At 45.8% G+C, this 72,089-nt stretch overlaps 7 non-coding genes across 7 annotated transcripts; 4 read left to right on the top strand and 3 right to left on the bottom strand.

Moving 5' to 3' along the window:
- The first annotated feature begins 9,151 nt into the window (after window positions 1–9,151).
- On the top strand, window positions 9,152–9,223 carry TRNAD-GUC (transfer RNA aspartic acid (anticodon GUC)). Its single transcript has one exon. It is a non-coding gene; the product is annotated as a tRNA-Asp (tRNA).
- An 8,314-nt stretch (window positions 9,224–17,537) lies between these two features.
- TRNAA-UGC (transfer RNA alanine (anticodon UGC)) lies at window positions 17,538–17,609 on the bottom strand. The gene has a single exon. It is a non-coding gene; the product is annotated as a tRNA-Ala (tRNA).
- A 6,937-nt stretch (window positions 17,610–24,546) lies between these two features.
- TRNAE-CUC (transfer RNA glutamic acid (anticodon CUC)) lies at window positions 24,547–24,618 on the top strand. Its single transcript has one exon. It is a non-coding gene; the product is annotated as a tRNA-Glu (tRNA).
- Window positions 24,619–27,115: 2,497 nt separating this feature from the next.
- Window positions 27,116–27,187, bottom strand: TRNAA-CGC (transfer RNA alanine (anticodon CGC)). The gene has a single exon. It is a non-coding gene; the product is annotated as a tRNA-Ala (tRNA).
- A 617-nt stretch (window positions 27,188–27,804) lies between these two features.
- TRNAA-UGC (transfer RNA alanine (anticodon UGC)) lies at window positions 27,805–27,876 on the bottom strand. Its single transcript has one exon. It is a non-coding gene; the product is annotated as a tRNA-Ala (tRNA).
- A 17,126-nt stretch (window positions 27,877–45,002) lies between these two features.
- On the top strand, window positions 45,003–45,074 carry TRNAQ-CUG (transfer RNA glutamine (anticodon CUG)). Its single transcript has one exon. It is a non-coding gene; the product is annotated as a tRNA-Gln (tRNA).
- A 1,493-nt stretch (window positions 45,075–46,567) lies between these two features.
- On the top strand, window positions 46,568–46,639 carry TRNAE-UUC (transfer RNA glutamic acid (anticodon UUC)). The gene has a single exon. It is a non-coding gene; the product is annotated as a tRNA-Glu (tRNA).
- Window positions 46,640–72,089: the final 25,450 nt, after the last annotated feature.

Genomic DNA, 72,089 nt, shown 5'->3' on the forward strand with positions numbered 1-72,089 from the left:
TAGCAACGTCTGAATCAGACGTAACGGAAAACGAATCAGGGGATGAGCAGCAAGCCACAAGGCCGCGGACAGCACGGCAAAAATCACGCTCAACTGAGCTAACTGAGCAAAGTGGCAGTGGGAAAACTCCTTTTCACCAAGAATACGATGTCATCAAGGGCGCATGGCTAAGGGGCGGCAAGACCAAACCACCAGACATGGCAGAGAAATTGCAGAAAACTCTCACAAAAAGAGGCGGACAAGGAGAGGAGGCGGGGGCAGACGGCGGGGGAAAAGGGAGGGGCAGAACAAAGCCCAACTGGAACAACCGGACGCGAGGCAACAAGAAGTAAGACAAGCAGCAGAGACCACCGGGCAAAACCTCACGGTGGTGAACCTGACAGAAAGGATTTTAACAGACTCTGAAACCAGCTTATTGAGCCTCGGCCTTACCTTCTGCCCAAGCACTCCACTCGAATATACCCAAACGAGGATAGACCTCTTTAGATTCACACGCAAGCTAAAGCTACATAAATATTTTAAGTTGCGACCCCATCTAAAAGAAAGAAGTGGGATGGCCTCAAGATCAACAGCCACAGATGCCCTCGTGGGCAGAGATATGGAAGCTTTAGAAGTTTTAGAAAATCTGCGTGAAGAAGGCAATATACAAGACACAATTGACATCCATGATAGGGGACAAAGAGCACTCGCGTTGGGTATTCAGCAAGATCGAGAGGACAGTGGGTATAGACCCCAATCTATATTTATTCCACAAATGCCTTGGGACTCTATAGATGCATTCTCGGAAGCCATGACTCAAGATCTGATGAGGTACAGGAAAGACGATCATCCGGTACAGCATAACATCACACAGCAACAAAAAGTGGCCCTTCAAAGTCTTATGAAGGATGAAAAAATCATCATTAAACCTTCAGACAAAGGGGGCAATGTCGTTATCCTCACTAGGGAGTACTATAGATCTGAGGCATTGCGCCAATTATCTGATACCAAATTCTACGTCAAGTGCACCAATGAGGTGTATTTGGAGAGTATCCGGAACTATGATAAACTTATAGGGAAATGGCACAATCAAAATATGCTAAGCAAAGATGAATTTCTCTATCTCCGGACATCTCAACCCCTCATACCTACCTTCTACCACCTGCCAAAACTCCATAAGGACAGCCTCTATCCTCCAGGCCGTCCTATCGTGTCATCGATTGGCAGTCTCACTGAAAGTATGTCCCGTTTGATCGACAAATTTTTGTTTCCCTTGGTCCTGACATTGCCATCCTATGTACGGGACACAAAGGATTTTCTGAATTCCATCAGGAATATCAACTGGGACAATGAATGCCTGCTAATCGTACTTGACATTACGAGCCTGTACACCGTCATTGATCATCGACAGGGCCTTGGGGCTGTTCAACACTTTCTGAACTTGAGACAATTGAGGTTCACAACACATAATGACATGATTATCGAGTTCATTGAGTTTTGTTTGAACAATAACATTTTTCTATTCGAAGATCAATTGTTTAGACAGGTGTCGGGTACGGCGATGGGTACCTGCTTCGCTCCCAGCTACGCGAACCTTTTCGTGGGCTGGTGGGAGGAGCAGGTACCCAGGAGTTGTACGGTGGATGGGGTAGTTGGCAAAGCTGAGGAGTGGTACAGGTATATAGATGATCTGTTTATTGTGTGGCGGGGCTCCGTTGAAACAGCACAAGCCTTTATTGATCAACTGAATGAGAATACTTACAATTTACACTTCTCAGGGACCATAAGTGATTCATCTGCAGAGTATTTAGATCTAAAAGTCTTTGCAGAGGACCATCAGATCCATACGGCCCTACATAGGAAGTCTACTGCAGGCAATTCTACCTTGTTTGCAAGCAGCAGCCACCCCCCACAACTAATCAAGAGCATTCCTTACGGGGAGCTACTTCGGCTACGGAGGAATTGCTCAAGATTAGAAGACTTTGATAAGGCAGCACAGGATTGTGTAAAAAGGTTTGAAGTGAGAGGGTATGGAGAAGCCATCCTGAAAAACACCTTAAAAAGAGTAAGGGCTATCCCCAGAGACTCCCTAATCACTCCGAAGCCTGCCATCAAAGCAAGGGATGACGAGAAAGGGAAATTTAGACTTATAACTCCCTTCTCCGCTGGAGCACAGGACCTTAGGTCCATGATGCGAAAAAATTGGCGTATTCTCACCACTGACAGTATCATCAAAGATGATTTACCGATCCACCCACTTATAACATTCAATAAAACGAGATCCCTTCGAGATTATCTAGTGACCAGCCACCTAGAAAAACCACTCCCAAAAAGTAACACCTTAAGATCAATGAGTGGGTTTTTCCCCTGCGGCAAATGCAAAGCGTGCGCAGGAAGCAGGAGAGTTCTTGCAGTGGAGAATACAGAGACAGGTAAAAAACTGCATATAAAACAGTTCATAACTTGCAGCACTCCCCTAGCAGTGTATTGTCTAGTTTGCCCTTGTGGTCTCCGCTATATTGGGAGCACCATCAATATGCTTAAACTGCGGATCCTCGAACATCTAAGGGCCATTGACAAGGCCGACCAGGCTTATCCGGTCGCTCGGCATTTTGCCGAAAAGCATAACAGGGACCGTAGTCAGCTTCAATATTTCGGGCTAGACACCATCAAGACCAACGCTAGAGGGGGTGATCAATTACGACGTCTCCGTAGATTGGAGTCACGTTATATCATAGACCTCTCCACCAAGTGGCCTAAAGGGATGAATAGTGGTGAAGAAATGATCTTTCATCTGGGTAATGCATAATGGATGACTTTGATATCTATTAGTACGTAATTGCTGTTGATCTGCTTTGTATTTTGAATTTGAATTCGAATTTTGTATGTATAGCACTGTATATATTGTCACTTACATATAGGGGAGTGTACATAAAGTACACATAGGTATATACCTATAGAAATGTATATAAATACCCTTACCATCATATAAGTGGCAATTTAATGAGTCAGGGGGCTCTCTGATTCATTTGAGCTATGCTAAGATGATATTTACTGGACAATTTTAGTGGGACACCTATGTTCTGGGGTACCTCGAGCCAAATGTTGATTGCTTGAACATGGCTATGTCTGAGTGAATATAGTGTAAATATGTTGTACATAGGTTGTATATAACAGGTTACCTCTCATTAGTGTAAGAGGACCATTGCCGATCCACGGCTGGATTGACACTATATGTATAATGGATGTGACAACACACAAACTCCCACCCACATGCACGCACATCCACCTATTTGTAGGGTGATTACGCAATACGAGGTGTTGATAATGTGTATATAGACATAAATGTATATATGTATATATTGACCATTACAAGATGGCGCGTGTTTGGGAGGAGTATAGTCCTCTGTTGATATCAACTGAGGGGCAGTACCTATGTATGTAATTACCTATTTAAAATGTACCGGTTTTTCTATGTGTAAACACACTGACGAAGGCCTAGTGCTGAAACGCGTCTGTGGCGTACTTGTAGTTAATAAAACTACCGTGTGAGCAGTATACCCCCGAGTGCTGTCGTTTCTTTCCCGGGATCCTGGGAGAGTAAAGAGCGCAATATATATATATATATATATATATATTTTTTTTTTTTTTAAGCTTGAGGCTGAAATAAAGAGCTAAGCAAAACCCAAATCTTGAGTGCCGCATCCCTTGTTGTAAAATTGTTTATGGGCCAGGATCCGGCCCCCATGCAGAGCACCAGTAATCAGAGCGCGTGGAGTTGACAAGGATCACATTGTGGGAGAATATATATATATATATCTATATATATATATATATAGCGATAGATACATAGTTTTTTTTCAAAATGTCCCAGTTTCCTGTCCTAAGGATGTGCATTTGAAATGAGGACATCAGCCTGTGGAGAAAATCGGTGTGTAATGGTGCTGGCTTACCTTTGAAAAAGTTCCAGGCAGGAACAAAATGCATCAGGACTGCGCCTCATGCTGTTTTACCATTGAATTAATATGCAAATCAAAACTTTCGAGTGCGGCTCAACCTCTTTCCTGTGAGGGAAAAATGTGTGAATATATATATATATATATATATATATATTCCCAACAAGGCGATCCTTCAGCATTCAGAGCGCTCCACAGTGTGTGCCAGCCCCAAGGCTGGATCCAAGCCCAATTTTAATTATATTCACAAAATGGGCAGCACAACCGGATACTTTTTAAGAAGCTTTATTGCTTATCACACAACACCCCACCAACGCGTTTCAGCCTCACGGCTTTTCTCACGGTCAGTAAGTCCTTTCTTACTTTCCAGTTATATACTGCCCCAACCTAGCCTTCAGGTGGCATTGTGGGATACGTAGTTTTTTACTGAAAGTCTCAAAAACAATTAAAATACATTAGAAAAAGGACAAGTGTGTAACAGAATATGTTTGTTAAGTACAAAACATAAACTAGTGCTTTTAAACTTGGCTTGTACTGGCAAATTAATGCTCAAAAATAATTATAAATCAGTAATCAGGGTATAGTACCCAATAATACTCGATTATATATTCAGTTCAGCGCATTGTTCATTCTACTCCAGATGTATATGGAGATCTTCCCCAAAATTCATTCCTCTTGGGTGTTTTGTTCGGAACCGGACAATAAGACGAGATTCCATTTGTCGGAGCAGTCGAGTTGTATCTCCTCCTCTTTCTGGTTTTGTGAGCATTTTGAGTCCGTAATAGTTCATTGCTCGCCAGTCCCCATTTTGACAGATGTTCAAATGTTTTGCAGTGGCATACAGCATATTAGAGTTTTTTACTGCACGGATATGTTCCAGTATCCTTTTCTTGAGCATACAGGTTGTACAACCTATATATTTCATCCCACACCTGCACTCAATGACATAGACCACATTTTTAGATGTACACGTAATGAATTGTTTGATGGGCATGCTTTTTCCATCCGGATCCACCACACTTTTCATTCTTTTCCCTATTTTGCAAGCTTTACATGACATACAGGGTTTGAAGCCTATATTTTGTTCCGTCCACCATTTGGTTTGTTGTTTGGTTTGAAAAAAGCTTTTCACCAATAGGTTTTGTAGGGATGTATTTTTTTTGTACGTGATGGAAGGATGTTTCCCAGCCATTGTGCCTATATCTTGATCACTGGTTACTAGATGCCAATATTTCTTCATCTTTTTGGCAATTATTCCGCTCTCCTTGCTGTATGTAGTTATGAATCTAGGCGGGTCTTTATCCTGGGGGGGTTTCGGTTTCTCAATTAAGGTCTGTGCCCTGCTCAGTTTGTCCACTTTGTTTTTACAGTTCTTTAAAACATAGTTTTTATATCCTCTTGATTGGAATCTCGTCGTACATTCTTCTATTTTTTTCTCTGCATCTTGTGGATTGGAGCAGTTTCTTTTCAGACGAACGAATTCTCCGTAAGGGATGCTTCTGACCAATGCTTTGGGATGAAAGCTTGTGCCGTGCAGCACACTATTCGTCGCAGTCTTCTTACGGAACAATGTGGTTTCAATTTTACCATTTGAGATGTAGACTTTGGTATCGAGAAACTCTATTTCTCTCTTGTTTGTGACACAGGTGAATTGTAGACCAATTTCATTTCTGTTTAATCTGGTGAAATATCTTTGAAAGAGTTCATCACTGCCTTTCCAGATTAAAAAAAGGTCATCGATGTACCTGACCCATAAGATTATCCGATCCAAATCATCCTGATAATTGTCATTCCAAGCTGTTGTTTTTTCCCACCATCCCATGGTGACATTCGCAAAGTTGGGGGAAAATGAAATCCCCATGGCTGTCCCACATTCTTGTCTGTATAAGTCGTTGTTGAAAAGAAACACATTATTCTTCAAACATATCTCTATCATATTCAGAAGCATTGAAGTATGTTCAAGTTCCTTAACACTCCGTTGTTGTAGGAAATATTTGCAGGCTTGTATTCCCACGTCATGTCTGATGGATGTATACAATGACACGACGTCAATAGTCACTAAAAGGTAATCCGGATCCCAGTTTACATTCATTAATGTTCTCAAGAAATCTCCGGTATCTTTTAGATATGATGGCATGCTCTGTGCGATAGGTGCAAGAAAGGTATCAACATACCGCGAGACATTCTCATAAATTGAATTACAGGAAGAGACAATCGGTCTCCCTGGTGGATTGATCAATGTCTTATGGATCTTGGGTAAAAAGTAAATGCATAGCGTGATAGGATGCTCAGTTGTCATAAATTTCTTTTCATCCTCATTAATTAACCCTTTAGTATAGTATCCATTTAATAAGTCCTTTAGATCTGATGTCATTTTGGGAATTGGATTAGAGTTAAGTTTGCTGTAATGTTCAGTGATGTTCAGCTGTCTCTCAGCCTCTTTGATATATTCACTGGTGTCCATAATCACGATATTGCCCCCCTTATCCGCGGGTTTTATTGTTATATTTGCATTGTCCATTAGGGTCTGAATGGCCTTGCGTTCTTGCTTAGAGAGATTTTCTTTTTTATTGTCCCTTGTTTTAATTAGGTTGTCAATTTCTTCTGTCACTGCATCTGCAAACATATCAATTTTGTTTCCCGGTGATAGAACTGGATAAAATCTAGACTTTCTCTTTAATCCAGTATTTTTGCTAGAATTAGTTTTGATGTTCATTTGTTCGAGCATTTGTATATCTGTCACGGTTTCTCCCATCGGGTTGTACAATAGTTCAAATGTTTCTCTCAGATCAGGTATTTGATCAATAGTCATGATCGATTCTTCTTCACTTGTCTCTTCCATTGTAATGTTGATATTAGTTGATGTCACTGTATTAGCATGGACTTTGGCTAGTTTCAGTTTCCTTATGAACTTGTAAAAGTCAATTTTTAACTGCGGGTAATCGAAATGAGCTTCAGGGCAGAATGATAATCCTTTATTAAGCACACTACATTCATCAGCTGTCAGTTGATATTGTGACAAGTTTACAATCAAATTCGTTACTTCCTGTTTCGTAGAGGGTATTGTCTTCTTTCGCTTTGCCCTACGGGTTTTGCGGGTGCTGGTGAGGGACTTGGTTGGTTTTGGGTGGCTCTTCCTCTCCCCCTGCTTCGAAAGGAATCTCGTCTTATTGTCCGGTTCCGAACAAAACACCCAAGAGGAATGAATTTTGGGGAAGATCTCCATATACATCTGGAGTAGAATGAACAATGCGCTGAACTGAATATATAATCGAGTATTATTGGGTACTATACCCTGATTACTGATTTATAATTATTTTTGAGCATTAATTTGCCAGTACAAGCCAAGTTTAAAAGCACTAGTTTATGTTTTGTACTTAACAAACATATTCTGTTACACACTTGTCCTTTTTCTAATGTATTTTAATTGTTTTTGAGACTTTCAGTAAAAAACTACGTATCCCACAATGCCACCTGAAGGCTAGGTTGGGGCAGTATATAACTGGAAAGTAAGAAAGGACTTACTGACCGTGAGAAAAGCCGTGAGGCTGAAACACGTCGGTGGGGTGTTGTGTGATAAGCAATAAAGCTTCTTAAAAAGTATCCGGTTGTGCTGCCCATTTTGTGAATATAATATATATATATATATATATATATGTATATATGGCGATAGATAGATAGATAGTTTTTTTTTTCAAAATGTCCCAGTTTTCTGTCCTAAATTGCTGGCATGCATGCTAATGTATTGTGATTATATTGATTATTTGATCACAACTGTCAAAATATTGGCAGGGAGAAAGTTAAAAAAAAACGGCAGTGGGTACAGGTGAGTGGGTGCAATGTGTATGTGGGGGGATTGGTGAAGGGACAGAGATGTGAGGAAGCACGCACAGGAGTGAGAGAAAAGGGGGCGCTGGAGAACAAAGTATTAAGTGTGAGATATGCAGATGGAGTGTTTCAAAAAGATATGAGGATAAAAGGAGTAGAAATGTCTAATAAGAGGCTGCAGAAGAGAGTGGTGTGAAGAGGACAGGAGTGATTGACTCACTCTGAAGGCTCCTGCATACATGCCAATAAACTCAATTCAGGCAGGAGACTCACCATTTTTGGAGCCAAAAACGGCTTTATTTTAGCTGTCTCCACCAAAAAGTGTCTCTGCTTCAAAATATGTGAAAAGGGAAAATACATTCCCCGAAAGTTTTTTTCCCAAAATCCCCAACTTTACACTCTAAACCATTGGCGTGTGTACACTACCAGTTCCACCGACCTCCTAATGTTCAATTTACAAAGTAATAGTCTCGGAAATGAAGCATTTGAATTTCTAATCATTCACAACAAAATGATTATTACTACTCATTGATCTGATGTTGCCAACAAGCACTAGCAATGCCAATATGTCTGCAAGTTTGTTCATTGTTGTCCAATAAGTCTTGATAATTTAGCAGACAACTCAAAGGGAGGCGCTCGAATACTAGTCATTGCTTTGATTTACTGGTGTGAAAGAATCATTTCAAATGTCACACATTTGGTGTCACTCGCGCTCTACCTAAAACTATGGAAATTACACGGGCAACATGCATGCCAAACCACCAGATGTTTAAAGCCACCCGTGCACAATTCCCTTAAACTTCACTCTACATTGTTACATTTCATGGACTGATGGTTACGGTGTAATGCCAGCTTAAATGAAAAGATACTTTTCTGACTGATCATATCTATGACTATGTCTTGAATTTAGTCTGAAGTACAGAAGCGCCGTCACAGCACTTCAAATTTTTATGATACAACCAAAATTGGTAATCGCATTATAACACGTTGTAGACCATTTTAAAGATTCATGGATTTAAATGCCCGCTTTGCACTGATTTTGTAACAGTGCCAAGAAGCTGAAAGTTCTTTGTCCTGTGCTACAATATGCATCAAACGAAACGCCTTTTAATTGGCTGTGAGACCGCGCATGCGCCCTAGAGAGAAGCAGTAGACCGACTTTAATGGTTCCTCAAGGGGAGCGTTCCTTTCTAGCACTCTTCTTAAATGTCTGACAAAAGTGATAAACGAGCTGTTCACGGTAGGACATCGCGTGAAAGAAAAGAACTAGTGATCTTTGATTTCAGCGTTTCAATGAAATCGATGCTAGCACTTGTACCGACATCACTTCCGACACTATAACGTTTGTGTGTCTCAAGTAAGATCTTGAAAGCCAGGTGCACATCGGTTCCTCGTTAGTATAGTGGTCAGTATCCCCGCCTGTCACGCGGGAGACCGGGGTTCAATTCCCCGACGGGGAGGATGAATATTTTTTCCATTAAGCAATTAAAAATGAGATGTATTGTAAAAGAGATGTTATTAACCTTATAATATTATTTAGCAGGTAAAATTAAAGTTGAAAATATATCAATTTGTGAATGAGACACCGTGCTTTTCATTTTCGGAGCACCCGGCCTGGTGGTAGGGAAAGTTCTAACCAGAGAACTTTTCGTAAATCAAGTGTGTGGAATATTAACTAACATTTCTACAGGCAAAGTATTTTGCAACTAAATGACGTGCCCGATCGACAAGCGCCTTGCGGCCAAAGTACAGGTAAAGTTCTTGCCACCGTAAGAAACAAGCACTGGCAAATCCAATAATTGAATTATGAACACAAAGCAGAATATTTCCCAGGCAGTTCAAAGTAACGGTGCTCCTATTGTAAAAGCTGTACAAGTGACAGTATGCATCGAATAATAAAGTGCACAGACAATATATAAATGATGCATTTACCAATAGCAAAAAACAACAAGTGATGGACCAATAGGACACAAATTATTCATATGTTATGTTATGTTATGTTATAACAATTTATTATGCGCACAGCGACCCCAGCGAAGGAGCATCCCGGCGCAGAGACAACGGAGCAACATAACATAACAGGTAGACAGTGCCACGGAGAAGAGGCTAAAACAAGAAAGTCTTGATGGCTCTACGGAAGGACAACAGGTCCTCGAGCAGCCGGATTTCGACTGGAAGGGTGTTCCAGACTAACGCCGCTTTCACCCTGAAAGAACGACCCCCCATCCTGCTGAGCCTAAACCTAGGAACAACAGCGAGGGCCTGACCTTGGGACCGAAGGTTGCGGGTGGGGACATAGAAGGAGATAGAGTTGGCCAGAATCTCAGGGCCTATGCCTCTTAGAATTTTAAAGGTCAAACACAGGACCTTGAACAGAATACGCTTCCTGACCGGAAGCCAGTGCAGGGAGCGGAGGACATTAGTCACCGGGCAGAACCTAGGTAAGCCGACAATGGCTCTCGCCGCGGCGTTTTGCACCCGCTGCAGGCGGGTTAACTCAGCCTGGTTAGCCCCAACCAGCAAAGAGCTCGCGTAGTCCAGACGAGAGATGATGGTTGCCTGGACTACAAGCTGTCTGGTAGGGGCATCGAAGAACCTAAGCACTGGCCTTAAGCCTCTTAAGAGTCCAAAGCAGCAGGCTGCGATTTTTTTGATGTGCCCTATGAATGTGAGACCGGCGTCTAACCAGACCCCTAGATTCTTCACCTCCGACACCGGGGTCGGAGTGGGGCCCAGCTCCGAAGGCCACCACTGATCGCCCCAAAGCTCCACTCCCTTCCCGACAACCATGACCTCTGTTTTTGTGGCATTCAGCTGGAGGCAGTTGCCTGTCAGCCAGCTGGCCACCGCCTTCAGTCCAGACTGAAACCTGGGGGCGTCCTGTTCCGCGTCCCCGCTGAGGGTAACCGCCAGCTGTGTGTCGTCGGCGTATGAGACCAAGGTTAGGCCCCACTGCCTTGCGACATCAGCCAGCGGTCTCACGTAAAGGTTAAACAACGTGGGACTCAGCGAGGAACCCTGCGGAACCCCCGAGGCCAGCGGCTGGAACCTGGACTTGAAGGGAGGGATGGCAACACAGAAGGCGGCGCTGAGATCTAACAAAATCAGCGCCGCCGTCTGACCAGCATCCAGCCTCGCACGGAGATGTTCCACCATCACCAGTAGGGCAGTCTCCATGCTGTGGCCAGCACGGAAGCCATTCTGTGTGGGGTCGAGGGCGTTGGATCGGGCTAGATGTTCAGACAGGGCCAGGTTGACATGGGCCTCTGTCAACTTAGCTGGCCAGGGTAGCAGCGAAATGGGACGGTAGTTTTCCGGTTTAGACGGGTCAAGAGTAGATTTTTTAATAATCGGAGACACCACCGCCTGCTTCCAGCTAGTAGGGACCGCCCCCGTCTCAAGGGAGAGATTGACCAGAGAGCGTATAGCCGTACGTCCCAAAAAAGTCTGGTCTCGAAAGAGAGCCGGCCTCACTGGGTCAGATGGGGACCCAGTTTTAACTTGCATAGCAAGTTTGTCAAACCCTTCCTGAGTGAGGGGGGGAAATGAAAGCAGAGTGGTCTGGGGTAGTGTCTCCTTAGGGCTACCCAGCACATTACCAGTACTCGGGAATGTCCGATAAATAGCCTGGACTTTTCCTACAAAATAAGAAGCGAGGGATTCACAGTGTGTGACAGAGCTCTCAGCCGTAACGGTTGACCGCTTAGACATAAGATCTTTAACCGCCCTAAAGATGGCCTTCGACGGGTTAGTGCTGTTCCGGAAATCCTCGGCATAAAAAGCCGCTCGGGCACGACAAATAGCCCGGTGGTAGAGCCTGACGGACGAGGCATATGCAGCTTTTAACTCAGCCCCATATGTCTTCCGCCAAGCCCTCTCCGCCCGTCTACAGGCTCCCTTCAGGGCGCGCAAAGCGTCATTATACCAGGGGCTCGACACACGAGGATTGATCTTCATCGTTACAACTGGTATCAGGGTGTCCAGAGCCCTAGTGAGCCAGGAGCAGAAGAGATCGTACCCTTCTTCTACATTGTTTAATGGGCCCAAAGGTGCCAAAGACAAAAGATGGTGAAAGTCTTCCAGCCTAAGTTTGCCCCAGGGTCTCCTGGGTACCCATTTGGCTGGAGCAGTAGAGGTCGTGGCTGACATAGGACAGCAAATAGACACCAGAGAATGGTCAGACCACTCTACAGGAGCAATCGACGTGACTTTAGCCTCTGTCAGATTAGTAAAGAAAGGGTCGAGAATATGTCCCCCGGAATGAGTAGGCTGGGTAATCCCGACTTGAAATGCTTCAAGTTACTCCACGTCCGCCAATCAATGCATGACTGGGACTAAACAGTGTTGACGTTTTGGCCTCAAAGACTGAATTGGACGGAGGCTTCCTCAGGACAAAAGGCAGGTAGCAACCTGTAAAGAAGCTAGAGAACCGTCAGTATGTCAAATGAACAAGGGATCCATGCTTCACAGTCATAAACAGTAGTTAGTAATGATGGATATTCAGGCGTGGCACACTAACATACACCAACTAGAGGCCCTTTGTGTCTTCCCCATACATTGGAGACAAGACAACACAACCATTGGGTCACCACTCCCTTCATAGTCCAATTAAAAGAGATAGCACTGACGTTTAAGGTCTTTCTGTTCATGAATATGTTTTACATGCTCCGGTGAGTGAGTAAAGAGGGCGTAAACCAATTGCACTGCTTCACTCAGCATACAGGATGTGGCCAAAGAAATGACGTAGTCTTAACTTACGGAAGAATTTCTGCATTTCCATTTTATGGTGAAAGGATCAAGTGGGAAGAAATCTGAGCCCTCTGCTCAGTACTGGGAGTTCATTGGAAGCTAAAGTGTGCTTGGAAAAATTAAAGATGGGGCCAATGTGATCTCCCTGGTAATGAAATTAATGGAAAAAGTTCATTGTTTGATTAATTAAAATCTTACAATATATATGCAGTACTTCTTGCTTATAAAATCCAATTATAAAATAAAAAATGTGGGCTTCAAGTTCATTGTACTATTTACATATGCACATTCTACATTACATTCTATTAGTTTTTGGTAATCTAACTTAACCTCCCTAGTATGTTTTGTATGCCCTACCATTCGTACTTCTGCCTGCGGGTTTGTCTCCTCCCGTGTGAGTCTTGCTGGTAGTAGTCCTACCTGTGACATTTCTCTCGTCCTCTGCCTTTCCCCCTGGGGCCCTAGTACAGTCGGTTGCATTCTTTTCCTTGAGGCCCTTTACCTCGATTGCCTCCATCTCAAAAAGATTGGTTTCGGGGGTTTCTACGGTGGTGCTCCTTTGGGGAGTCACTTTAAAACCTTCCTTGTTGTCTTTGTCAATGCTGGAGAAAAAAGTAGAAAACTAACATTAGCAAAGCTGATGGGTCTCACATTTGGAACCCACTGGCTTTGCCAATGACAAAGTTGTGCAACATGGCCCAAAAAGAAGAAAAAAGCAAAAAAAGCACCATGACACAGCCGAGCATACCATTTCAAACTCTCATGTGTGGTGGGTATGCTGCCCGTCACTGTCAGACTGGCTATGAAGCGACACTTCAGGTGATGGCTCTGAGTTAATGCAGTACCACCGTGTGAGGTGGAAGTACCCACAAGTAGCGATCAATTGTGAAGTTGTCCAAAATGGACAGACTGGGCAGTGTGCATGCGGGAAACACGCCTTACTCAGTGCTGTTCTGTCAAAATAGGTAGGCCCTCGTTTACAGGGATTTGGCGTAGGCAGCAGAGCTAGTCAACTTGCTGCGCTCTATTGCGCCAAAGTGAAAGGGCAGGCATGCACCATATTTTTCAATACAGCGCATTCCTGTCTTTTCCCTCTGAGCTGGCGCCATTGTGGCTGCCTAGAGCAAGCGCAGGCACCCTTGCACCACAGTGCAATGGTGTGGTGCCTATGTTGTTGGCAGTATTGTTTTTGTGCAGGAAGGGACACTTTCCTACACAGAAATAATTCTAAGAGGTGCAACACATATAGAAAAAAGAAAAAATGAGGAGAAATAAAGTTATTTCTCCTCTTTTACGCCTCACCTCAGGAGGTGTAAGGGTTTGGCGCTTCCCCCGGATTACATGGTCTTGTACATCTGGGGAAGTGTCAAAATTCATGGGTGTTACATGGGAACACCGATTGCAACACCAATGTAACGCCCCTGAGTGCAGAGTAAGGCAATGCAGCGATTTGTGTTGCCTTGCCTTACTCCATATCTATGAGGCCATTCAAAGCCACACATAGTGGCTTTACGTCGCTCATAGATAAGATTTTGTGATTTGTGCTGCCGGAGCATCACAAAAAGTGATGCTCCAGCAGCGCAAGGGGCTTGTAAATATGCGGCTTTGAGTGCCAGCAAATGCAGGAGGAACAGCAGCGGCAATCCCGACAAACCTGCCGGGCCCCTTGCATTAATCTCCTGGATATTGCACAAGCACGTCAAGAAGCTATTTAGCGCTTTAATATCTCTGTAATTACCGCTGCAGGGGACTGTACAGTTATCGGCACCACAAGCACACACTTCTGCAAGAGAAGTCCTTTAACTCACTTTGAGCTGTACACAGCCGATGTGTGTAATATATCACGAAGTATGCAGTGATGCAGAGTTTACTTAAAAAGTGTTAGTTTAGCCCAAATGCGCGGCACTTGGCAGGGTTGATCGCATCCCGCAGGGCAGAGAACGTTAGGAGAAATGGGCCCTGGTACAAGAAAATCTCAGGGCTGAGAGAGAAAGAATCAGTTGATGAAGGTACTCCGGAATTTCCAGACCTGCGACCTGTGCTTAACTTGTAAAAGAATGAGTGCCGGCGGCCAAAGCTCTGCTCAGAAGCCCGTGGCTGGTGAAATTAAATGTTAGTGTGCGAGACACCAAGAATCCATGGTCCCAAATCCATCTCATTCTTTATTCCACTACCAGACACTCCCTGCCCATTTCTCCCTTTGTGACGCTTTTTCTGTTTTACTCTTCCTCTTTCTTTCCATTCTGTGGGTCACATGTATCAAGCAATTTTGCATTTGCAAATGGTGCAAATCAGTAATTTCTCCCGTTTGAGAATGCAAAATAGCCTTTTCAAGCTGTATGAAAGGCTTTGTAGTCGCAATTATAGCTAATCATAAAAATTGTGATTACCCCCGGGCACCCTTGGTATTTCATTACCTAATTTGCAATTACCAATTAGGTAATTGCAAATTAGATAATGCAAAACCATTCACACCTACGGACTTTAGGCCCTTAGGAACTAATGGAGTACTATTACCTAATAACGATTACCGAATTGCAATTCTGAATCTTTAGAAATCACTATTAGGTAATCACTATTATCTTCCATACCATTTTGCATTCCCTAAATAGCGATTACCTAAAATTAGCTGTTTAAGTCTGTAAAATAGATTTTTGATACATGTGGCTCAGTGTGTTTGTCCTTCGCTTTTTCTCGTAAATGTCTCATGTAGAAAAACATGTGTTGGTCCCCAAAAACGAGTGCCCACCATGCCCCTCACCCCACTGGCTAACACCGCCTGACATTAGGCAATGGCAGTACCCGTGGATAGATCAACGATGTGGAGAAGCCCCAGGACTGGAGAAGAGTCAGGACAGAGTTGGGGTGCCCAAAGACAAAATGCTGAAGACCGGGATCTGCCTGTGGTTCTTACCAGTAGTAGGACATGAAGGAGGGGCGAGGCAGTGGCAAATGTGAAACAACCCGCAGTCAGGGGCATGATCTGCAACCGAACCATGCTCCCAGCCAAGCTTTAGCGGATTATCATTGGAGTCTTCATTTGGAGTTAATAGGACGATTGAGAAAAGCAGGGAGGGTCTAACTAAAGTGTGGAGGGGTTCAGAGAGTCATGTGGTCCCTGCATCCGGATGAATACGTAACACGCACCCCTTCATCTAGGCAGGAGCGCAATGCCCATTGGACTGAAAGGGCTTCAGCCCCCCCACTCCCCGTCGTGTTTGGCAGCCCGGGCTGAGACAGCTTCCTGGGCATACACACAGCCGCACTCGAGTTCTTCACAGGTCTTTAAAAGAACATTTACTTGCTAACGAGGCTTTGTTGTGTTTCACCCCTTCTTAGAGCCCCTGCATCTTCACTTTGCCTATTGCTGAAAGAATCCGCCCCCCCACCCCCAAAATTTTTAGTAGCACCTCCCCCCCCCCCCAAATTTGACTCTAGTTGCGCCTCTAAATCTGGGTGCTGACCACTTGGGGGCATATCATCAAGGGCTTGCGATAGACTTATCGCCACTTTTAGCGTCCATTTTTGGGCGCAAAGCGGTGATAATTCTATCACACAATTATCAAGCAAAGCGCTAAACTGCTTTAGCGCTTGCTTGATAATGTCAGCGACCATTTTTAATTACACCTTGTATGTCATCGCTAATGATATGGAAGGTAGGCGTTCCTGACTTAAAAGTCCATGAAAACCGTCGCTGACACACCATCGCCCTATTACCAATGCAGCCCGAATCTAGCGATGCGATAAAAAAAGTGCGCTAAGCGCGTTTATTGCATTTCCCTATCGCCTACATTAAACACGACTTAGCCATACATTGTCATACATAACATGGGAGGTGGATATGCAGGTTACGACCACGCTTGCCTATTAGCAAGCTTTTTTTTAGCGCACTGGGTTTATCGCAGGATTTCTCCCGCTAAAACCAGCTATCGCTGGCTTTCACATCGCATCTTAGCGGCGCCTTGATAATAGGCCGCTAATGATGCGATGTGAACCAGCGATAGAGGGCCATAAAAAAAATGTGCTACACGTGCTTTGCGATATGTATCGCGTTTTGTTGATAATATCCCCCTCGGTGTTTCTTCCAGTAGGTATTACCTGAGTTTGTCTGGTTTGCACTGCATGCTGCTACAGCCCTTTATACCCTCCCAAGTCACATCCGACACAGCACAATAGGTTAGCCTGTCATTTGCCCCGAGGATTAGTCTAACCTAAGCGCAATCTTGTCCCAACTTGTCCGTCAGCTGCACCTCTGGGGCATCGTTTTTGGGGAGAGGGGTGTTTGTGGTCTTACACCCCCTAATAAATGTATTTCCCAACAAAAGGTTGGATACAGGTGCTTTCAGTCAGGTATGGTGAGTCGTCTGCTGGATTTCACCAGGAATGTTTGCATACACACAGACAACATTTCAGACACACTCTCTCCCACTCTGTTGTGAAAATCCTTAAAATGTTGGTTATTTTACAAACTATTGAGGGGCTTATTTACAGGCCCCTTGCACTTCTGTTCTGTCACTTTTTCCCATATTAAAAGTGACGCACCGACGGTGCAAATGGTTTGTAAATAAACCCCTGTGTTTTTTCTCTTAATACTCCTAGTCCTACCATGCCGCATTCCTCTCCATTTCCACTGCCCCCTAGGCCTCTCATGCACCCTGCTTGTCGTATAGTGTTTTTAACATTATATGCCAGCATCATTGTCGGAAAATCTGAAGGTCAAACACCCCCTCCCCCCCCCCCCCATCTTAATGATCAAGCTATTCTGAGTCTTGCCCGTCAGCTTCACCTCCACAGCTCCAGGTGTAACTAATGTCTGAAGTCTTGGCGATCAGCTGCACCACTGGGTGTAAAGTGTCTCTGAGTGTGAAACAAGTTTCAGGCCAGTTTATTTGCATTTTATGGGCCATATCAGGGTTTGTCGTGTGTGCGCGCGCGTGCATGGTAGATGGCGACAACAGAGACGAGTCATTCTCACCATGAAACTGCAGGGGTCACAAAAGGTAACATTGAGTACTAAAAACAAAGTGGAGATGCCGGGGATCGAACCCGGGGCCTCATACATGCAAAGCATGCGCTCTACCACTGAGCTACATCCCCACATACCACAAATTGCGAGAACACATATATAAGAACTAATAAAGTAGCGGCATATTTCCTGAAATGCATTATTTGATATTGATAATTGTATTGAACTGCTCAGCACTAATATTGCAAACAAAACAGGCTTCATACTGGGTACTGTGTGTTAATACTGATCAACAACCACTGTCAAGCCGCAAGACTATTAGAAGAAGTCCTGGTTTCCTTCCTCCCTCTTGTCAGTTAATCACTCGATTGTATTCTTTTAGGTCTGGCTGCAGGGAGCTCACAGTACCTGAAGCTGCAGAAGGAATCTGGCTATTGGCAGCAGGGCAAAGAAATTCTATGAGCCACCTGACTTTGGAATGACCTTATGTCCTCACGGCACAAGTCCTAAATTACATAGTGGTGGAAGTACTAATGAACAAAGGCAATGTGCAATGCCCTCGTAGTGACGTAACCGGAAGTGATGTTTCAGCCTAATCACATCACTCACTTTAAAGGTCCTGGACTAATTTCCAAATAAAAGAGTGGCACTTTACTTAAAGTTGGAGTGTGTCTGCGTGCTGGCAAACTATGTTTCCCCCTCCCCTTTCACAAATGAACAGCAGGGCATGACAGTACCTCTACAACACATCACAGTGCAAGCTCCCATCTGAATTCAGACCGTGAAATGACAAACACAATTAAATGAGATTAGAGCACATGTTTTAGTAGTCCTGGGTTTTATTTTCTTCCTGCTGTGATGCGTTTCCTAACTAGCAAAGAAAAAAATGAAAAGAGAAAATCAATTTAGTTTCTGACATTTGGTTCAAGGAAGAACTTTTCTGTGCATATCTGTGTGTAATTGGAAAGAAATGCACTTCAGTGTTGTTCTCAGGGGCGTGGGAAGTGGTAGGGTGGGGGGAGGGATGTTTGGGGTTTTGCACCCCCTTAATAACTGTGGGGCATATTATCAAGTACAGGCGATACATTATCGCCGCTTTTATCGGCAGGAAACTGCCGATAAAGCGGCGATAATGGCCTTGATAATATGCTCTATGAATTCCAATCGAAGCCCATGTTAGATGTGTTCACATCTAACATGGGCTTCGATTCGAATTCATAGAGCATATTATCAAGGCCATTATCGACGCTTTATCAGCAGTTTCCTGATGCTCTATGAATTCCAATCGAAGCCCATGTTAGATGTGTTCACATCTAACATGGGCTTCGATTGGAATTCATAGAGCATATTATCAAGGCCATTATCGCCACTTTATCGGCAGTTTCCTGCCGATAAAAGCGGCGATAATGTATCGCCTGTCCTTGATAATATGCCCCTGTATTTCCTGATGAATAGTTCGCTAGAGATGCTTTCAGTCGGGTATGGTGAGGTGTCTGTCGGATTTCACCTCGGATTTTGCATGCACACACTGACAAAAACACACGCACTCTCACTCATCTTTTTTGAAAGTGCTCAAAATGTTGATTATTTTATAAAATGTTGTGTTTCTCTCACTTGGTTCTCACACCAATCCGCATTCCTCTCCCTTTCCACTGCCTCTTAAACCCCTATCATATACCCTGCTTGCCCTATAATTTATTTTAACATCATAAGAAAGGTTCTCTGTTTTCCCTTATTACAGATATATACAGACAGAAACCTATTTATTTTCTTGTCTGTCTTTATATTTAAATTTGGATAAAAACGGAAATTGGTTGCTTTCTAAGTGATTCTAAATACACTTTGCCAGGCTAATAACTGTGTAGATTGATAAGTAAGGGGCTTAAAAAAAGGGATTTTAGTAAAGAGGCTTAAACAGTAGTAGATATGCACAAGGCTGATTTGAAAGGTGCTTATTTTCATAAAAGTGCATTGATTTATCTTCTGCTGGTGTTCATATCATTGGAACCTGGCAGGCATTCAAGAATGACTGCATATTTATTGGTTAAATGAATGTAGAAATATACCAGTTTCAGCTTTTTTTCACAAAACCCATAATGAATATGGATAAATACATAGAGGCAGATTTACGTTGCCTGATGCATCTCTGCAAATCGGCAGAGATGCGCCAGGAAAGATACAGCACGCAAGTTCATCCTTGCGCCACCCATGATGCGCCACATTTACAATACGGCGCACCATGGCGCAGGAATGAAAAAGATGCGTGTCGCATCTTGGGCGTAAAGTTGGTGCAGTGCTGAAGTTGTGTTGCGTGTGGCACGCAACTCCAGCACTTTTCCAACTTGCCCTATCTTTAACATGGTGCGTCAAGCCTTACGCCTGCTTCAAGCAGGCGCAGGGTTTTGACGCATCAGCGTTGGGAAAGTGACTCAGTGAAATCTTGTAGATTTCCCTGAGTCACTTTTCAGGGGCGTTCCTGCGACGGAACGCCCCCCCCCCCCGCACCGGAACGCCTACATGAAACCTGACGCAGGTTTCATGTGGCGCAGGGCCTTACACCGTGACGCATCTCCATAGATGCTCTATGTATCGCCATAGATGCGTCACATTGTAAATGCCTCGTAGGGATGCGCCACGTTTACGCCGCCATGCGTGACGCAACAGCGGCGTAAACGTGGCGCAAGGGGCTTGTAAATCTGCCCCATAGGCTCTGACGGAGTCTCACTCATGGTCATAGACACTGATGGAGTCTCACTCCTGACCATAAGCTCTGATGGAGTCTCACTCCTGGCCATAGACACTGATGGAGTCTCACTCCTGACCATAAGCTCTGATGGAGTCTCACTCCTGGCCATAGACACTGATGGAGTCTCACCCCTGACCATAAGGTGTGATGGAGTCTCACCCCTGGCCATAGACACTGATGGGGTCTCACTCCTGACCATAAGCTCTGATGGAGTCTCACTCCTGACCATAAGCTCTGATGGAGTCTGTGAGAAGTTGGCCTGATGTGCAGTGCTCACTATTCTAGTGATCACTATATATCAGTCCAAACAACCCTTATTGATGATTGGTTGTAAGTCAACCTTATAGACCAGCTATCCTAGTAGCATGGATACGAGCAGTCTAAGGCTAAGACTCTAGAGGGCGTGTTAAGCCAGCTGTTTTACCATCACATTACCCCTTGAACACCCAGTGAAAGGACACCACACAAGTGTTATGAAAATAAACAGTGTATTTATTAGAATCACAACAACCCTGTACTCGTTATGAGGACAGGGTGCTAGGCACACAACAAAACTCTTACGAAAATACTTAAGTTAGCACGGTATACACAAATGCCCGAGGGGCACGAAAAACCATATACTTTAAAAGTGGAATGCGAAATTACTAGCAGGTAAGTACAGTACTAATAGGCTTTGGAATCGCTAGGACTTGACTATAGAATCATTAGATTACTTCTAGGAGACCTAGGGGACTCGGGTGCAGAGTGTGCACTCTCACGCGGGATGCGGGACAAAGTCTATGGAAGCTAGTAACGCTAAAGTTAGTGTTCACGGGCGAACCCGACCTGGTAGGGAGAAAACGACAGTGGATCCTGACCCTTGGATAGTGAGGCTATGCTGGGGTACCGAAATGCCGAAGTTACCTAGCCCAGGGGCTGCAGCTGCATAGGGCTCAAAAGACGTCGGGAATCCTCGTTGCCGGACCAGGAGCCTGGAAGAAAGATGCTGGCAGGCGACCAGTGAAGATAGTTCGAGTTGATCCAAGCCTGGATCTGGAAGATGGATGACACCTGAAAGCAGAGGGGACCAAGTTCGTGACTACTAGCCAGTAGTCAGTGGGCACCAGGAGGGCACCGGATGGTAGTCACCTCGACTAGGTGAGTGGGCGACGCTGGCTCTGCAGATCTCACGGACCAGGAGGCGTTGTCGGTGACCAGGATGGAGAGGCGAGCTGTCCCACGATGGATGAAGCTGTCGGCGTCGAGGTTACCTAGGATTGGGCAACAAGCCTTGGCTAATTCAAGCCCACGCGGTGGACTCAAAATGGCGTCTTGAGTGGACCAGGAGGGTCCTGGGTGCTCCTCTTCGGGAAGGGAGCAAGGGCCAGTCTGGAGCAACCAGACCAGCAGCAGTGATGTCGTCGGGCGTCGTTCAGAAGGCCACAAGCCAGCGGGCTAGTAGCCAAACAACGCGGTGAGCAGCAAAAAGCAGAAGGGCCCCACGCAGATCGTGGAGATGCTGGGAGGCTGCACTTCGGTGCTGGAGCTGCTCAGGGTCGGGGCTTCTCGGACCCCAAAGCACTCACCAGGAAATTACTCGGCGGGCTTGTTGTGCAGAAGTCGTGCAGTCTTGCAGATGGCCGGTCCCTCGAGGTCTCGTCGCACCCACGATTCTCAGCTGGGCTGTAGAGGTGGGTAGAGGTCAGAGGTGCCAGGGAAGCCGGTTCTCGTCGAGCTGGGCAGTCGGATTCCGGAGGAAGGACTTGCAGCAGACCGCAGTGTTCTTAAGGTGGTGCCTGCGGATGCAGGGTGACTACTCCTTAGTCACAAGGGAGAAATCTTAGGAAGAAGTCTTGAGTTCCTTTCGTGGAAAGTAGTTTCAGGATTCAAAGATGATCTGATCTGGAAGGGGGCCTGCTCCTACCTTTATCTGGGAAAGGGGGGCTGGCACGCGACTAAGTCCTGCCCTAGGGGTGGGACCAGGAGGGAGGTGGTTACACCCACTTCCTTGGCGGGCTTTTCCCCAGCACAGGGTCTGGAGTGTCCCTGGAACTGGTTCAAGCCAGCCTATGCACAGTGAGCACCGGGGTGCCACGTGCAGTCACCTTCCTCTGAAGCCCTGCCTACCTACAATACACAAAATCCTGTCTGGGACGGTGCTGGCACCGCCCCTGGCAGGAAACCCTTTGTCCTTATCTCCTGCTCTGGGAGGACTCCCAGCAGCAGGAGGGCAGACTTGTGTCTCGGTGGCAGCATCCATTTTGTGGATGCTAAGGCTCTGTCTGACTTTAACCGGGGTTAGGGGTTACATACATGTCGTGTCTCTCTAGAAGGGTGGAATGCTAACCCCGTCGCCAGAATTGGCGAGGGGTTAGTATTCCAATTCGTATGACACCTTACTGGACATGTTTTGATAAAGCGATACCAGAGTTGGCATATAACCGCGAGGATTATAATGCACTTAAGAGTATATGGTATGCGATATCATGGAAACGGCTAAGGGATGGATCCCGAAAGCCGCAGACAGGCTCAGCTCATGCCAGAGCACCATCTCACACGATTCCAAGCACTCTGCCTTCAGGATTGTTAAGGCCTGCCATAGGAGTGACTGATAGGAGATCTGTGTGTCCATTTTAGGGTTAGATATAGGTATACTATATCTAAAGCAAAGGGTGAGTACACCACCTTGCCCCAGCTGTCGTGCAGCCAGTTGTGTCAGTTTAGTTAGTCAGCCCAGGGGTGGCATAATACATGCTTCAGCCCCTGGGAGACTTCTGAGTACACCTCAGCCCTGGGTACAGGGACTTGGAGAGGGCCCAGTGCCAATTCAGTACCTGAGTACAATTTGGATAGAGAGAACAGCTAGGCTGTGGGTCTGATTAGCAGGCCCACAGCCAGGGAAAGTCGTAAACCAGTGCAGCAAAAAGCAAAAATCTGGGTGATCATAGGATTGCAGACCCTACTCTCCTACAGAGTCTCACCCCTGGCCATAGACACTGATGGGTCTCACTCCTGGCCATAGACACTGATGGGGTCTCACCCCTTGCCATAGACACTGATGGGGTCTCACCCCTGACCATAAGCTCTGATGGAGTCTCACTCCTGGCCATAGTCACTGATGGAGTCTCACTCCAGGCACTGACGGAGTCTCACTCCAGGCACTGACGGAGTCTCACTCCTATCGCCATTGATAGTCTCTTATACTGTATTGGAGTCTCTGGTCTGACAGCCTCAGTGACCCAAAGGTTTGAGTGGAGTCGAAGATGAGATAAACCCGCTGCAAGGGAGTGACGGTCTCACCCATGAAACGAGCTGGGGGAGGGAATCGGAGTGATGGAGCGAGACATTGCGAGAGGGATTTCCGCTTACACCCCTTAAATCCATGGCATGAGAGAGGGTACCCAGACTGCCCAGACTGACCAGGAAACAAGTGGGAAGCGCCTGGTGTGGCACACCCGGACAGAGGTGGTATGAAAAGACCCAGCACCCCCGCAGGGCCCTTCTCAGGAGCCTGATTTGTGAAGGAATGCATCACTAGAGCAGTGGTCTCACCTAGAGCGCCCAGCAGTCTTTTCATTGAGTTTAAACGCTATGCAAAGCTTCTTTAGGGTGCTATAGTTCAAGCATGGTTTGTGAAACGCATCCTTAAGGGGTCACAGACGCAGGGGCGCCTTGTGCAGCGCCCCATCTCCCTCTTGCTCAAGGTGTAACCGATGTTGTTTCCTTTTCTAGGGCCCCAGGTCCTCGAGGGGAGATAACAGATCTGTGTTAACTGTCTGCACCCTGGCAGCAAATCAAAATATACTTCCAACACTAAAGCTCTCATTTAAACCAGAAAATTGTAAAATAAACCTATGTATGCCTCCGAGTCTAATAAATAATAAATAAAAAGCTCCATGCAGGATTCTGTGGAATTATAGGGGGGCGAGGCATGGTGGAGACTTTAGGCACCTCGCCTGCTCAGGGACGCCCCCTGCCGGGGGCTTCTGAATGTGCAGCACCCGAGCACTTCCAGGGTAGGCGCTGCTCGCACTGGTGCTGGCCCCTCAAGCCCCCTGAACCTGCTCCCTCTATCTCGGGGTGCCCATGCACTGCCAGCTGAAAAGCTACAGGGGGCGCAGGGTGAAGAAGAGGATATCCACAGACTTAGGCAAAACCCATGTACTACTGGCCTCGCTAGCACCACTGGAGCCTATAACATCTGCACTGGAAAATGACTAAAATCAATCATTCTAGCTAACACGAATGTACATCTAAATGCCAAAATATGCAGCTAATATATGTACACGTAGTCTCTGTACACATGGTATATGTATACATAGAGAGCAGGAGCATGCACGAGTTCCCTGGTGGTCTAGTGGTTAGGATTCGGCGCTCTCACCGCCGCGGCCCGGGTTCGATTCCCGGTCAGGGAACAAATATTTTATTTTCTTAAAACCTACTTTAGGAAAAATATCTATAATGCCTATATATATATATATATATATATTTATACATATGTGTTTTTTGCATTTGTGTGTTTTTTTACCTCGAGGAGTCAAATAGCCTTTCGCCTCCATGTCGAGATGGGAATGAACAAAGAAGACAGACATAATCTCAGCTGTACTCCATGTTCACGTGGTGTAAAAACCCAGCGTCATGTGGGGGAGGTGCTACACACCATTCACGAAGAGCTGGTTTCTGTTCTGTCTCTTGGACTCACCTGAAGCTCACGTGAATGTGGCCAGAGAAGGTACTGCTGGAGTCATGGCACTGGCTTCAGTGTGAAGCTGGATCCTACAGCATATGGGCCAAATGTAAGACATTCACGGAGGTAAAAACACAAATCTGAACTAGAGCCAAATTCTAAATAATCGTAGCATTACCAGCGTTCACAAGATGTGAGGAGATTATCTCACTAGTATCGCTGCGCACTACATTCTTCATGAAGCCCGGATAGCTCAGTCGGTAGAGCATCAGACTTTTAATCTGAGGGTCTAGGGTTCAAGTCCCTATTCGGGCGTACAATTTTTCTTAAAAAGTGCTAAATTATAATTGTAATACATGTTGATCTATCTTTTAGAATAAAACCCCGAATACTTCTAATCATATTCATGCAAATCTTTCTTTTCCTCATTCTAACCTTTTCAGCGGTGCCTCATGGTGTTTTCAGTAGGGACGCATAATTCTCTACGAAAATAATACTATTAATGGAAGTCTCCTAGAAATATGGGTATATTTATTTATGGACACCAATTAGGCTGTGGAAATTGCAGTGCAGTATATATATCTGTATTTAAATGAAAAAAATATATATATATTTAAATAGATATATATCTTTCACAGGACTTGAACATCGCTTGTGGCATGGTCGTAATTTAGCGAAAGTGGGTGATAAAGCTAGTCCATCGGTATTACTCTTTTTTTTTTTTATTTCTGAAATTCTTTATTGTATATAGAAAAATATAATTTTACATACATGTATTACTCTTACATGAAATATGGCATGGTTGTCCTTTGCAGGGTCTGCCCACCCTTTCTCCCATGACCCCCGACCCCCATGCACGATCAGGTCGTGTGCACTGTGCTCACATTTCTGGGGTGGAACAGAGTCCATGACCTGTGTTTTGCCGGCACAAATAAATAACTTTTACACTCTATCTCTAGTGAAAGTAAAAGCAAGGAAGCGCGATAACGGACATATTTTTTAGGTTACTTTATTGCCACAATCAGATTGCTTTTAAAGAGTTAAGGCGTCTTTTGTAGATATCTATTTGTATAAAGTCAGCCTCAGCTTATAAATCCCATAAAATAGCCTAGCCGGTTAATGCACTTGGCTAGAAAGTTTGGGGGCAATTCTCCAGGACTTATCGCCGAGTTATTGGCACTTTAGCATATCAAAAGTGGCAAAAGAATTATCGCCCCATTCTCAAGCTGGTGCAAACTGCCGATATCCCCAGTTTTCCAGAGATAGCTTCCGCAAAAAACATCACCACGGATAACAGTGACAACTAACTCTAATGATATGCAAAAACACACGAAAACACCACTCCACGACATTCTCAACGACCAGCCAGATCTGCGATGCCTCCAAAAACAGGCGATAAGGCGCGTTAACAGCAGTGATTTAACACCTGCAGTTTACTGGTGTTAAGCAGGACGACTACCTGCGGTATGAAAGGGAGTCCAGCTCAGAGCCACATCTTGAAGACCAACAGATGCTATGGAGCCAATGACCATGCAGCTTGGAGACACAATAGGGCCACAACACCCACCGCCAATACCCCTCCCCCCCCATGTCCCCCACTCCCCCGGAGGCCTTGTTTATCAGGTGTTTCTCTGGGTGTAACTAACATATTGATTCCTTGTCTAAGAGGTGCATCGCTTGGTTTAAATAATATATCGATGCCTTGTCTATCAGGTGTATCTCTGGGTGTAAATAATTCAGGGATGCCTTGCGTTTCTCTTGCACCTGTGGGTGTAAATAAGCTACTGATGCCTTCTATAGCTGCCGGCTACACTTCTGGGTTGAGTTAATTATTGATGCCTTGTGTAGACTAGGTGATGTGCCTATCAATCAAATAGTTGTTGCAACACAGTTCATTAAACAACAACCTTGCCTTTGTCTGTAAGCCTTGACCTAACGTCTTATGTGAAACCCCATATCTGTCGTGGCAAAGATATGGAAAACGAGATATAGTGACAAAGTAACAAGAGAATGCTAAAAAGGTGTCTGTGTGGTATGCAGACTGTAAGTAACACTTAAACACAGCAGGTGCTTTAGATAGGCATGACGTTATTTCTGTCGCAAGATAATTTGGGATCGTCTTTGGAGAAAAAAAAATTAAATTAAAAGGGAAAATAGTGAATTTTTCATCTGATCTATTAGTGTAAACGAAGAAATATAGAAAAGCACATTATATTAAAATATAATGGAGATGCCGGGGATTGAACCCGGGGCCTCATACATGCGAAGCATGCGCTCTACCACTGAGCTACATCCCCTGATAGATCTAATGCGAACACCAAATCCTTAAAGATAGAAGACACACAAGCTCGTCAGCGGTCGCTGTAGCATGTATCGACGAATTCTAACGTAAAATTAATAAACTGCTTGCACATGACATTTGGTGCGAGTCAGAAAGAAGCACATCCATTTCTTTCTCCCACAACTACGATTGTGCAAGAACATTTTACTTTGTTTCTCTTTCGTCTGTTTTAAAGAGTGTTTCTACTCTAACACAATCAAATTCTGCAAAGTATAACATTGAATATTGTCCTATTTAATTTATACGATAGTGCCAACCCCGACATTTTTATGTTGTCTCAGCGCATGCTCTCACAGTTTGTTTTTGACTGGATTTTTGTACACTGCCTCTCAATGTCCATATTTTTGGAGTTTCTGTATTTTATAGATTTTTTTTATTAAAAAATTATTTATAAACTGAGTTTAGAAACTGTGAAACTCTGCTAATTTCTTTAGCCATTACCAGCGCCAATGAAGCTGTATGGATATCAGTTTCGGTGTATACATCTATGAATACTATAATAATAATATAATAATACATTTAGTGATAATGGCTGCGGGCAATCCATTTTACGTAAAAAAAAAAAAATAGTAGTGGAGATGCCGGGGATCGAACCCGGGGCCTCATACATGCAAAGCATGCGCTCTACCACTGAGCTACATCCCCACATGGAAATTGTAGTGAGTCCTGGAAGATGATCATCTATTTCACCTACATATTCTGCTGTGAATGTGGTGTGACACATTGTAAGTGTCGTGCCCTCACAGAGGCCCCTCACTGCCAACATCATTTCCACCGCACATCTCTTTTTTATTGGAAAGCGCGTGGAAGACATGCAGCTCTCTCACTCACTCCTCTTCGACACGCGCAAAGGATCTTGGGGCTGGGCGGGCTGAAATAGACCAGCTGGAAACACCAGCTGTGAGACAGCCCTTGTGAGAGGGGCTGGAAGAGAAGCCGCCGTTCATGCATGTCTTTTAAAGAGAAGTATGGCCATAACTCGGATCTCTAGAGACAAAACTAAGAGTTAAAAAGAACACATACTCCATGGAAAGTCATCATATCCATACTGAGCACACCCCGCTGTTACTTGACTGGAATGTGACTCATTGTAATTTAAGAGCCCGGATAGCTCAGTCGGTAGAGCATCAGACTTTTAATCTGAGGGTCTAGGGTTCAAGTCCCTATTCGGGCGAGTTTATTTTGTTTGCAGGAACAATTATATATTTTGGGAGGAATATTCAAAAACACTCACTAAATAATATTTTAATATTTTTTGAGACCTGTGCAGCTGAGAGGCAATCTAAATATGAATAGTTCTACCACCAAGGCGCCCAGAGAAGAAGAGGAAAGGAAAGAGACTGACATTTTTGGTAGTGATTGATCTCACTGCACTCTACTGAGTCTCTCCGAGCACACGACAGCTCCCTTCAAACCCCCCTCCCCCCAAATACGTCTTTAAAATGCTGAGCTTATTGGCAAATGCATTTTTTATTGTTTTTTAGAAAATAAAAATACAATACTCGGAAGCAAAACCAAGCACAAAATGAGCACAGAATAGCAGACGAAAAGCATATTCATTTAGTTATCTTGTAAAATCGGAATCCCAGATTCAAAGGATGTTCTTTGGGGCCGCCATCAGAGGCTGACAGGAGGCTAATCTGGTGCCAGGGCTACACGTGTTTTTTTTTAAATTATACAAGAAACAAACAATATCCCACAAGGTATTACAATTTAGGCGGTTAAATGTGTATGCTGACAGCATTACCCGCAATGAAGAAGGAGACTCAATCTAGTTTCTTGGAAGTGCATATAGCATCATGTATTCAAATAAATAATAAACAAAGTATACAGTTATAGCAGCACTGTATAGACATAAATAAGGCAACCCAAATTGCACTTGGTGCTCAGTGTGTGTGGGTGACACAAGGTGGCGACGCAAGTGACAATGGTGCACAGCAGAGAACGGCACATGTGAAGTGAGTTAGATAATATACAGCGTAGTAAGAAACAATGGCGTGAAACATAAGTTGGTCAAATAACGTTTTACAATTGACAGTTCTGGTGAGCCATTGTAGGGATTGCGCCCATGGTTGCGGACTACACACAGCGCAATCATGGGCACAATCCCTACTACACTGTAGCCTGCAGCAGTGTTGGAGAAGCCATGGCACACAAGGGGTCGTAAGTGGGGGCCACTCCAGCCAGGGCATATATGCAGGGGTGTCCCTCCTTGGCACCCTGAGGTATAGCAGGGAGCAGGCTGAGTGTGAGAGGAGCAAAGGACAGAAAAGGACTGAAGTGGGCAAAGGGAAGAGAGAGCCAAGGATAAAGTGAGGACACAGCACTGGAACTGGAAAAAAATACTCTGGAAACCTAGAAAATGTGGGTCAGAGTGTGGCAATGGAACTGGAGTGGAGTCATGAAGGATGGAGTAATGAACAGACAGCAGAGTCTGACAGGCAGCTTATACATTTAGTTTTTAAAACTGCACCACAATAAAATTGTCAAGAAGGACAAGCTTGACAGTAATGGCCTGGTTTAGATCTTGGCAGACGGGTTACTGTGTCACAACGGTGAAAGATATCCCATCGGTAGAAATATGAATCCCATTATATCCTACGGGATTTATATTTCAGCTGTGAGATATTCACCACTGTTGTTATGGAGTAACCCGTCCACCAAGATCTGAATCAGGCCCTAAGTCAGTTCTGGTGTAATTGGCCACAAAGTCGGGATTTTTAAATATATTATTGGGTTAAGGCTTTGCAGCAGAGATATATGTGAGCCCAGCAAATCTCAATAATAATTAGGGCAAGATAACTTTGGTGGTTAAGGCAGTTGCTGGAGAGATCTGATTTGTCTAGTCTATGTTTTGACTCCTATATTACCACAGAGGGTTAAGTTGTCTTCAACAAAGCACATTGTAATATCCAAATGACAGATTTTTATTTTATGTAGCTATGTAAGTGGGTTACTGCTTTTGGTACAGACATCATTTTGCTACTTGCAGTTCATAAGCTGAAATCCTTGCAACATGGCACAGCAAGCTATGAACCAACATCAAAGACCTGCATGCAAACTGCATTACAAGGGTTTAGAACCTTATTGTTTTTTCTCATTATATAATTATTGTTAGAACCGGGAGTCTCTGGTTGGCAAAGGTAAGTACCTCGGCCCAAGTAGGGACCCCTAGCTCCGGTCAGGGCGACGGAATAACCCTCTGAGATAACCCCTGCTCACCCTCTAGGTAGCATGGCGCGAGCAGTCTAGGCTAAACTCGGAGACAATGTGGATAACATTTGCACTTAACACAACAGCAATTCCCAATCCACCACAAACTGAGACCACACAGGTAAGTATATATAAAATATAACTTTATCTAGTTTCAGCATGTAAATGAAGCAGTTGCATGATAATCACTTCTTTAGAACAGATAGCACTTCTAACTTAAAGGTTGCACGTTAAACACTTCATTTAGAACAAGGTTGCACTTAATTCTTAGTAGGTCTTGTAAATAGGCAGTTCTCAGCATAAAAATAAAAATAGTCTCTAGTCTCTCAAATCAGCACTTAAAAGAATATGGCCACTGATTTATACTGTGATGCTCCCAAAACGAACCAAGGACCATGCCAATGTTTTATGCTAGAAACGCTCCTCAAAAATGAGCCAAGAATCATGCCAATGTTGTATAACGTAAACGGGACCCGGCCCCTAGCGTCAGGGACCCTTCGCGCTTCTAGCGCGTCTCACCGCAATGCTGTTGGGAGGGGGGATTCCCTTCCAGGCGCACCTCGTGGCGAGCGCTCACTAGCGCTCCAGCCCGGCCGGTCTCAGGACGCTCCACCGCCCGCTCTCGGTTCTCCAGGGAGCAGCGGGGAGCAGAGACGGCAGGCCGGGGGCTGGAGCACTCTTTCAGGTCCCTCGGCGAGGTCAGGTCAGTCTTCCCCGGGCCCGGCGGTGATCGCGGTGAATTCTCGGCTCCTCCAGTCGAGCGGGCCAATCCAGACGCGGCAGAACGGGCGAGCCTCCACAGCACCCGGGAGTCAGCCTATGGCAGTGCGGCTCCCGGGTCAAGCCTGCGATGACGCTCCTCGCCCTAGCCAATCACCACACGGCAACAGTGATGACGCTGCGCCGCACGGGCCAATCCCGTCGCGGCGTTTGGTGAGGGGGCCCGGCTCTCTCGGCCAATCGGAGAGCAGCGGGCTCGTTTTCGGTCGCGTTGGTACCAGCAAGGTACGGGGCCCTTCGTCGGGGGTTTACTGACCCCGGGTCGCGGTGGTGAAGCTGCACACAGGTTGTTTTAGTGCGCTCTGCTCGGGGAAGGCTCACAAACCTTCAGTCTGCACCTAACACGTGTCGATGAACACGGCGACCTCACAGCACGGCACAGCAGCCGGTTGGGCAGACAATGCACAGCGCAGCACCCTCCAGCCAAACAGAGGGTCGACGGTCAGGCAAACAGCAGGGCTTCACGATCTCTTCAGCCCACAGCAGCTTCAGGGGACACAGCAGATTCTTGTGGTCCTTGGGCAACCTTTATGTTCCTGGGTTGCAGACAGGGAGCCAGCTCTTCTCAGGCCCTTGGAGATTCGGGTTGCAGACACAGCACACAGCAAAGTCTTTTTAGTTCAAGTAGGCAGGGTCACAGCACACAGCAAAGTCCCTTTCTTCTCCTTAGCTTCCAGGTGGACAGCAGAACAAGTCAGCCCTTAGAGCACACAGCAAGGCAGTCTTCCTTCAGTTCTCTAGCTGTCCTCCTTCCAGCGAGGGTTCCTTCTTGCTTGCAGAATTTCAGAATCTAACTCCTCTGCAGACAGGGGTCCTTTCCTTATACCCCCCAATGTCTTTGAAGTTCTTTGTGCATGGAGGCCCTGGGTCCAGTCTAAACCAGTTCTGGGGGTTGCGGAGCACTGAGGTGTCTCTGGCTTTCTTCTTCCTGTCAGCTTCAGGGCCAGTGGGGTCAGTTGACCACCAGGAGAGAGCGAATGTGGGGGAGGTAGGCAGGCACAGCCCAGCACTTATCTGGCATTCCTTCCTCCCTCCTCCCAAGCAGGCAGATGTGCCCTTTCATCCCCGGGATGGCTCCGACCCTCTCCTCTGGGGCTCTGCAGCCCCTTCCTGTCACATCCAGGCCAGGCAGACATTCCACAAACCCAGGCACACAGAAAGGTTTAGACAAGAGAACAGCCACTTTCTAAAAGTGCTATTCTCCAACACAGGATTTAAAAACACCCTTCACTAAAAGATGTGTCATTAAATTCTGAGTCCAGGGATATCTTTCACTTATGTCCCATCTTGTTCCTATGGGGAGATAGGCTGGTATCACATGGGCCTAGCCCCCCTCCATGTTACTCTATGGAGCAAGATAGCCTTACAGCGGTGAGCACACAAAATGGCTGTAGCCCACTACCAGAGCATAGTACCTGCACTAGCACATGCTCTACCTTATCCATACACTGCACCCTGCCCAGGGGGGTACCTTGAGCCTTCCATAGGGGTGACTGATGTGCACAGACAGGGAAGGATTAGGCCTAGCCAGTGGGGACACTGGCCAGGCTGACATGGCAGTCACTGACTGCACACAGGCCCTGCGCTGGCAGGCCTGAGTCGCCTTTTTAAAGCTACTCATGTGGGTGGCGCAATCTGCGCTGCAGGCCCACTAGTAGCATTTGTCATCACCAGCCCTGGCACACACAGTGCCCTCTACTAGGGACTTCGTGGTGATACAAATATGCCAATTAGGTATACTCAATCAATATCACAATTTACAGAAGGAGCACTTACACTCTGACACTGATCAGCAGTGGCAGAGTGTCCAAAACATCTAAATCAGCAAAAACGAAATCCAGCACAGCATCAGAACACATGAGTCAGAGGCAAAAAGATGGGGGAAGAACCACGCCAAAAGGTGTCAGGTCTAACAATTATTATAAGGCTGATGAAAAGCGTCCCTTTGGGTAGTAATACGCCCTTGTTACTACAGACAATCCCAAGCATTGTGTAAGGTTTTACATCCTGACTTTGGTTTTCTTCTGGCTATGTAAACTTAACATATATTGCCTGCCGGTAATAACAGAGTAAGGCTCCCGCACTTCGTAATCCTCATTGTCTTGTGTAATAGATACTATATGTTGATTTTCACATGCTTGATAAATTGGCAAAATATAGTGTGTGCTTATGATGTAAATTGCTAGGACACCGTACATTAGGATAAATGAGCCATTAAAAAATTATTAAAAAAATTAATGAGTAAGTGCTATTTGATTTGCTATTTATGTAGGTACTCAGACAGACTGATACATTTGCCATTGTTACAGTGCATGCATAATGCTTACATAATGGGGTTGAACAAAAAGAGAAACTTGCTTCCAGTTCTTCTCTTAAGTAATTGTGATGCGATAACAAGCTGGGTGCCTTTGTTTCCCCAATCATCATGCAAAGGAATGGACACTTGTATCTACAATAACCATAGGTTATTCTTTGAAAATCCTCATAGACGTTGAGATGTTATGAGTGCGGTGTATCTTTTATCCGCCCCTTCTCTAGCGTCATGGCATATTCATCGGGTTAACAAATGACGTGCTATATGCCTGCCTCACCCGAGGCAACCTCTGGAAAGAGTAGAAGTGTCCAGGAATGAAAAAATGCACTGGTCCAGAGGGTTGTAGTGTAGTGCTAGTGAGCCAAAAATTCTAAAAACAGGGTTGCACCCAAAAGAACAATTTATTATAAAGAGGGTGCAAACTGTAGTCTAAAAAGAAGAATAGTGGTATATGAGGTAATCGAGTTACAGGACTACCATATAACTCTATCTAGGTCGACATGTTTCAGCTCTATTGGGCCCAACGGGTCTGTAGAGCTTTCGTCAGGACAATACAAAAGAACAAAACTGAATACTCACACTATTCGTGTAGTGTTCATTGGAAGTATGAAAATTTCACACTTAATTTCCTTTTTTGTCAGGAAATCACTCCGCATCAGACGGGCTAATAGAGTCGCTGTACACAGGCATTCGCTAGAATGATAAAAGCAATGAGTTCCTCGTGTTAGACGCAATTGCTGCTTGTGCTGACTCTGCCCCTGGGAAGCAGTTTCCCTTCTTTGCATTGACATCTTGATTTTAGGCTCCAAAAAGCTCCCAGTCAGGACTATATTCAAACAAGAAGATGACTTACGGCCCTTTGAATCAGGCTTTTGTTTTGGAGCTAGCTGGAAGGGAAAATAAGAAAGCCCCTTCACTGCCTGCATGTTGCAGCGCGGAACAGAAAGCATATAATGTTCAGGCACCGCTGAGTGTTTCCCGGTATCAGTAAAGTACACCAGGACAAACTCGGCATATTTCATTAGATGCAGCCCAGATCTCAGCGAAGGAATTGACCCGAATAGGGCCCCCCGGGTCACTCGCGACCACCTCTCAGCGTTCCATACAAATGGCAAATCGGTCAGACAGTTGAGAATACAAACCAAGTATATTTTATTCAGGTACACTCGAGCGAAGTCCAATCTGACCAGCCTACTGAGATTGCTGCAGAGGGACTGACTTCAGCAAACATAGAGATACATTATGAACGTTTTCTGAACTAAGAATGTCCCGCCCCTAATGGAAATCTACTAGCAGGTGCAGCTAAAACACAGAGGAACAGTAAAACGGGTCTGGACTCTGAGACCGGGCACACATTATCTCTGGAGCAAGGTCATGTTGTTAGTATCTGCTACTGGACTAGTGTGAGAAAGCCTCTATATATGGTAAAATAATGCAATAGTAAGAATAGTGTATTCATAGCAGAGCAAGGCATAGCCTTGGAGAAAGGAACATTTCCACAGCCTGCTTCTTGAGTCAGGGAATACATAGCTGACAACATGATTCAGAATGGTGGCTAAATCTAAAATGGTGCTGCAAACTTAACACGGGAGCAAAGCACGAACAAAATAGCAAAACATTTTCATTTCATCACCAGCGCCAGCGCAATAATAGCTGCCACATCCAGGTTCCTTCTAGATCCCCCTCATTTCTTGCCCTGTGAAGACAGATGATGGGTGGAAAGCCACCAATAAGTCAGTGAGAAGGGAGTTCTAAAATGTTGGTGTGGGTATCTGATTGCCCGAAGAGTCGCTTGATGCATAGGTGCATGGAACCCAAAGTGCTCCTTATGGGAGGAAGGCAAGAGCATGTGAGTAATAGTGGTGGTGGGAAGCGGTCAAAATCCAGGATGATTCACTGGTGCTGGCTCGAAGAGAGGTCCAGCCCATGGGCGGCATGTCTGGCGGAATAAGAAAACAAAAAAAGGTAATGAAAGGCTATGATTCGCTAAGTACATCAGTATCACTGGAAAAAGAGTGGAAAAGATTGCCATTACTGGTTCTTTTCTACTGAGAGTGGTAATTATCATTTTGCTAGATAACAAAAACCAAGTAAAAGTGCGTTACAAATTAGAGAACAGCAAAGATATTTTTCAGGCACGTTAATAATGGTACACATTGATAATGTACATATATATATGTGTGGGTGAATATATATATATATCTATACTACTATTATAAAGGAAGAACTTTGAGGGGGGTAAACTCGGGAACCACAGCACCAATCCACACACACGATACATCGTTGGAATCCTCAGGGTGTGTAGATGGACATAGGCTATATAAATTTTAGAAATGCGTTATATTAAAAAAAAAACTTACATTTAAAAAAAAGTAGTCCCCTCGAAGTAGCGCCGGCCGCGACCTGCGTGCTGTCGTCGTCCAGGAAAGCGAGGAGGAGCGGCGTCCAGGAACGCGAGGAGGAGCGGCGGACATGGCGCGGGAGAGGAGCACTGACGAGCGGCACACAGGCGGTGAGCAGCAGCGGACCGGCGGAGCGGTGAGGAGCACTGAACTGAGGAGCGGCGGCTGAGGTAAGGCTCCGGGGGACAATGTCGGGGCAGGCGGGGGTCGGGGCATGCGGGGGACGGTGAGTTACAACAAAAAGGCTCCGTGGGACAATGTCGGGGCAGGCGGGGGTCGGGACAAGCGGGGGAACCTCTGGCATAATTGTGCTCAAGCTCCCGACTCCCGCCGGCCGCTCCATACTCTGTGAACTCCTACTCTTATCCCTGCAACCTCTGCTCATCCTCGTCTCCCTGCACACAGAGCGCCAGAGCCCCACTTACCCAGAAAGCTCCCCAGTGCCTCAGACGCTGCTGCTGGCCACCACTGCAACACTGGGCCTCTGGCATAACTGTGTGAGGTAAGCCTCCGGAGGACAATGTCAGGGCAGGCGGGGGTCGGGGCAGCCTGCTAGCCAATGTCGGGGCAGGCGGGGGTCGGGGAAGCCCAATTGCTCCCGGACAATGTCGGGACGGGCTGCTAGTATATATATATATATATATATATATATATATATATATATCCGTTCACCAGTCCCACTGATCAGCTCTGAACACCGATCCAACCACGTAGGTACAGACCACAGCAACGCTGAAAGATTAGTTCAGGGTAGTTTTAATGCTCCCAGATCCCCAGCATGACGCGTTTCGGCTACAACACGGTAGTCTTGATCACATGGCCAAAAGGGTAGTCAGACAAAATATTGAAATTAAAATATCGATATACAATAATATCGATGTTTTAATATCGATGGTACAGAATATCGATGTGCCATAATATCGACAGACAGAATATCGAGATTAAGGTATGTATGTTAGTAATATCGAAATTTTGTTGTTTAGTGTTATGTATTTTATTTTGTTGTTTATATGTTTGCTAAATATGTTTAGAAATGTATGTTTGAAAATTAGTAATTTTGTTAACATTTTGCGTTTTAGTATTAGAGCGGGTTGTGGGTTTATAGGGGAATAGGGTGGGAAGTAATTTAATAATAATTAATTAATTAATATATGTTTGTAAATATTTTTAATTCATAATTAATTGGTAATTCATTAATATTAATTAGTTAATTAATTAATATATGTTTGTACATATTTTTAAATAATAATTAATTGGTAATTACTTAATATTAATTAGTTAATTAATTAATATAAATTTGTACATGTTTTTATTTAATAATTAATTGGTAATTAATAATTAGTTAATTAATTAATATAATTTTGTACATATTTTTAATTAATAATTAATTGGTAATTAATTATTATTAATTAGTTAATTACATGAATTAGATTAATTTTTTAATATATATAATTTTTTGTTATTGTTAATTAATTATTTGGGAAAAATTAATATTAATTAGTAAATTAAATTAATTATAGCTAATGTGCTAATATATTTACTTTATTGTTATTGTTAATTAATAATTAATTGGTAATTAAATAATGTTAATTAATTTTGGGTAAAGGAGTATTTTTAGGGTTCAGGGTCAGTTTTCAGTTTTTGGGTAAAGGGGTATTTTTAGGGTTCAGGGTCAGTTTTCAGTTTTTGGGTAAAGGGGTATTTTTAGGGTTCAGGGTCAGTTTTCAGTTCTTGGGTAAAGGGGTATTTTTGGGGTTCAGGGTCAGTTTTCAGTTTTTGGGTAAAGGGGTATTTTAGGGTTCAGGGTCAGTTTTCAGTTTTTGGGTAAAGGGGTATTTTTAGGGTTCAGGGTCAGTTTTCAGTTTTTGGGTAAAGGGGTATTTTTAGGGTTCAGGGTCAGTTTTCAGTTTTTGGGTAAAGGGGTATTTTTAGGGTTCAGGGTCAGTTTTCAGTTCTTGGGTAAAGGGGTATTTTTAGGGTTCAGGGTCAGTTTTCAGTTTTTGGGTAAAGGGGTATATTTAGGGTTCAGGGTCAGTTTTCAGTTCTTGGGTAAAGGGGTATTTTTAGGGTTCAGGGTCAGTTTTGGGTTTTTGGGGTACAGGCGTACAGGGTAAAAATAAAATAAATTTAAATTTAATTTCAATCAATTAAATGAAATTAAAAAAAATTAAAATACATTAAATATTACGTTTTTAATGTATTTTAATTGTATATGTATTACTTTTAAATTTTAAATTATGTTTTAATGTTTTTATAAATTTTTGTTAAATTATATGTATTTTAACATTATTTTTACATTATTATTAATACATTTAAAAAAACGATATTTTTAATTTCGATATTTTTGTACTACGATATTATTTTTTCGATATTTTTGTACTTACCTTTTTGAAGATAGGATCCCGATATTATTGTCCTCGATATTTTTGTTGCGATATTTTTGTATTGCGATATTTTTGTGGTCGATATTATGTCATACATTCGGCCAAAAGGAACCAATACCAGTGTTTAAATACAGTGCAAAACACAGATTGTCGTCACAACAGCAATGATCAACATAGAAAACATACTGTCCCTTAATACCCGGAAGACATACTATTGAACCAAATGCATGAATCTATACATACATATTAATAAAAGGCTATTTCATGATTCATATAATTACACTTAATTCACGAAAATTTACAAACCATTAATGGTACTCCCGAGGCAACAGTAAAAAATCCTATACACTTAATCAAAAGATTTTTACAAAATCTATAGTTGGTCTTAGCAGTCATTGGTGGCTCAATCCAGAAAAAAGTGCAAGTGCAAACCTATATACAGTGCAAAATATACTTCATTACCACAGTGCAAATCCTAATTAATTCAAAAAGGACTTTCAAATACAATTTAATAAAAACAGCAGGTTGGACGGCACGTTGAACCCTTAATTATGGGGGTTATATGACTATTAACCTTATGCATGAAAAGATAAGCAAAACCAAAAATCAAATCAGGGGAAGTGATAATTCATAAGGAAAAAATTGTCATTAGGACATAGTGCCCTTAATTTCCTCAAAAAAAACACATGTATAAATATATACAAAAATATATACATATATACATATACCAGGATTACGTGATAATCAATTCACATCCCAACTCAAGATAGTGAATTCAAATAAATCATAACATAAAGGGATAAAATCCCGAAATCCTGTCAAATACAGATTGGGGAAAAAAATCTAGACAATTTTCCTAACAAATGAAAAAACAGAGACAAAAATATGTATGCTATGAGAACACACAAGAAAACCTTTCCCATTGTAATCCTCAAATAGAACTCAGAATTATAACTCCAATAGAGTCAGATAGAAAAGAAAACTAAGCCTCAATGAGGCAACAAATGTCAGATATCAGATTTCAGTTTTCAGTTTTAAACCACAGGCAGAATATATTATGTTACCAGATGTAATAGAACAGATTAGACACAGTATGTACAACAACCAAATCAGTGAAAACAATGCATATCCTCTCCTGTGTTCATCCCATTTGGGATTCTGGTGTCTAAAAGCAAAATATACTTGCTCTCCAGTTGTCTTAAAGCTCTCTCCCTATTTCCTCCCCTGATGTTTTTGGGTACAGCATCAATGATGAAATATTTGAGGTCATTTAAGTTTTTGTTGTGGACCAACTCGAAATGACGAGCCACAGGATAATTTTTATCTGAATTCACTATGGCGCTAAGATGCTGCAGGATGCGGTTAAAAGCTTGTAACTTTGTGCTTCCAATGTACCAAAGGCCACATGTACATTGGAGCACATAAACCGCAAAATCGGTGCGACAGGTGAAATGGTTCCTGATCTTAATGGGGCTAGGGTCGAAAGCTGAATGAAATTCACTGATGTTAATCCCGAACTTACAGGCCCTGCATGAAATGCATTTAAAAAAGCCACATTTATCTGAAATCCTGATGTTTTTAGAGACTACCTCTGGGCTTGACCTGACCAAGACATCCCTCATTGATGGAGCTCGTTTAAACACAATAGAGGGTTCCTCGGGTATCAGAGGGGCTAGGCTGATGTCAGTTTTGAGCAGAGGCCAGTGTTTTTTCAATATGCCTCTTACCTTCTTTTCATCAACATTGTAGGTTGTTATTAAACTGATATTCCTACTGGCTGTTAAATCAATAACGCTGTTAGGTGTCTGATATATATATATCAAAGTTCCACCAATCCGAGTCAGGAAGGTAAGAGGCCACTTCGGGGACAAACAAGAAAACCTTTATTTAAAAACAGCATGGGCATGATGCATTTCGGCGCTGTGGCCTTCCTCAGATGCCGCTGTTAGTCCGAATGTAACTCCGCCCCCACCATTTAGGTGTCCTGTATTCTCCCCCATTGGAGGGTGAAGCTCAACCCTCAAATCACATGGTCGCACTGCCATTGCGATCCAAGTGAAACTCAAGGTCCCAGAAAGCAGTGTTTCAGGTTGTGGGATGCAAGAGACGGATGACAGGGAAAAGGCGTGTAGTAAAGGGATGGGCAGTCCAGCCAGTTATATCACCATCAGGCTTCCCTGGGTCGCCTAAACGCTCCCAACCTGTGCGCAGAAATCCACTGGGCTGTGAGTCGACTTGACAGTGCAAACGGCTCCCCGTGAAGTCACAGGCTGCACCTGGCAGCATCCCTGGCGGTGTCCAACACAAAGGTGGGCGGGTGTAATCCAATGTCTTGGAGGAAAGAACGAGCTGCAACAGCTAATGCCAGAAACTCTTGCCACTTGAAAGGAACGGGGCCCCTTTCACGCCACTGGCTGGCGCGCAAGGAAATCAAAGTTCCACCAATCCGAGTCAGGAATGTAAGAGGCCACTTCGGGGACAAACAAGAAAACCTTTATTTAAAAACAGCATGGGCATAATGCATTTCGGCGCTGTGGCCTTCCTCAGATGCCGCTGTTAGTCCGAATGTAACTCTGCCCCCACCTTTTAAGTGTCCTGTATTCTCCCCCATTGGAGGGTGAAGCTCAACCCTCAAATCACATGGTCGCACTGCCATTGCGATCTAAGTGAAACTCAAGGTCCCAGAAAGCAGTGTTTCAGGTTGTGGGATGCGAGAGACGGATGACAGGGAAAAGGCGTGTTGTAAAGGGATGGGCAGTCCAGACAGCAATATTAACAACAGGCTTCCCTGGGTCCCCTAAACGCTCCCAACCTGTGCGCAGAAATCCACCGGGCTGTGAGTCGACTTGACAGTGCAAACGGCTCCCCGTGAAGTCACAGGCTGCACCTGGCAGCATCCCTGGCGGCGTCCAACACAAAGGTGGGCAGGAGTAATCCAATGTCTTGGAGGAAAGAACGAGCTGCAACAGCTAATGCCAGAAGCTCCTGCCACTTGAAAAGAACGGGGCCCCTTTCACGCCACTGGCTGGCGCGCAAGGAAATCAAAGTTCCACCAATCCGAATCAGGAAGGTAAGAGGCGACTTCGGGGACAAACAAGAAAACCTTTATTTAAAAACAGCATGGGCATGATGCATTTCGGCGCTGTGGCCTTCCTTAGATGCCGCTGTTAGTCCGAATGTAACTCCGCCCCCACCTTTTAAGTGTCCTGTATTCTCTCCCATTGGAGGATGAAGCTCAACCCTCAAATCACATGGTCGCACTGCCATTGCGATCCAAGTAAAACTCAAGGTCCCAGAAAGCAGTGTTTCAGGTTGTGGGATGCGAGAGACGGATGACAGGGAAAAGGCGTGTTGTAAAGGGATGGGCAGTCCAGACAGCAATATTACCATCAGGCTTCCCTGGGTCCCCTAAACGCTCCCAACCTGTGCGCAGAAATCCACCGGGCTGTGAGTCGACTTGACAGTGCAAACGGCTCCCCGTGAAGTCACAGGCTGCACCTGGCAGCATCCCTGGCGGCGTCCAACACAAAGGTGGGCGGGAGTAATCCAATGTCTTGGAGGAAAGAACGAGCTGCAACAGCTAATGCCAGAAACTCTTGCCACTTGAAAGGTACGGGCCCCTTTCACGCCACTGGCCGGCGCCCAAGGAAATCAAAGTTCCACCAATCCGAGTCAGGAAGGTAAGAGGCCACTTCGGGGACAAACAAGAAAACCTTTATTTAAAAACAGCATGGGCATGATGCATTTCGGCGCTGTGAGCTTCCTCAGATGCCGCTGTTAGTCCGAATGTAACACCGCCCCCACCTATTAAGTGTCCTGTATTCTCCCCCATTGGAGGGTGAAGCTCAACCCTAAAATCACATGGTCGCACTGCCATTGCGATCCAAGTGAAACTCAAGGTCCCAGAAAGCAGTGTTTCAGGTTGTGGGATGCGAGAGACGGATGACAGGGAAAAGGCGTGTTGTAATGGGATGGGCAGTCCAGACAGCAATATTAACATCAGGCTTCCCTGGGTCCCGTAAACGCTCCCAACCTGTGCGCAGAAATCCACCGGGCTGTGAGTCGACTTGACAGTGCAAACGGCTCCCCGTGAAGTCACAGGCTGCACCTGGCAGCATCCCTGGCGGCGTCCAACACAAAGGTGGGCAGGAGTAATCCAATGTCTTGGAGGAAAGAACGAGCTGCAACAGCTAATGCCAGAAGCTCCTGCCACTTGAAAGGAAGGGTGCCCCTTTCACGCCACTGGCCGGCGCGCAAGGAAATCAAAGTTCCACCAATCCGAGTCAGGAAGGTAAGAGGCCACTTCGGGGACAAACAAGAAAACCTTTATTTAAAAACAGCATGGGCATAATGCATTTCGGCGCTGTGGCCTTCCTCAGATGCCGCTGTTAGTCCGAATGTAACTCCGCCCCCACCTTTTAAGTGTCCTGTATTCTCCCCCATTGGAGGGTGAAGCTTAACCCTCAAATCACATGGTCGCACTGCCATTGCGATCCAAGTGAAACTCAAGGTCCCAGAAAGCAGTGTTTCAGGTTGTGGGATGCGAGAGACGGATGACAGGAAAATATGTATGTATATATATATATATATATATATGTATATGGGAAATAGAATTTTAAAAACCTTAGAAATTCATTGAAAAAAACAAAGGTTATAGAGACGTTATAGTTAGGCTCAGATTTCACTTGTACAAAACCAGCGAAATTCAGCATTTAAAGTTACCTGGGCTAACTATAACTTACGCCCCCGTAATAGCCTGCTTATGACCTCACATGTTACATCACTCATGACATGGTCAGTGACATCACTGATGATAGCTCAAATGACATCATCCGGTGATTGTGAGAATTTGCTTAACGTTTTTGTGTTCACTGTATATCCTAAGCTACCACAAAAGTTAAATTAATATACTTTGTGTGCTTCTGATGAGTGATTCCTTTTTTAACATAGTTTATGTGAGCCGCTGTGTGACTGTGTGTATTTGCGGGTGAGTGGGTGTCTGAGTGATTATACAGGTGTGTAAGTGGCTTTATGGGTGTGTAAGTGGAGGTCTGAGTAGCTGTGTGGGTGACTTAGTGGCTATGTAAGTGGCTGTACTGGTGACCGAGTGGGTGTGTCAGTGGCTGTATGGGTGGGTACGTGGGTATATCAGTGACTGTATGGGTGATTGAGTGTGTGTATGAATGGTTGTATGAGTGAGTGACTGGGTGTGATCACTACCCCTTCTGCAGGCCTCAGTAATGTTTAATTCACAGACTCACTGCATTGCTATCCCAAAGTCTGTTAAGAAGTTCTATGCTTATACTGAATAAGCAGCTACCTACGTCATTATCATATGAAATCTCTATATTGATGTCATAACCACACTATCACAATTGCTTTATTAACCTTTTGCTTTCTCAAATTTGCATGTAAATGCACCATTTGCCCATTCTTTTTTTAAAATTTTCCCCACGGGGATAACTTCCCCGAACCTCCCTCATGAAGCTTGCTTGCCATAGAGCACTCATCTCAAACTCTTACACTCCACCACTTTAAAATGTCACCAGTCACCGCTGTTCCCAGGGAAACTACTCCACTGCTCTATGCTCTCTGAATTATTTTCATCTCATTCCCTTGCGATATTGTTTTCCCCTTATTGCCTTGTGATATTGTTTTCACCTTATTCCTTTGTGATATTTGAAATGTTGGCAGCTCTCTCGGTAGCACCACCTGCTGTCTCTCAGAGCCCTCAGAGCAGAGACGTTTTAAGGCATTAAGGCATGGGCAAAATGGGCTGTGGCCCAGAGCCCCAGCCTTTCAGGGGGGGCCCCTGATAGATCCAGCTCTATTCTGTATAGAGCCTTGCCCTGATGACCTTGAATAATTCTTCAACAGATTGTTTTAAATATTGCTTGCTTTTAATTAATTTTTAAAGTGGAAGATGTGTGAGAGACTATTACAGACATTTTGCAGAGAATTGTTTTGTTTATTTTTCATTCAACGTCCATAAAAAAAAGGTTTACTTTAGATCACAGTAGGACCTCAAATATGAGAAATGGGAGGGTGTTGCAGAAAGTATTTGCAGTAATATCACCAAACTGTTGCAGTGTTACAATATTTGAACACGCCACTATCCCTAAGTGATGTAGACACATTTAGAATGTGGATGGCACCTGTGCACTGTCAGTGACCTGGCTAAAGAGGGCGTCAAAGAGATGAAATGTAATCCTAAATTCAAACCTGATCTGAATAGGGGGCCCCAAAATAGGTTTGGCCGATAGCCCCCAAAATCCTTAAGATGTCCCTGCCTGAGAGTGCACCAATTTCTTTCATTGAAAGTTGTCCACTATGGAGGGCCAACTGAGGTACCTTCTTCCAGTCAAGAACCTGATCGGTGTGCACAAATCTATAAAAATGTGCAGTTAAGACGATGCATAATACAGTAGTGAGGTGAAAATTTGTAACCTTGACCATATAAATTAGTGTTTCTACAGTCTGCCAGGCTTGAAAATTATTTGTTACAGTTTTAGTAAATGTCTTATGAGTGATAACCTTGAAATTAATCTTGACCATAAAAAATAAAGCATTACTATCACAAATTATAAGTAAAATCATTTTCAGAAGCCACTCTCCTGCTGAACTGCCACTGGCTAGCTCCTAGATGAGAAAATTCATATGAGCTCCATTTCTCATGGAGGTTCCATGGTGTAATGGTTAGCACTCTGGACTCTGAATCCAGCGATCCGAGTTCAAATCTCGGTGGGACCTTACCTTTTGACTGAATTCAATGCTTAAATCTAAATACTCTTATTTATTCATTAATTTATGTGATACACAATGTACACTATATATCCTTAGTTTGGGGGAAAAGCGATAAAAAGACAAGACGGTGTTAATGGTGCAGGCAGGACACAAGTGTAGAGATCTGGCCTCCAGCACGCGCCTCTGCTGCTGATTGGCCCGTTCCTTCCTGACCCCTCCAATAGGAATGTGCCCCCGCCTGACGTAACTTCCTGCTCTCTCTCTCTCTCTCTCTCTGCCAAGTGGTTGTTCAGTGAGAGAGAAGCGTTCAGTTGCTAGCAGTAGAGGGTTCCTTTTCTCGACCCTCGGTGTATACCTCGGGTGCACAGATGCACACGGGCGTTTCTTGGGTGCGCGGATTTGTTATATTAATAACGCTGCTCTGTGCCGCCGAGAGGGTCCCTGTGCAGTGACGTCATCGGGGACACTGGGCCTAAGGGGGGCCACACCAGCTCTTTAGCGAGTGCCACACTCACTCGGGTTCTGCAGCGAGGAATCAAGGTGTTTGTGCTGCACACAGGGTCATTGTGTCATCGGGGGTAGCTGCAGTGACCTGCACCCTGCACGGTCTTGTTTAGTTATTGTCTGCAGGACTGCATGGCGGTTTGTTTACTGGACACCGCCCTGTGCTGCCCTCAGAGGGGCTCACTGTGCACAGGGCTGCAGTAAGACTTCAGGGGTCCCTGTGCAGTGATGTCCTCAGGGACACAGGGCCTAAGAAGGAGCCACACTCGCTCTTTAGAGAGGAATCAATGTTGAGTGCTGCACACAGGATCATTGTGCTGTGTTGTGCCAGGGGTAGCTGCAGTGAGCTGCACCCTGCACTGGCTTGAGTTATTTTCTGTAGTACTGCATGTTTATAGGGTACTGAATTGACGGCCCCTGTGAGTGGTCCTGTGGCAGACACCACCCTGTGCTGCCCTCAGAAGGGCTCACTGTGCAGAGCTGCAGTCAGATTTCGGGCTCATTGTGCAGAGCTGCAGTCAGATTTCAGCGGTGCGGCCGCCAGGCGTCCCTGTGCAGTGTGCAGTGATGTCACGCTGCTGAGTGCTGCTCTGCGTATCGGTGTGCAGTGATTGGTTAAGACTGGGCAGGGTTTGCGTTGCAGTGCAGCGTTGCACTGCTGTGTCAGTGTGCAGTGGTTCAGCAAGGCTGAGCAGGTCTCCTCTTGCAGTCTATCACTTTATGCAGTGTTGCAATCGGAGAGGATACTGTGCTATCTATGCTGAGCGCCCCTGGGTGCTCATGTCTTTCATTTGAGAAATGTATCTCCATAAACACCGATGCAACTTTCTGTGCTCAATAAGAGAAATGCTGCAGCACACCTGGATGCGTTTATTGATATGGATGCGTTTACTGATAATGTTTTTCCTTTTTGTTTTAGTCCAATGCTGCCTTGCACATGTGGCCACACGCGCTGCATAGTTCACTAGTAGGAGCTTCACAATGCTATCATGTACTCCCATATGGTCTAGCGGTTAGGATTCCTGGTTTTCACCCAGGCGGCCCGGGTTCGACTCCCGGTATGGGAATGTGTAATTTTTTAGTGATCACTTTTGCTCTTTCTATAATGTTAAAAAGGCACATTAGCTCCTGTGAATATGACATCGCTTTCTTCGCTCCTCGTCCTTTCAGAACGTTACTGATCAACAAGTATATCTCCCGCCCCCTCGCCTTAAAAAAAGAGCAATTTGGGATTAGTTTTTATTTCTTTTAAAAGCTTTCTCGGTGTTGTTTTCGCAACTGTCCAAAACGTTATGGATATATATGTAGCCGTCAGTACTGTAGTCAATGCGTCCTGGGGCCTAATGCAAGGAAGGAATGAATTGTATCTGGCACAATATTTATATCCTGCATCTCGCACAGTATTTACCTCCATTTACTTCCTGCATTTCGCACAGTATTTATTTCCTGCATCTCACACAGTATGTACTTTCTTCATTTCGCACAGTATTTACTTCCTGCATCTGTCTGGCTCATTATTCACTTCCTGCATCTCGCACAATACTTACTTCCTGCATCTCACACACTGTTTACGCAGCGAATTTGGTGTTTCTTTCTTGTCATTATTAACAAGCTCTATTGGTTTGTAGAAGCCGGCTTTAAGTGCAATTACCCATCTGGTGACGGTAAATAGTGTGTACAAATTCACTGGTGGTGAGGGTTGTGATTTCTACAAGGAAGGTAGAGCACTGGAAAAATAGTGTCTCAGTGGCATGGATGATATGCGTGTAAAATAGACTATGATGGAGCAAACCTAGTGAAATATCAAGGGACCCCTATGTCAGAAATGATCTTTCCACTACCCTCTCTACAGGGAAGAAACTTACTGCTGGTCGTGTCAATACTCTGGCACTGTAGTATGTTAGTAATACATGTTATTATCACTTTAAGTTAAGTGTATTCTTTGAATGTGGTTAGTTCCACATTCCAGTTGTGTTGTAATGGAATGTTCTTTGTAATACTGTTGGGCAGTTCCCTGTTGGATGCTGACCTGACCAGACGTGCTTTCTTATACGGAATAAATCTACTTGAATCTACTTGAATAACTTATCCTTCTTCATTAAGATACTACAGGCACTTTGCCTGTTGTGACAATCGGGTGGCTGTAAATTGTTCATTTGTAAGGGCGGCGCCTCCTAAATGGCGGAGGAGCATCGGCACACCTGCTGCAGGCAAACACTGTAAAATGACATAAGAATGCCATTTAATGTTGCCACCAGCTTACGTACTGCGTGAGGCAGTGGGGCAGGGCTGAATCTTGCTATTGCAGGATTACTTCTGCCCCTTTCAATGCACATGTCGGGTTGGTGGGATGGCTACCTACGGCCAGCCCGACATGCACACTGTACACCCAGCAACCCCTGGCCGTGAAACTGCCCGGGGATTGCTGGTACAAGGCCCCAGCCTCAAAAGGAGGTCTGGGTTAGCCTGCTCCCACCAATCCTGGAGCTGCTCTCGTGCTGAGAGCAGCGCAGGGATTGGTCAGGAGTATCGTTCCACTGAGCAGGAAGGGAAGTGCTGCACCAGACAGGTGAGTGCTGCCCCAGGCAGATGAGTTGGGCGAATGGGCTCCCTTATTTTTATATTGCCAGCCGCCACTGTTCATTTGTAGAAGTAGGGTGCATGAATATGTCTGCTCATTAAGGCGTAGAGGCAGGCATAGTGTACACTAGGATCTTCAAAAGTTCAACTTTTAAAACTTGGTGGAGACTAGATGTATGTTCTTTCATTCAAGACTATTAAACTCATGAGCGCTTGCATGCCTTTGTGCTAGTGAGAAAGAGTGAGTTGCCTTGTGTTGGGGGGAGCTCTCATTACATTTCACTGGCACATGTGGAAGACAGCGGTTGAGAGTGTTTATCTAAAGCTATAGGGGGACCTTGAGAGTGGGGGTGAGGTAGAGAGACCACAGTCTGGCCACCTGTCTGTTGGCAGTGGATAGATATACGATTGGGAACCTCAGCACAAGAAAAAAAACATGGGGCAATGAGATGGAGATTATTGGGGCAATATGCTGATGGAACAACCCTCACTCTTTAGATAGACCATCATGAAGGTGGTTGTGGCACAACAAAAAGTATAAGGAGAAAATAAATATTATATATTGGAGGAAGGGGGTTTTATTGTATACACATGTTTTATTATGTGTGGTCCTGACTCTGCCACTGTGCTGTCGAGCTCCTTGCCTGCAAATTCACAACATGTATGTTTGCACCAGTCACAGGAATCTGCTGTACGTTGAGGTGATCACTTTCATGGGTGCAGCTGGCATCTTTTACCTTGTGCTACTTCTAAAATGAACATACTTTATTTCTCAATTACTCACCTCTGCGTTGCTGTCTTCATATCTTAGCAAGTGGCGACAAGGATGGGAAAATATTCCAACAAGGCTTATCCTGGTTCAACTTTTCATCAATGTAGAATTACTTCAAGGAACCTAGTATCCTGCATCGCAAAGTTGTCAGATAAATCGCAGTGGTGTCTGCAGTCGCCATGGCATCCACGCAGGTGAGTTGGTCATAAAGTTTCATCTTTTTCAGTGTCCTACTGGGTGATGTTATCTTCAGGCATGGCCTAAGTAGGTGGGTCAAAGAATAACTTCCACCAGATGTGACTAAATTGTGCTTGATTTGTAACGTCGCAATCATAGTGACGCTCTGCAGGGTGAGGTAGTTGTGGAGCCACACAACATACAGCAAGGAGTGTGCCTGTGGGTCTGGGACCTCTGCCTTTCTCCTACCCCCAATAATTGACCTCAACAGAATGCTCACATATTGTTGAATTGGAGATGGTGTTAAACCTCAATCTCATGAGGCACTGTTTCCCTCTGCTAGTCCTGTTTTCTCCTTACAACCACATTTTAGAAATAACCAATCAGAACATTTGAACAAGAATGTGAGAAGAGGGTTCAGCGTGTTTACCACATGTGTCCGCCTTCTAAGATAAGGCTACTGCAACGCAACAAGGGTAAGACTTTGGCTGGTTACATGTGAACATGTGGGCACTTGCATGTGCATTCATGTGAGGACTGCATGTAGGAGACTCCTGTTGTGCATAGCCTAGGAATTACGTAGAGATAGCCTGGCACAGAGGGGACTCTGCAGGGTTGGGTATTGACCTGGGATGGCCTTATAATGTTGGTGTTACAGATAGGGAAAGTCAGTGTGCTGTGCTTTGTGGTCTTGTCTGCAGTGACACTCCATTGCACACTAGGGGAAGGCTGCCTTAGAGTGCAGCTTGGCTCCTCCTTGATCTAAAAACCCCAGAGTCATACCAATTTACTGTGTAGTCTGTCTGAAAATGACCATTCTGTAACGTTCAAGGACATATCGGTACAGCTTGTGAGTCATCCAGGAATGTAATGTTTCTCTGGATCAGCTCAGGATGCGACCCCAGGCCTTTTGTCACCCTGCTGGACTGGGTTAATTACTTATCTCTCCAACCACAGGAACAAAGGCCTCCTCCCACAAAAAGAGCTATTAAAATGAATTAGGTCAGATTCTAAGGATGATTGGGTGGGGTGGACTGCTCTGCATCAATAAGCCAGCTGTCATCATGTGCCAGGAAGAAGGCCGGCCTAAGCTCAATAAACAAAGGGAGGGAGCCCAGACCCTGGAACCAAATCAGGAGGGTGGTCCTTTGAAATTTTACTGGATACAGGCTCTGGCAGTTATGTCGGCGAGGGGTGGAGATGAGACCCCAGAGCACATGTGCTAAGTGACTCATGGGTGACGCCATCTTGAAGTATCCCTGAAGGCTGTGCAGGGAGGATGGAATAGGGGTGGGGAGATGATGCAGCTCATCACAATAAGCCAAAGGTGCATCCCTACCGGAACCTCCCACCCCCACTTAAAAGGTCCTGCAAAGGAGGGAGAGCTCTCTATTGGTTGTGGTATTTCTGCTGAACACTGGGACTGGAGGCTGACACCCACCCAGTTGGAAGGAGAAACCCCCTGACTGCTATCTGGGTTAAGGACCCTATCACTGATTTATTTCAGGACCAATGGGACTCTCCTCAGGACCAGGGAACCTGATCCCTTTATCCTTTCCCTGAGGACCATTTGAGGTAAAACTGGGCACATGCGCAAGGAAGGAGAGAAACCCAGAGGTTAAGCAAAGTAAAAGGCTGGTGCAGTTCACCATTTTGGGGTCAGGAGGCGTGAAGAAAGCACTACAGGTTGCAAGGGCACACCACCAGGCGTGAAATGAGACAAAGATCACCCAAATCGGCCCAATAGTGCCCAATTTATGGTTATTTGAAATTGGGTGACCTTAGACTTTTTGAGGAGTAGCCGACGAAGCGCATGGGGCTTTGCCGCCATAATTCGACTTGCCTTTGGGGTGGGCCAGGGCCTGGAAGCTACTCCTTAAAGCAGGAAAAATGCAGGGAAGCGCTGTTGCGCTTTCCCAGTGAGAAGGGGGACCCAGGTCCCCATCCCTGGGCCCCAGAAAGAAGAAGGTGGACTGACGGAGCACCGTCATGCTCCCCTGCAGAAACAGTGCAGCCTCCCCCTAAAAGAATTCCTGAGTCTCCACCCTAAGTTGGGTGGGACTCTGAGAGAATAACCTGGCAGGATTTTCCTGGTATTTTTCAAACACTACCTAGGCTGGAGCTTTTGCTTTATTGTTGGGAGTGCTGCATGCTCTAGGGGTAAACGCTATGTCCATAGCATTTGTGGCCAGAAGATGGTCAACATTAGTTTTCATGTTGTGCAAACACCCTCTATTTGTGAAAGGCTGTAATTGCAGTGTGGTGATTACCACTGTGATGGCCTTTAGAGGCTATGTTTAAATTGTGAAATATTCTCTTGTGGGGAACTCTATAATTGCACAGTGTTGTGATTATAAATGTAAGGCCCTTTGACACTGACAACCACTCTTATTCAAAGTATACATGGTCTATTACCAACATTAAGTGCTTTTATTCAAAGTGATTGTAGGAAAGTAGGATCTGCTTTATGGTTACCCCACTTTTTACCTGGTGCTGAGCTGTTTTTGACTAGTCGGACTGGGATCCTGCTAATCAGGACCCAAGTCTTTTTGCTTTCTCCCTCAAATTGGTATGGTAAGTACTTTGGCTACTGGGGTACCCTTATCAGTCTCTAGTATATGGTACTAAGATACCTAGGGCTTAGGTACCCCAGAGGTCCCCCATGAGCTGAAGCATGTATTATGCCACCCATGGGAGACCATTCAAAGTGTTACTACAGGCCTGCCATTGCAACCTGTGTAAGCTGGTGCTAGCACCCCATACTAAAGTAATAGGTTTCCTATATCTAGGGTCACTGCACGTAAAACCTATAAGTAGGCTTTCCTGTTTTCAGTTTCTATTTTTGGTAAGTTCTGGTGGTGTTTTTCAGTGTTTTCCAGTGATTTCAATACCTAAAAAAACAGTGCTTTTCAGTGGTTACTAGTTTTCGCGCCATAAAAAACAACTGAAACAGTGTTTACCGGTGTTTATGGAACGCTTCGCTTTTATTATTGCTTGTTTCTGGAAGACATTTCGTGCAACCATCTATGCTACACCTAGTCAAGGAATCCCCCAACAGAGGCCCTACAGAAGGTGCTTAACTACCAATTCTAAGGGTAAAAGCATTGGTCTGACGCCTACTGCGCTGTATCACGTTCGTCCCAAAGACACTTATAAATAAATGACTGCCACAAAGGTGCTCGTGAAGAGGTGGATGTGGTGTGAGTTTCGAAACTTGACTGTGGTTGCGTACCAACGGGGCTGTAGATGGCTTCTCAGTCCAGCCCCATTCTGAGATACCTTTCAGTCTATGTGGTGTCAGTGACAGGCATTTCTTGTAAGTGCAGTGTCCATAAGTTGCACCTCTTATGCTCTGGACGGTGTCTGTAAGTAGCGTCCCTCCTTGCAATGCTATCAGAGAGAGGCACCTTGCATTGACTGCCCCTCAGAGACACTGTCTTAGCTGCCACGCCACTGGTCTAAGCCCAGAGCACAGGGCTTGCCCTGGACCTTTCGTCACCCAATGGTTATGGCAGCTGGAACAATGGCATGATGACATCACAATGTGTGCCGCTCCGATAATTTCCTTAGGCGTAAATTGTTGGGGGTCTATAGATCCGAAGGGAAGAACTTGAACTAACAAGATTCAAAGAACTTACAGATGAGCAGACAAAAGGGACTCAATATATGAAGACAAGAAGCCTTGAACCCCAAAATTCTTGAACCTTTCAATGCCTTGGACACCCACATTTCAAATTAAGGTTGCCATGAAGAACACCATTCTCCAAAACTGGTCTTATAGAGAAACTGCAGGACTGATTAGACTCACTTGAAACATCTGGACTACAGTTCTGGATCATGATAGATTGCAGATGGAAAAACTGGACTGGAATATAAACTTGATCCCTCCCTCCCCCATCGGGGGCTCTCCATAGTGTAATCTGATGAATTGACCCTACAAGCGTGACTCCTAAACAGTGCGTGATGTGGATGGCAAATGACAGTCTAACCTCCCACGATCACCGTGCAGGCGTAAAGTTAACTTCAGGCTGGTTCCATGAGCTCAATGTAAATAATATCCACCATGAGGGCAAACAATATGGAGGGACTGAGGCTCAGCATATTCTAGTAAACTTCTCTCACCCATTGGAACACATGCCATTTTTCAACTCAACATGGCTGTAAAATGGTGCTCCCACTAGCCCACTCAAGCACGCAAACACCCATAATCCCCTCTCTATTTTTATTATCTGCTGCCTGCACTGATAAACACCTTACTGCACTTTGTACTCTGAGATCTCACTGGCTCTCTAACTCGAACTGCACAGTCTAGTCTACACCACTCACCAGGATCAATAATGGACTGAAATAAAGTGATATCAGGAACTGTCTTCTTAGACCTTTGGCAGCCTTCTTCACTGTTCTGAGTGTAATAGATGCGGTTTCATTTTGTATGTGCCTTTTTTTAAAGACACAAAAGCAAGGCTGTGTCTGGAGCCTAGAGAAAGAAAAACAGCCCAAAATGAGCAATGCCGCTCCTCGCTCCACGAAGACTCTTTGCATGTAAAATAATAATAATTTTTTATATTGCTCTGTTTATATTGGCCAATGCCAGAATCCTGCCGGACACCAGTCATACGTCCTGTCAGAGGATACTGGGCTAGTTCAGCCAGGATAATGCCCCCAAAAAGCACAGACAGGCAGAGAAAAACACCACGAAAATAGCAACATTCGAGCCTGACACAAAACAGCAAAGAGCTCCAACAGCAAATCAGTAATTTTCTCTCTGTAGACATTGTTTTGGACTTTTGTGGCACCCCAGTAAAATAAATACCCCCAGTACTAACCTCTGACACAGGTATGAACCTATTCAAGGTACTGCTGAGGCCTAGTAGAAGTGCAGTCACTATTACATTACCAAAAATATTAGTAGCTCGTGGTGGTTTTCATTGAGCATCAGTAGCTCTTATTGCAGAAAGGCTTGGTAGGAGACGTGCCAGGGACTTGTTAAAGAATGTTAGGGGGCCGTAAAGACAACCATGGGGACAGCGCATTGTCACTAATGTAGGGAGGAGTCAAATGGGAATAACACCACCACTTGGAGACAGTGTGGAAAAAAGGGATTGAAGCCAGATTAGTGCACGGTCACAAGGACCAATGGCATACAGCCCTTTCTATGGACACGGACTCATCCTTACTTACGAATGAGGGCTTTGGCACGCCTCCAGCCACCTCCTGTGGAAAGTCACTGGAGGCTGCGGACAAAGCCTCATTAACAAGTGAATGGTCTTTTAAAGACCTGTGAAGACGCCCTTCGCCTGGGACGACTCCTGGTGGCCCCCAGCCCTGGGCACCGCACCCAAGCCAACCGACCACGCACGCAACCTGGGCTTCATCCTGGACCCCTCCCTCTCGATGACCAGACAAGTCAACGCTGTCTCCTCATCGTGCTTCAACACCCTGCGTATGCTTCGCAAGATCTTCCGCTGGATCCCTACCGAGACCAGGAAGACTGTCACCCAGGCACTCGTCACCAGCCGACTGGACTACGGAAACGCCCTCTATGCCGGAACCACAGCCAAGCTACAGAAAAGACTCCAGCGCATCCAGAACGCCTCCGCCCGACTCATCCTGGATGTCCCCCGACGCAGCCACATCTCCAGCCACCTGAGGAACCTGCACTGGCTCCCCGTCGACAAGAGGATCACGTTCCGGCTCCTCACCCACGCACACAAGTCTCTCCACGACCTGGGCCCCAAGTACCTCAACGACCGCCTGACCTTCTACACGCCCACCCGCCAGCTACGGTCCACCAGCCTCGCCCTCGCAGCCGTACCACGCATCCGAAGAGCCACCGCCGGAGGAAGATCTTACCTGGCTGCCAAGACTTGGAATTCCCTCCCCATCCACCTTCGGCTGACCCAGGACCATCGCGCCTTCAGGAAACAACTCAAGACCTGGCTGTTCGAGCAGTAGCATACCCCTCCCCCCAAGCGCCTTGAGACCCTCCCGGGTGAGTAGTGCGCTATACAAATGGCATGATTGATTGATTGATTGATTGAAGTACTCGGGAGCGGCTGGTAGATCAAAAACTGTCTTTGTGTGTGTCCTAGAGGCCGTCACAGCCTGGGCTGACACAAACGACAGGGGGAGGAGGGGGGGGGCTGAAGCCCGTTAAGCCCAAGAGGCGTTGAGCGCCTGACCTGGAGAATAATCTCAACAGAACTCTGAAAACGAACCCAGGATTGTATAAAGGCAGACAGTACGGATCTCAACTGACAGTTGATACGGTCACATGGAAATGAGCTATCGAAGAGTGGAGGGAGTTTCTGCTTTCCATGAACGATTCCGGAAGATGTAGGGCAGATCAATGTGTCTCCCTAGCCCGTCCTCTAGGTTAGACTGTCATTGGCCTGACAGAAAATGTATCTTTAACTATGTGTACTAGGCTCCGTTGACTCTCAGACTGGCAGGCGCGCATCTCTAAGAGACCTAGAGGATGGACTCTAGGCGCAGCACAGAGTCAAGCACTCGGTGCGTAAACCTGGAATCATTCCTAAGAGTTTCCTGCAGTAGGTCGGGGTTGGGACTGGGTGGAGTTCCAGTCACTGTGAGCCCCGTACAAACGGCGGGCCTCTGTTCTCGTTAGTCAGTCCTGCCTCGAGCATGGGTTACGTCATGTCCCCACCCGAGAGTCTCTGGTGGGAGTGCTGGGCCTAGCGCATGTGTCTGCTTCCAAGGTCCCTGGTGCAGGGCCGGCTGCCAGACATGTGCCAAAACCGCAAGCAACGACGACTGTTTCTGTGCTCAGCTCCGCCCCCAGGGGCTCTGAGAAGGGGCGAAAGAAAAACAAAGCCTAGTTAAGTAAATGTTCTTTTTAAAGACCTGTGAAGTACTCAGGTACGGCCACAGTAAGACAGACGGCAGACCACAACAGCTACTCTCCCCCCACGTCAACTATGAAAATCAGTGACACTCGGTTTAAACCGGGTCAGCTGATTTTCATCCGGTAGGGTACTGCCGGGCAGAGTCGGTTTTAACCGATTTCCGGACAGCATACCTATAAGTCATCCCTAGAGCAGGCCTTTGGAATCCTGAAGGCAGGGTGCTTGGTTCTAAGTGTGAGGGTGCCCCTACATGAGCAAGACACCCCTACAGCCTAGGCAGTCCATTCTCCCGGAATGTAAGTGAAGCAGCCATATACCATATAGAGGGGCACCCCGTAATTACGCGATGACCATCTCGAAACTGGCTGCAACGAATCCTATCATGTTTGGTATCAAACATGTTGGAATCATACCGCCACATCATAAACAGTGTGGAAGGTATGATTCAAAGCACTGGAAGAGCCCTCCGTTAGGCTCTCCATGCTCCTGGTGTCAGTCTTCTAGACCCAGACAGCACAACATGGCTGCAGCCGACCAGAGACACGATTCTGCCCTCCTGCTACGGAGCCAAGCTAGAGCAGGGGAATGCAAACAATAGGTATCCTGTCATAGGGAGGTGTGACCACCTCCCAGACAGGATATAGTGTATTGGGGCCGGTTGGGTGCTCTTGCCAGTGCCACTCAGTCTGCATGAGGGGCACATTTGGTGTCCCCATACATAGTCCAGTTCAAACCAGCGCTCCCTGGCGCAAAACTAGATAAAGGACATATGGGTAACCTCCCCCTATCCAAACCTTTCCCTGAAAGGGTCCCCTCGATCGTCCCTACCCTTTCCTTTGGGTACTTAAGGCTTACCTGTGGGTGGGTCCCTATATTCATCATGGGACATGATTAATTTCAGACACCATTTCAACTTCTACCGTCTGGGCAATCTGGACTTTGCTGGACTTCGTTTGGGCTCAACTTCATCTCCCTTTCATTCTGCTGTATCGTCTGCGCCTGTGCGCCATCAGGAACCTTCCAAGGCCTGTGGGCATCCAAGACTCTTGAAGGAATCTCCCTTGAAGTGAAAAAGTCACTTCCCTGCATCTGCAGGCACCACAACCAATCTGACCTGTCTGCTGACCCTTAGCCCCTAAGGACTTTGAAAGGTTCAACAACACAGGTGGTGGTTCTCCACAGCTCTCTAGGCATGCCCTGCCCTCTCACCAAGTTAGAGGCCAGCATCCCTCCTGGAAGCTGCAGGAACGGAATCCCTGTGCATCGTGTCGGCTTGCCGTTGCCAAAGCTGTTGGCTTTCTTCCATCAAGATCTTCGGGCTCCAAGTAGCTCCAACCTCGAGCATTTCCAGTGACCAAAATCATCATCCACACCACATCGATTGCATCGTGGCCTCCATCTTTTGGTGAGCTGCTGGAGGTCCTTTTGCGACTGTTAGGAATAAAACCTACAGGCAGCCTGCCCATGTCAGAGATTGCATCAGGACAGAGGTCCAGAAGGTGCTGGAGTTAGGAGTAATTGAACCCTTAGATAGCCCTTTGACTAGCCTAGTAGTCCTAGTACACAAACCTCACACTAAGGGTGGAAAAAGAGAAGTGCGGTTTTGTGTAGACTACAGAGAACTCAATGCAGTCACTAGGACTGATGCTCATCCAATTCCCAGGGCACATGAACTTATTGATACTTTGGCCTCTGAGTATATTTGACCTGACTGCTGGTAAATCAGACTAGCTCAGGATGCCAAGCTAAAGACATCATTGTCAACCCCTAATGGGCACTATCAATTTATTGTAATGCCCTTTGGTTTGAAGAATGCACCTGCCACATTTCAGAGGTTAGTAAATAAAGTTCTCACAGGCCTGGACGCCTATAGTGCAGCATATCTGGATGATATAGCTTGTCTTTAGCTCCACCTGGGAGGAACATCTAGTCCACCTCAATAAGGTTTTGGAGACCGTTGAGATATTTGGCGGGGGGGGAGGTATATCTCGCAGCGTACCGCAAATTTCACGAGATCTATGCTCTTTGTGTCTCTAACCCAACGTTTTGGATTCACAGATTCTGGTGGCCTTGTCTTGTGGGTACCAGGCAGTAGGAAGGTAATAGCGTGGTGTTCAGACTAGTCGCATGGGTCTATAGAGATAAGCTTGACTAAGGTTTTGGAGGCTATGCAGAAAGCAGGCCTCACTATCAAGGGCACAAAGTACCAGATAGGGCAGAGCAAGGTTGTGTAATTGGGCCATCTGGTAGGTAGGTAAAGGCCAAGTTAAACCACTCCAGAGCAAAATACAGACCATCATGGAATGGATTTCTCCGACTACCCAGACTCAGGTCAGAGCTTTCTTGGGCCTGACTGGGCATTACAGAAGATTGGTGAAGGGATATGGGTCCATAGTGACTCCCCTGAATGATCTGACCGGTAAACATCCTTCACAACGCGGTCAAAACACCGCAAGTGCCATTACGATGCGTCTTTTACAACGCAAGTCGTTATCACGACTTGCGCTGGAGGGCGCTCTAGACTAAGGAATAGTAGTTTTACTATTCCAACACCTTCCCTACTGTACGTAGGCTGGAGTTGGAATAATAAATCTTACTATTCCTAAGTCCAGCACCCTACAGCGCAAGTCGTGGTAACGACTTGCGTTGTAAAAGATGCGTTGTGATGTACCGCGATCATTTTGATCGCGTTGTAACATCATACATCCATCTGACCTCTAAGAAAAGGCCCAAGAAAGTTCAGTTAATATTAAGCTTTCAGAAGGCCTTTGATGACCTCCAGAAGGCCATGTGCACTGCTCCAATTCTGCTAAGTCCTGACTACTTGTTGTGTAGTTCCTGTAAACGTTGACTTGTCCAGAGAACGTGGTTGTGTTCCCACACTGCTCATGATCTCCATGGGGTTCCTAGTCACTCACCTTGGGTGGTTCCTTGGGGACCCAGCACTTCTACGTCTTCTAGACCTTGTCTTGACCCGAGTCGTGGTTTTTATACCACTTTCTTAATATTTGGTTTGGTCCCCCTGGGGTTCACTGTGTATTCTGTGCTATTTACGTGATTTATATGCAAAGTATTGTGTGCATTGTGCATATCCTCAGGTAGGAGATATCTAAACGTGTTAGAGAGTATTTGTGGGAAGGGGGGTCGGGGGAAGGAGAGCCTCACAAGTATGAAGGTGTCTTTAACCGGGTTTTTATTAAGTACTTCTCTACCACCGGTTGGATTGTAAGCAAAACAAGGGTTAAAGTACAAAGAACATAGGTCTGGAGTCCCTTTAGCGGCGAACTGTCGAGGTCATCACTTCCAGTCTTTGCCTCAAGGAGAGAAGGCCGGCTTGTTCCAGGGATTTGTACTCGAGAGAAAAGAAAAACAGAAAAGAGCCACGTTAGGGCCGGGACCAATATATACAAAGGTAGAGAGGGGGTTAGGGTAGTGAGGGAACACCAGGGTACTACCACCGTCTGTAACCGCCTATCTGTGAAGGATAACAAGGCACGGCGAGAGTGTCCACCCTCAGGCTACCCGGTCCCACCCCGTGAGAAAAACAACCCTTGAAAACGCCCTCGTACCTTGTGTAGCCACACTTCTCCCTTGGAAGTGTGGCGGGGCGGCTCATGGGAACGTTGGCCTCCTGGCTTGTCGACTCTCGGCTCCAGGGGGCTCAACAGCGGTTCTACGACGGTTCCTCCTTCTTCCTCCTTGGCGGTGTCTTCCTCGTCTTCCCGTTCCGTTTCCAAAGGATCCGCGCTGCAGTAGGGAAACGGGGCTTCCTTAAACGCCCCTAGCTCCCGTGATTGGCCAGTGGTGGATGACGTCCAGGCGCCGGATTGGTCGGGTGCAGATGCAGTCGGTGGGAACGCCCCCAGCGTCATGGAGGCTGGACACGGAAACGGACGTGCTGGAGGCAGGGCCGGGGAAGCCCATGAAACGTCACAAGGATCCTGCGGACGGGGTGTAAAGGAAGAGACGTTAGCAGGCACACCCCGTCCGATTGCGTCAGGGAGCTCATCCAGGTCAGGGAGCCCGGCTTCGTGACACATCCCACCCCCAGGATTGACCCGATCGGGGGGAATCGGATACCGGGAGAGAAAGTCAACATTACCCTGCAGGGAACCTTTCCTGTGACGGACCTCAATCTGGTATGGCTGCAGGGCCAGGAACCAACGCAGGATGCGGTCATTGTTCCCACGGTTGCGTTGGAGCCAAGTCAAGGGAGCATGATCAGTATACAACACAAAGGGCCTCCCCTCGAGATAGTACCTCAACTTCTCCACTCCCCAGCGGACAGCCAGGCATTCCTTCTCGATAGTGGAATAAGCTTGCTCCCTTGGAAATAGTTTGCGACTTATAAAGAGCACAGGCCGTTCGGCCCCGTTCGCATCCACCTGGGACAGTACTGCACCAATACCCACTCCAGAGGCATCCGTCTGGAGTATGAATGGTTTGAGGAAATCAGGAGACACCAGAACAGAGGAGGAAGTCAAGGCGTCCTTCAAAGCCTGGAAGGCCGAAGACTGCACAACAGAAGGTGAGGGGAGTGCAGCTGACTTAGTGTTTTTCCCAAGCAGGTCAGTGAGGGGCCCTGCCAGACCTGCAAACTGAGCAATGAAGCGGCGGTAGTAACCCACCAACCCCAAGAAGGCCCTGAGTTCTTTCTTCGTAGAGGGGTAGGGTATTGCTTTGATCGCTTCCAGTTTCTCAGTCTGAGGTTTAATCTTTCCATCCCCTAAGAGATACCCGAGATACTTGACCTGCTGGAAAGCAAATCGGGACTTCTTTGCGTTAATGTGGAGATTGGCCTCCTTCAGACCGGTTAGTATGTTCCCCAGATGTTTTAAGTGGTCCTCCCATGTCTTACTGAACACCACAATGTCGTCCAGGTAGGCCGACGCATATTGTAAGCGAGGTGCCAGCAGTGTATCCATGGCCCTCTGAAATGTTGCTGGCGCTCCATGCAGCCCAAAGGGGAGTACCGTGAAATGAAAGTGACCAGAAGGGGTTGAGAACGCCGTCTTCTCCCTGTCCTGAGGAGCAAGGGGTATTTGCCAATACCCCTTGGTGAGATCGATGGTGGTTATGTACCGGGCCTCACCAAGGCGTTCCAGCAGCTCATCGACTCTAGGCAAAGGGTAGGCATCTTGTTTAGACACCCGATTAACCGCCCGAAAGTCGATGCAAAACCTGATACTACCGTCAGGCTTTGGTACCAGGACCACCGGAGAGCACCAATTGCTGTGGGAAGGCACTATGATCCCGGATTTCAGCATGCTGTCAACCTCGTCCTGGAACGCTTTGCGTCTCGCCTCGGGGATGCGGTAGGGCTTTTGTTTTACCACCACATTGGGGAGAGTAGGTATACAGTGTTCTGCCAAGTGTGTATGGCCCGGTTGATCAGAGAAGACCGCTGCATGAGACATGAGTAAGTTGGTCACTTCTTGTTGTTGGGTAGCGGATAACTCAGGGTTGATAGGAGCGTCACCAACGGTGTGACTCGTAGTGGAAACGGGAGACGCCACATGGACATCCTGAGGAGGTGTACCTAACCATTTTTTTAGTAAATTGATGTGATACATCTGGGTTTTACCTCTTCCCATTTGTACTAAGTATGTCGTGCGTCCTATTTTCCTCAAAATCTTAAAGGGTCCCTGCCACTCCTTCCTCATTTTGTGGGTAGAGGAAGGTAATAAGATTAACACCCAATCGCCTACGTCTAATACTCTCCACTTTGTACCCCGATCATAGAGGGTTTTCTGTTTGGTTTGTGCCGCTGCTAAGTGGTCGTGAGCCAGGGTCCGTAGTTTATGGAGCCTGCTCTGTAACTGCCTAGTGTAATCCAACAGGGCCTCGGCTTCCTGTGCTCCCACAGACTCCCAGCTGTCTTTAGTGATTTCCAGAAGAGTTCTAGGGGGTCTCCCGAACAGCAATTCAAATGGCGAAGTCCCTAAACTAGACTGTTTCTGGCTGCGAAGGACAAAGAGAGCCAGAGGCAATAATTGGTCCCAGTTCTTCCCGTCACCTGACAACAGTTTTTTTAACGTCAACTTAAGGGAGCCGTTGTAGCGCTCAACCAACCCGTCTGTTTGTGGGTGATACACAGACGTTTTGATGTGTTTGATGTTTAACTGTTTGCACACCTGTTGCATCAACCGTGAAACAAACGGGGTGCCCTGATCGGTAATGATCTCCTTCGGAAAACCCATACGAGAGAAGACCTCAACCAACCTCTGGGCTATTGTGGTGGTTGTAGCAGCCCTAAGGGGAAATGCCTCGGGATATCTCGTGGCGTAATCAACTAGGACTAAGGCGTACTGATGTCCTCGGGAGGATTTCGGCAAAGGGCCGATCAGATCCATCCCTATTCGGTCGAAGGGAACACCTATAATAGGCATGGGCATCAGAGGGACAGGAGGAGGAGTGTACGGGTTACGTTTCTGACAAATCCTACACTCCTGGCAATATTTCTGGACTTGGGCATAAATGCCTGGCCAGAAAAAATGGCGTAAGATGGACTGACCAGTTTTTTCTACCCCTGAGTGGCCGGCTAACAGATGCGCATGACCAAAGAACAAGATCTGATCACGAAAGCTATGCGGGACCAACAATTGGGGTTCGGCGTCCGCCTTGGCGAGCCTGTACAGTAGACCGTTTTTTTCAACAAAGGTGGGATAACTTCGGGTGGTCGGGTCTTGTCTATTTCGGGCAACCTGCCATGCATTGCTAAGGCTGGCGTCATTTAACTGGGCTGTCCTAAAATGAGTGTCCATGGCCCAGGGCTCTACGGCTAACAAGGCTTCACTAGGAAGGGACAGGGGGTGAAGAACCTCTAACAACAAAGAACTAAAGGTGGGGTTATCTGTCCCTATGATTACAGGCTCGGGTAGACTAGACATAACCCCCACCACTACGTCCATTGGTGTCCCTGAGGGCGTTGTCAACGTGACCTTTGCCACCGGATAATCCTTGACGTCCCCATGGACACAACGGATACTGACCCATCTCCCAGCAAGGAGAGAGGCCTGTTCTACCAACTCCTTTCGTATAACAGATTGTTTGCAGCCGGAATCCAACAACGCTCTTACTTTGGCACCGTTCAATAAGACACGTACGTAGAAAGTGGTTCCGGTTTCTTGTGCGTACAGGATGGACCTGGGGGCATAGCTCACGTCCATAGGTTCTTCTTCTCTTTCCTTTTTCTTCCGACAAAAGCGAGCGATATGACCCCACTCACCGCAATCATAACATTGAGGGCCGGTGTTAGGCAGTTCCGGTCGTTGGAACCGTGCTTTCACGGGTTCAGGAATGGGTTTTTGGAATGTTTTTTTTTCAGTTTTGATAGGAGGCAACAGCTTGGTGTTTTTTTCTGGTTCCCTCGTATAAGGCCTACCCTGGGCTCGGGCGTAACAGGTCGCCATTTCTATAGCGTGATCCAGGGTTAAACCGGCATGTTGTTTAAGCCACCTCTGGGTGCTATAGGGAAGGGACTCAATGAACTGTTCAAGATATATCTTGTTCATTATGGCATCGACGTTTCCTTCCTGGGGTTTGAGCCACAGGTCTGCTGATTCTTTTAGTTTGAAAAACAAAGTTTTGGGTAAATCCCCGGGGGAACCCTTTTCTTGACGGAACCTAAGTCTATGGGTTTCCTCGTCCACCCCCAACCTGTCGAGGATATACTGTTTCACGACAGCATAAGCCGTAGTTCCATCACGGTTCACAGTTTGATAAGCTGCCTGGGCCTCACCAATCAATAAGGGCGCCAAGTAGAAGGGCCATCTATCCCCAGGCCAGGAACTGGCTCTTGCCGCTCTTTCAAAGTTCAAAAAGAAAGCCAGTGGGTCCTCGCCTGGACTGAATTTTTGTAGCGGTACAACAGTGCCTGGAGGGGGAGCTGAAGTCCTTCCCTGTCCTATCACAGTCATCAATTGTGTTTGTCCTTCCGCCAGTTTAATAAGATTGTCGGACTGGGTCTGAATGGCTTGAGTAAACGCGGCTCTGTCAGCCTCCATTTGGGTCAACAGACTCTCCATTCTGTTTCGAATGGCGGGGTTCACTGAAGGATCCGAGTCACGGCACCACTTGTGGGAAGGGGGGTCGGGGGAAGGAGAGCCTCACAAGTATGAAGGTGTCTTTAACCGGGTTTTTATTAAGTACTTCTCTACCACCGGTTGGATTGTAAGCAAAACAAGGGTTAAAGTACAAAGAACATAGGTCTGGAGTCCCTTTAGCGGCGAACTGTCGAGGTCATCACTTCCAGTCTTTGCCTCAAGGAGAGAAGGCCGGCTTGTTCCAGGGATTTGTACTCGAGAGAAAAGAAAAACAGAAAAGAGCCACGTTAGGGCCGGGACCAATATATACAAAGGTAGAGAGGGGGTTAGGGTAGTGAGGGAACACCAGGGTACTACCACCGTCTGTAACCGCCTATCTGTGAAGGATAACAAGGCACGGCGAGAGTGTCCACCCTCAGGCTACCCGGTCCCACCCCGTGAGAAAAACAACCCTTGAAAACGCCCTCGTACCTTGTGTAGCCACACTTCTCCCTTGGAAGTGTGGCGGGGCGGCTCATGGGAACGTTGGCCTCCTGGCTTGTCGACTCTCGGCTCCAGGGGGCTCAACAGCGGTTCTACGACGGTTCCTCCTTCTTCCTCCTTGGCGGTGTCTTCCTCGTCTTCCCGTTCCGTTTCCAAAGGATCCGCGCTGCAGTAGGGAAACGGGGCTTCCTTAAACGCCCCTAGCTCCCGTGATTGGCCAGTGGTGGATGACGTCCAGGCGCCGGATTGGTCGGGTGCAGATGCAGTCGGTGGGAACGCCCCCAGCGTCATGGAGGCTGGACACGGAAACGGACGTGCTGGAGGCAGGGCCGGAGAAGCCCATGAAACGTCACAAGGATCCTGCGGACGGGGTGTAAAGGAAGAGACGTTAGCAGGCACACCCCGTCCGATTGCGTCAGGGAGCTCGTCCAGGTCAGGGAGCCCGGCTTCGTGACAGTATTATATAATAAATACATATTTTTATAAATACCTTGTTTGGTTCTTTTTCATTTTAATATATACCTATAAGATTGCATTCTGGTAAAACAAGCTGCTTTACACTCCTTATGGACAAAGCCTGAAGGCTGCTCTCCACAGCTACCACGTAGAGAGCTTTCTATGGTTGTCTAAGAACTCCTAAATCACCATAAATTGTGTCTGAACTGGTGCAGGGTGTCCACTTACCTAAGTGTACATCATATACCAGGCCAGTCTCTTTTTTATGTTTTATTTATTTGTGTTTTATAGAGCGCAGATTTGACCCGTTAGGATATCAGAGCGCTTTTCAGGGTTAACTGGTTGTATACAAATAAGACTTAGGTAGGGGGTGGAACATTTGGGATAAAAACAAGTACAAACATTTTACAAGAACAAAGGTCCAAGAATATAAGTGTGCAGTGCCAGGATATAAGGGTGGAGTGCCAGGAGGTGCCGGGTGGATAGCATCTGTTCAGTCCAAGGTGTAGTTGTAATAGAATAAAAACAAGGTCGCTGAAGGTGAGTGCAATGCAAGAATTAGGAGAGGAATTTGCCCATTAGGAAAGTTTGGGCTTCCTTTTTAAAATGTGCCAGAGACAGAATTCTTCTAATTGCGGGCGGGAATGAGTTCCATGTTCTTGGTGCGGCCCCAGAGAACGCACAGTTATAGGTTTTTACCTTTCAAAAGCGTGGAGGCTGGAGCAAAAGGTCTCTGGAGGACTGAGAGTTTCTGGCTCCTCTGGACACTACGAGTTTCTGAGCGAGAAATGCAGGGGATTTAGTGTATAGAGCCATGTGAGTGATGCATGCCAGTTTAAGTTGGTTTCTGGTCACATTTTTTAGAATCTGTTAGGAGTCTGGCGACGGCGTTGAGGCAGGCTTTTAGGGGGACCAGGGATATCTTGGATAGACCAGAAAGTGTAGAGCATCCATATTCGAGTCTGGAGATAACTAGTGCCTGTACTGCCATTTTTTGGTCGGGAGTGTCAAGGAAAGGTTTTAGTTTTCTTAGTTAGCTCAGGAGAAACCTGACGGGTTTGGCCATTAAGTTGATGTGGTCACGCATATTCAAACTGTTGTCCAGGGTTATTCCAAGGGATTTGGCAGAGTTCACTATGATCGGTGGGCTGTTTAGGGCTCTGATCGACTTAGTCCATTCCCGAATGTTGGGGTTGGTTTTGGGTGGGGAGATTATAATAAATTTAGTTTTTTGTGCATTTAGTTTGAGCTGGTTGGAGGTGTGCCATTGGACAGTCATCTTCAAGGCCTCGTTCAGGGAAAAAATCTCCTCCGGAGAAGAGATTTTGATGTAGATCTGGGTGTTATCGCCATACATGTGGTAGGAGATATTGGCGGTGCGTAGTACTTCTGCTAGCGGTTTGAGGTTAAGATTGAAGAGGGTAGGGGAAACGGTTGATCCTTGGGGGACTCCGACCATAATCGGAGAGGGAGCAGATAGGTTACCGTTGATAAAGAATCTCTGGGAGCGGTTCTGGAGGAAGGATCTAACCTATACGAGCACGGAGCCATCCAGTCCCATCCTGAGTTTGAGGGGTTCGAGAAGTGTCTTGTGGTTGACCATATCGAAAGCCGAGGATAGATCTAAAAGAATTAGGAGAAAAGTTTTGCCTTGGTCAAGGGCTTGGAGAGCATCATCCACGATATGGAGAATGGTGGTTTCAGTGCTGTAGGTGGAAGTTGGTGATGTGTTTGCTCAGTTGAAGTTATATACATTTCTCCAGAACTTTCGCTAGGAGTTAGCGCTGGGAGGCCTTTGGTAGACATGCGCTTTACAAGTGTATATTCATTCATTCATTCATTCATTCAGGAGTGGGATATTGGATATAGGTCTAAAGTTGTAGGTTTTTTTAAGATGGGGACGACATGACCGTCTTTTATAGAGTCGACCCGTGTAGAAGGGAGGCGTTGATTATTGCAGTCCAAATAGGAATGATAGATTGGGAGGCAGCGGCCAAACAGTTGGAGGAGAGTGGGTCATTAAAGTGGTTGTTTGGGTTTAAGGAGGATAACATTTCCAAGACTGAATGGTCCTCATATACTTTGAAGTTGGACCAGTGTGCTTGGTTTTTGGGTAATGTCTGGGGGTGCAGCGTGGAGAGGTGAGGCAGGTCCGGAGGGGGTTGGGAGTAGGTAGCGGATATAAGTTTGTTTCCTACAGCAGTAATTTTGTCAGAGAAGAAGGATGAGAATTCCTCGCATGATATTATAGATTTAGGGGTTTCTTTGGAGGTTTTAGCCAGTTTATTAGATTTGGGTTTGACCATTTCAAGAGCTTGTGGGGTATGTTCATGGCGTTCTCCAGTTCTGATCTAAAGAATTCTTTTTTTGAATTGAGGATGTTCCTATTATAGGCATTTCTGGTCTGACAGAGAAGTTTTAAGTGGGAGGCTGAGGGGTGCTGTCTCCAGTTTCTTTCTGTCGGCGGGTTCTCCTTTCATTGTTGAAGGATTCGTTGAACCTGGGGTTTCTGTCTTTGATTTGGGTTCTTTTTAGCTTTAGCAGAGAGAGATCATCAAGTATGATTTTAGACATAGTCGAGGTGAAGTGTTCTGTGAGGTTGATGACCGTTGAGATATTTGGCGGGGGGAGGTATATCTCGCAGCGTACCGCAAATTTCACGAGATCTATGCTCTTTGTGTCTCTAACCCAACGTTTTGGATTCACAGATTCTGGTGGCCTTGTCTTGTGGGTACCAGGCAGTAGGAAGGTAATAGCGTGGTGTTCAGACTAGTCGCATGGGTCTATAGAGATAAGCTTGACTGCTGATTCCTTAGCAATGATCCAATCTAGAGTGGCGCCTTTTGTGTGTGTTGGGAGTGTGCAGGCTTGGATAAGGCCTTGGTCTGCCAGGAAGTCTTTGATGGCATTGACCTGAGGGTCCTTGAGGTCGTTCCAGTGCAGATTGAAGTTACCAAGGAAAATGTCATTAGACTTGGGGAAAACCTTGGCTGTAATTATTTCCATGAGGTGGTCAATGAAGGTGTCATTCAAACCTGGGGGATAGTAGACGATGTGCAGTGTGCACAATTGAGTGGCATTGTTGCTTTTAGAGAGTGGAAGGTATTCAAAGGAGTTCGTGGAATCTACCTGAAGTTCTTTTAGGAGGAGGTTAGAGCGGTAGATGCAAGCAATGCCTCCCCCTTTTTTTGATTGCCTGTCCAGCCTTGAGATATTATTATTAGGAGGGACTAATAGGTGTAGGCAAGGAGATGAGGATTAGTTGAGCCAAGTTTTGGTCAGGATTGCTACGTCAGATTTGTGGCTCAGGATAAGATCAGCGACACCAAAGGCATGTTTTACTGCTGAGCGGCAGTTAATTAAGAGGCCGGAGAGATGGGGGTCAAGGTGTATGTTGTGAGTTAGGGCAGAAATGGGTACTTGCGCTAGGTTGTTGCTAATAATTCCTCTGTTGCGGAGAGTTGTTGATCTATTGGAGTTGATTGCAACCGTATGGATAACGTGTTCATCAATCATGTCCAGTGGACTGGGAACTTCAGGAGCAGACTTTTAAGTTAGGAGGAGGGCTAGAATTTCCTCCTCCGAGAGGTAGCTGGGCTGCTTGAAGGAGAAGGTGTCTCAGGAATAAGGTAAAGGGTGAAGGAAGGGCGTGTTTGAGTTCTGTGGGAACTTGAAGTTCGAGAAAGAGAGTTCGGTGAGGTGAAGGATGTTTTTCAGTTCAAGAATGGAGTTATGGATGCTCTGAGTTATGTTGGCTGCTCTGAGGTGCAGAGATTCAAGATCCATAAGTGAGGGAAGTGCTTGCGGGAAAGAGGTCAATGGTTTGGGATCAGTTCTGTTGACATGATCGGGTAGCTTGGTAGTGGGGTTAGACAGTCCTGTGTCATAGATCCTGAGGGTAGGGGTTTGTGAGTGCCTAGGCGTGCTTGGCAGACTGGTCGAGGGATCATTGGGGCGGGTGTTCGCTGCCCAGCAGGTGTCTAGTGTACTGGTCACTATGGGTATGCCGGAGGAGTGCGGGTTGGAGGAAGGAGGTGTCGGCATGGTCTCCTTGAGAGGTGGCAGAGGTTGTGTGGGAGTGGAGGAACATTCCTTAGCAGATATATGGGTTACACTGCCTAGAGAGTCGTTTAGAGTGAGGAACGGCATGGGTTGAGTTGGTCTAGTCTGCACCATAGGAAGGGGTGGGTGGCGAGGGGGAGTAGTTGGATCTTTGGTGGGGCTTAACGGGAGGTTTACCCTTGCCCTTTGGGCTGCGTTCATCGGAGCGAAGGAGGGGGTCAGTTGATGAAAGCTGGTGCTTGGGACGTGGAGGGATAAGGGTCGTGCACATGTTTTTTGAGGGTGGTGAAAAGGTCTGCAAATTTGTTGAGGTCTTTGTTTGGCGCTTGAATCAGGACCATGCCATTTTTGTATAAGGTGATGGTACGGTCAGCTCCCAAATTTAAGAAGGACGCAATTGTTAGCTTGATGACATATGGAATGTTCCTGGATTTGTGTATGTTAAGGAGCTTCAAAATGGTTGCAAGCCATAAGGATGTTTTTGTAGAAGAGAAGATGTGGTTATTAATGATTGTGTCCTTATCAGCGCAGGTCAGAGATCAGGGTCTCAGGGTGTCTTTTCAGAATGGAGTGTTTGAAGGTTTTAACAGTGGTCTTGGAGAGAGTAGGAGGATAAATAACGGTGTAGGAGTTGCCCTCTGTTGTATTCAGGCAAGGCTCTGCCATACTGGAGAGAGAGGGGGATCGTTAGTGCCAGGGGAGAGCTTAGGGGGGCTGCGGGAGTGGCTCTAGCAGTGAGGATCACTGCTCTGGGGCACAAACAAGGAGGTCCGCAGATATGCAGGACTCTAGCAGTGAAGATTACTGCTCTGAGGCCCAAACAAGAAGTCCGCAGAATAGCAGGGCATCATGAGTAGAGGGAACGAGCATTAGATCTTGAGACCATGTGGTCAGTCAATATCGGTTTATGCCGGTGGAGCCTCGGGAGGGGCGGGGACTGAGGCGGCCCTTTACAGGGTTCCGAGCGTTGCAGGAGAGATCTGACTGATTTCAAAGTGGGTTCAGTGATATTCAATTATTCTACTTTATACAAATGAATGTCTTCACATGTGATTTGTTGAGCTAGATCTCGCTTCGGTAGAGGTAAGAGTGATTACGCAATGTTATCCAGAAGTATATCCACCACCTTGAGCATATTTGTAAATTGCTGCATAGTATTGACTAGCGTGTGTGTAATAAATGTACTTTTAACTTTTTCAAAAGAAAAAACACAATCTGGGCAATCATTTATTTAGTGTTATTATTGTGTATCTGTGAATGGTGATACTAGCCTATACCAGCTCCCTTGAGTAGGCCTAGGACTGCTCTACTTCGCTACTCTGTGAGAGTCAAGCACTACAATGGTGTGTTTGGTTCCCAGTGTAAGATAAATGTAGACCCATTATTTGTGCTAGGGCACACAAATAATGACACATTTATTAACATTGAGTTACGTTTACACAAATCACCATAATAATTACATGTGTTAGAAAACAACCTAAACATGCCATCATCCTAACTATCACACTGTTCACCAACCTTACTAAACCCATGAACTTACTGTGTCAAACAAACCATTTTCCTGTAAAGCTAGGACATCATGAGAAATATTACGTTTTGAGCATGGTGTTAATAGGATTACTAACAAAATATCGAAAACACAAATATCATATGGACAGAATATTGTGTTAAAAATATCGAGGACCAAAATATCGAGAAGGTAGGTGCAAATAGGCAAGTACAGATTTACTATTGTTAATTCCACATCTATGCACTGTGAAGATGTATATATCATCAAAGAACATATATGTGTAGTAACATATAGTAAAGATTTTCTTACCTATAGAAACTTGCTGTCACAACATTCTTGTCCTCAATATTTTTGACACAATGTTTTGCCACACAATATTTGTGTTCCGTGTTAATAACCTGACTGTTATAATGTATGAAGGTACAGAATTCCCTAACCGTCAAAACTCTGCACACACCGCCTTACTTTGTGAGAAGGATATCTAGCCCTAAGTGGTTTTGCATTAACATTGCTAGCATTGCCATTAGTGCAGAATTGGTCTGAGTTAAGGCACCAGCAGTGAGGGGAAATTCTGAAACTGACTCTAATTCGGAATCACTACCAAACCCCTTTATTTGTTTTCCTGCCTCTGTAACTTTCTAGTAGTGTCTTTCTTCTTCCACTGTGCTCTATACTTTCTCAAATCTATCCTGGCTTTTATCTTTTCAAATAGATCCCTAATGGGAGCTCGTGAAGTCACTAAGCCCAACTCCTTTAGTTCCTCATCAGTCAAAATGATTTTGTAATTTCTCTTCACATTCATCATTCTACTAATATGGACTTCACATTCATCAACTAATTCTTCAAGTCTATCACGTGCTTCATTCACACACCTCACTTCTTCTCTGATAGAATAATTTGATCCACATTGTATGACATCAATCTGGTGAAATCAATTGTCCAATCATTTGATCCACATTGTATGACATCAATCTGGTGAAATCAATTGTCCAATGTCTGCAAATTCAAACTTTAAAAGACCAACATCAATGTCTCTCTCTTAAGAAGTCTCAGCAGGAACAGTAATAGACTGATGAGACTGAAACTGAAGAGACTGCAGTAGTATCTCAACTCGTACTCTGCAAATTTTTCAGTATTCTGAGGTGGGGCACTCGCTGATGCAGCTGCAAATGCAAGTACACCCAATTCCTGTTCCTGAATATTCATACCCACTCCTGCTGCACCCATATCGGTATTGTGGAACCCTGTATATTTCTCTGGAACCATCTGTATAGGAAGGAGGTCTGGAATTCAAAAGATCTTTTAAGAAATTATCCTCCTCATTTGAGTCTTGTTTTCAGTTCTGCTTCTCTCTCTTTCCCTCGTTGTCTTTCTTTGTGTTTTGTTTCCTTAATTATTGCAGTAAAATGTTTTCACACCTTCTACGATATCCTCAATCCAAAATGTCTTCTGATGATCCCACTTGCATTCCACTGTCTCAATGATTGTTTCACCTGCTTCATCATTTTAGTTCTCTACTTCTCTGTAGCCATTGAATGAATGAATGAATGATGTAGGTCTTATCAT

Source organism: Lissotriton helveticus, chromosome 1_2 (assembly GCF_964261635.1).
Source record: "Lissotriton helveticus chromosome 1_2, aLisHel1.1, whole genome shotgun sequence".
NCBI lineage: Eukaryota > Metazoa > Chordata > Amphibia > Caudata > Salamandridae > Lissotriton > Lissotriton helveticus.